At 34.1% G+C, this 60948-nt stretch overlaps 4 protein-coding genes and 1 pseudogene across 5 annotated transcripts; all 5 read right to left on the reverse strand.

Moving 5' to 3' along the window:
- Nucleotides 1-12279: 12279 nt before the first annotated feature.
- On the reverse strand, nucleotides 12280-21905 carry LOC128155476 (mucin-5AC-like). 2 transcript variants are annotated; one of them, XM_052817193.1, is made up of 16 exons: nucleotides 21746-21905; nucleotides 20993-21553; nucleotides 19905-20033; nucleotides 19595-19654; nucleotides 19321-19338; nucleotides 18974-18997; nucleotides 18316-18426; nucleotides 17346-17384; nucleotides 16361-16390; nucleotides 16106-16225; nucleotides 15931-16008; nucleotides 14578-14697; nucleotides 13957-14136; nucleotides 13233-13256; nucleotides 12925-13038; nucleotides 12280-12370 (listed from the first exon to the last, which is right to left on the reverse strand). In XM_052817193.1, the coding sequence occupies exons 1-16, from the start codon at nucleotides 21855-21857 to the stop codon at nucleotides 12339-12341; spliced, it is 1752 nt and encodes a 583-aa protein (XP_052673153.1). In that variant the 5' UTR covers nucleotides 21858-21905; the 3' UTR covers nucleotides 12280-12338. The 2 variants fall into 2 exon arrangements, with proteins under 2 accessions (XP_052673153.1, XP_052673154.1); XM_052817194.1 differs by lacking the exon at nucleotides 19321-19338.
- A 4244-nt stretch (nucleotides 21906-26149) lies between these two features.
- On the reverse strand, nucleotides 26150-26785 carry LOC128191278 (uncharacterized). The gene has a single exon (XM_052863361.1). The coding sequence runs from the start codon at nucleotides 26783-26785 to the stop codon at nucleotides 26150-26152; it is 636 nt and encodes a 211-aa protein (XP_052719321.1).
- Nucleotides 26786-38892: 12107 nt separating this feature from the next.
- LOC128156926 (coadhesin-like) lies at nucleotides 38893-46695 on the reverse strand. Its single transcript, XM_052819263.1, has 11 exons — nucleotides 46624-46695; nucleotides 46170-46403; nucleotides 44067-44246; nucleotides 43775-43945; nucleotides 42977-43147; nucleotides 42437-42607; nucleotides 42154-42324; nucleotides 41868-42038; nucleotides 41543-41739; nucleotides 39226-39388; nucleotides 38893-39111 (listed from the first exon to the last, which is right to left on the reverse strand). Exons 1-11 carry the CDS (start codon nucleotides 46688-46690, stop codon nucleotides 39044-39046), a joined length of 1764 nt encoding a protein of 587 aa, XP_052675223.1. The 5' UTR covers nucleotides 46691-46695; the 3' UTR covers nucleotides 38893-39043.
- A 1785-nt stretch (nucleotides 46696-48480) lies between these two features.
- LOC128156928 (riboflavin biosynthesis protein VVA0006-like) lies at nucleotides 48481-49627 on the reverse strand (annotated as a pseudogene).
- Nucleotides 49628-53950: 4323 nt separating this feature from the next.
- On the reverse strand, nucleotides 53951-59114 carry LOC128156929 (thrombospondin-1-like). The gene is made up of 6 exons (XM_052819264.1): nucleotides 59041-59114; nucleotides 57432-57505; nucleotides 56361-56594; nucleotides 55876-56081; nucleotides 54638-54800; nucleotides 53951-54383 (listed from the first exon to the last, which is right to left on the reverse strand). Exons 2-6 carry the CDS (start codon nucleotides 57496-57498, stop codon nucleotides 54319-54321), a joined length of 735 nt encoding a protein of 244 aa, XP_052675224.1. The 5' UTR covers nucleotides 57499-57505; nucleotides 59041-59114; the 3' UTR covers nucleotides 53951-54318.
- Between the last annotated feature and the right edge of the window lie 1834 nt (nucleotides 59115-60948).

Raw genomic sequence — 60948 nt, forward strand, 5'->3', positions numbered from 1 at the left:
CCTTGACAAGTCACATTGAAGCAGTGACAAATGCATGCATTATCACCAAATTACAAATAATCGGTGTTTTTTGGGGGGCGTTTTATGCATTGTCAGTCCATTGTCGGAATAAAAATAATTGCGACGGCTTTATATTTTTATTAGTCAATACCAAAATGACGGATTTCCTGGTTTGTGAACTTACTTAAATTTCTTAATAAAAATCTATTAATATTTCATGCTAAAAATCTTCCTTTTTAATAAATTAAGATAGTTTGATGATTGTGGGCATTTTTAGACTGAATCGATTTCCTTTAAAGTAAGGGTTCTATATCAAAATATAGGAAATACCCAAATTGAAAAGGAAAAATATGTGGACTTTTTCTTTACTTAATTAAAGTTTATAGCTTAATTAACAATTCATATCTTAAAATGTCTTGAAGATTTGATTGTTTATTTGTAGACCATTTTGCCTCCTTAATTATGCCCCCTTCGAAGAAGAGAGGGCATAATTATTGCTTTGCTGCTGTCTGTCGGTCGGTCGATCGGCCCACCAACAGTTTCCGTTCATTTTCTTCGCAAAGGATGCAGATATTGAAATGAAATTTAGTATACAGGTTTATCATAACATTATCTAGGTCAAGTTTGATTTTAGATACGATCGAGCAATTTTCGACAAAGTTGTGCCCCTTGGACGTAGAAAAATACCAATTATTTGCAGTTTCCGTTCTTTTTCTTTGCAAAGGATGGACATATTGAAATGAACTTTAGTACACAAGTTAATTATAATATTATCTAGGTCAAGTTTGATTTTGGGTTCGATCGAGCAATTTTCGGCAGAGTTGTGCCCCTTGGACGTAGAAAAATTGCAATTATTTGCAGTTTCCGTTCATTTTCTTCGCAAAGGATGGACATATTGAAATGAACTTTAGTATACAAGGTATTTATAATATTATCTATCTAGGTCAAGTTTGATTTTGGGTTCGATCGAGCAATTTTCGGCGGAGTTGTGCCCCTTGGGCGTAGAAAAATTCTAATTATTTGCAGTTTCCGATCATTTTCTTTGCATAGGATACAAATATTGAAATGAAATTTGGTATACAGGATATCTAACTCAAGTTCGATTATGGGTGCGATTGAGCAATTTGTGACAGAATTGTGCCCATTGGACGCAGAAAATTCTAATTATTTGCAGTTTCCGTTCATATTCTTCGCAGAAGATGCACATATTGAAATTAAATTTAGTATACATAATAATATCTAGGTCAAATTCGATTTTGGATACGATCGAGCTATTTTCGACAGATAATGCTCCTTGGACGTAGAAAAATTCCTGTTATTTGCAGTTTTTATTCATTTTCTTCGCATATGATGCACATATTGAAATGAAATTTGGTATACAGGTATATCATAATAACATCTAGGTCAAGTGCGATTTTGGAGACATTCAAACATTTTTTGACAGAGTAATGCCCCTGGACTTAGAAAAATATCAATTTTTGTAGTTTCCGTTCATTTTCTTCGCAGATGTTTCCAAGGGAGGGGACATAAGTGTTTTACAAACATCTCTTGTTATAATATATATTTACGAAATAAACAACGTTATTTAGTAAACATGGCGTTATGAATCATCAATTGTTGACATATTCCGTGATGCGCGCTGCAGGGCAGTTGCTATTCATAACGCCATGTTCACTAAATAATCGTTGTTTATTACTTGTATTTGCATTTTACCACTCGCAAATACCCTGTAATTACACTCGCGTACCAAAAGTATGTCAATTTTTTTCCAAGATGGCCGCCAAAGCTTTTGTTTACATCTTGAATAAAAGTTAAGCACCTACCTTATTCTTTCGTATTTTGACTTAATATTTTGTGATGAATCCTTTGGATGCAATCACTCTCCGACATCGTTTCGGAAGACTAGCATACAGGGATCGGAGGTAAGTTTTTGAAAGGTTATTCCACGCACACAGCAATTCCTGTTTCAAGTCATCGACGGTATGGATGTTGAAAATACGGCGTTTTACATGGTTTTTTTAAAACAAGCCAAACATTTTCAATTGGATTTAAGTTTGGGGATTGTGGGGGCCAAAAGAAAGGTGGGAAATCGTTTCTCATTTTCCAATTTTCCGTCTCTCGGGAGCGATGAACGGGACAGTTGTCGTCCATGAAATGCCAAGGCGAATTTCCGAAATATTTCACAATTACTGGCCATAAATGTTCATCTAATACACTGATATATTTTTGAGAGTTAAGTAAGTTGGTAAGTAATTGTCCCCCAAACCATCAGTTTTAAACTTCGTGTTGGTCCCTGTCCGAGGTATCCCAAACAAAAACCTTTCCATTTCTCTTCTGTTTTTCTCCAAACTTTGATTTTACCATCAGGTTTTATTACAACTGTCATCTCATCACTGAAAATCACATTTTTCCAGTGTTGCTCAATTTTCCAGGTTAATTTTCCCCTGCAATATTGAAGTCTTTTTTTTCCTGTTAACTTCCCTCACCCCCAATTTTTTTGCTACGGTTCTCCTCTGATATTTTTGTCGATGTAATTCTCGCTGGATAGTTCTACTTGAAACAGGTTTAGGCACTGATCTATTAAATTCCCCAGTAATATCCGTTAAAGTTTTCCTCCTGTCTCTTTTTACAATCTTTGATAATGCTGTTTGGTTGCAAACTGTCATGGATCGGGGTCGCCCACTTCGATACTTATTTTCCATGCTGCCTCGCTCACGAAATCGCTTCAAAAACCTACTGATGGTTGAAGGAGCCAAATGCAGAATTTCTGCTACTTTTGCCGACTTTAATCCACTTTCATTAAGTTAAACGATGCTCTTTTGCTCTTCGAGGGTGAGTTCTTTGCCCTTTCTACCCATGCTTGATGTTTACATTGACGATGTAAAAATAGCAGAAGTTATGACTACTTCCGGTGTACAAAGGATATATATAGCCTATGACGGCTCGTTGGTGATAAAAATAACGAAAACCGTAATTGTTAAATAAGATTTTATTGATGATAAACATTTATTAATTTTAATCGGCGGCCATCTTGGAAAGAAAATTGACATACTTTTGGCACGTGAGTGTAGCCTAGACCTTGATATTTAGCTATTGCATCAAAACTAAACATTCAGACTGTAATGTATCTTTTTAATTTGTTAACAGAATCAATGATATGTTATAACAGTAATTCCTTTAAAATGTCCTTATTAGACATGTTTTAACTAAATACATCAATTTTATGGAGTTGGAGAAAAACACATGATGTATCGTATAGTGGTTTAAATCTATAACGTCATGGAAAAGTATATGACGTCACACCTTTATGACGTCATAGTATACAGACAGAGCACTTGCGATTATAGAAAATAATTGCAATTCCTCCGTATGGACTTACAGTGGGAAAAACAATGGATATGCAAATATAATACTGTACAGTCATGTATATCATACACTGGAACTGGAATGAACAAAATTGCCATGCCAAATATAAAGTATCAAAAAATCATGGCTGGTCGATTTAAGAAATCAAATACATTGGATATTATACAGTGTAGCAATTAATTTACTTCCCTGAATTGCAATGTTATTTGATAACAAGAGGCCCAGGAGCTACATCGCTCACCTGAGCAACGATTGCCCTAACTCTGATCAAATTAGCATTACAAAATCAAAATCAAAATATCTTGACAACTAAGTACAGTAGATCTTGCTATAAAATTGGTAAATGCCAAACCCCTTTTGTTGTTGTACCTGTAAGAAGAATTTTCTCTATTCCTATATACCCCTCCCCCCCCCCCCCTATTGTGACCCAACTTTTCTCTGAGGAATCATGGTTTGGTCAAACTTTATTCTGCACAACCCGTGCTTTCACACAAGATACTGCTTTTCGGATTGAAAACTTTTTCAGAATATTTTTAAAAGATTTTCTCAACATATTCCTATGTAAAAATTCGTCCCTCCATTGTGGCCTTACCCTGCCCTCAGGGACCATGATTTAAACAAGCTTGAATCTACACTATTTGAGAAGGCCTCTACACAGGTTTGAGCTTTTTTGGCCTAATAGTTTTTAAGATGGATATTTTTAAAGATTTTCTCTATATATCCTTTGTAAAAATTCACCCCCCCCATTGTTGCCCCACCTTATCCCTGGGGACCATAATTTAAAAAAAACTTAAATATACACTGTCTGAGGATGCTCCCATTCCAATTTGAGCTTTTCTGGGCAAATCGTTTTTGAGAAGAAGATTTTAAATGATTTTTTCTCTATATATTCCAATGTAAAAATCCATCCCCCATTGTGGCCTCACCTTATCCCTAGGAACCATGACTTAAACAGACTTGAATATACACTGTCTGAGGATGCTTCCGCTCCAATTTGAGCTTTTCTGGCCTAATAGTTTTTGAAAAGAAATTTTAAAAGATGTTCTCTATATATTCCTATGTAAAATTTCATCCTCCATTGTGGCCCAAACCTACCCCCGGGGAACATGATTTGAACAAATTTAAATTTATACTACCTTTAAGAAGAAAATTTTTGAAAAATACTAATAAATCTTCAATAATTCTAAATTATCTCCCCTTTAAATTGAACAAACTGGAATCCCCTTTACCCAGTGATGCTTTGTGCCAAGGTTGGTTGAAATCTGCTCAGTTGTTCTGGGGAAGAAGATTTTCTCTTTATATTCTTATGTAAAATTTCATCCCCTATTGTGGTCCCAGCCAACCCCCCCGGGGACCATGATTTGAACAAATTTCAATCTACACTACCTTTGAGAAGAAAAGTTTTGAAAAATACCAATGAATTTTCAATAATTCTAAATAATCTCCCCTTAAAATTGAACAAACTGGAATCCCCTTTACCCAGTGATGCTTTGTGCCAAGGTTGGTTTAAATCTGCTCAGTTGTTCTGGGGAAGAAGATGAAAATGTGAAAAGTTTACATCAACGACAACGCCAATGACGACAGACAACGGACACATTTGATCAGAAAAGCTCACTAGAGCTTTCAGCTCAGTTGAGCTAAAACCTATGTGTAAAGACAACCAGAGATAGTGATAATAATAAATGTCTTATCAATGAATTGAGCCTGATCCATGTTTTAATAATTTTGAAGAATGTCAAGGAACGATAAAACAAAATATGCAGCCATGCATTTGGCAATAATATTTTTTAAAAATGAAAGACGTGACCAAAAAAAAGTTTAAAAAAATCTGTATGCATAAAATACCTTAAAGGGTTTAATGTCGAAAATAGCTGAAGGAGTGACATGCTTTTATTTTTAATGAGTTTATTCTTATGGGTGACATTTATTAACATAATTTAATTACATTATATCAAAACGAAGAAAAGTAGCAAATATTCATCTAAACTACAGTGTTATTTCTTTAAGTATAGGTTGGCTACAAAATGTCAAATATCGCTTCTATATTCTTTTTTCCGCAACCAAATCCATAACAGTTATGAATGACATGGTCACTTTAAATGAATGTTATTAAACATGGATGACCTTCGGGCCACTTTTCCTGGTATACTTTTTTACCTTAAAAATAAATATTAGCAACATAATGTACATTACTTATGTTTGAAATGTTACATAGCAAGAAGACTAAAATTTGGCACAGTTTTTAAAAACAATTCACGAACATTAAAAGGGAAAAAAAATATAAAATACATAATACATTGTATATTTAATTTATTTATGATCCAACCAAAAATATATAGTGTTGTAAAATATGAAAACAACGTTTTAACAGTAAATTTTCCCTGCTGTACACTGAGAAATAAATAAACATGCCAGAAAAGTGTAACATTAGCAGAGTTTGAAGATTAGAGAAATATGATAGTTTTTGATAGTATCATTTAAGACTTTGGACATTTTAACGCCTATATTGTATTAAAGGAAAATCCCAGCCAATTTAATTTTGTTTCTCCCAAAATCTATGCCTAATTGGTCCAAAAGACAGGGCGGGGAAATCTCTCATTAGCAGGAAGAGGTATGAATTTGTATTTATAACTGTAGTAGATATGCTGTGTCATTTGGTCGTAATTGAAATGTTTAAATATATTAATTTAAGACTTCTACAAATGACTGTTAATCAGTCATACATGTTAATTCTTCTATACTGACTTAACAAAACCTTTTTTTCTGTCGTAGTACATGTACACTGTTAAACCATGATTTGAAATTGCTTTAATAAATTTAAAAGAAAGGTGAAAAAATCAAATACTTTATTAACATCTATGTATCTTTATGGTTTTTTTTACCTTTATATGGTCTTTACCTAAGGTGATTTTAAGTTAAAATTAGAAGTACTGCGAGCAAGCTCACAAATGATATACCCGCTAAGAAAACTTATATAATAAGTATTTTTCTATTCGAAATTAATGGATGACCAGAACTCAAGGTCAAGACATATAAACAGGTCACAAATAATCTTTGTGTCAAATGTTAGCTTCTAATCATTTCCCTATACAAGATATGACTTAGACATGAAATATGTTTTTTATATTGACCTTGAACTTGCACAAATGACCCTGTAAAGTTCATGACACACCTAAAGCAATCTTTATGTGAAGTAGGAACTTTCAAGGTTTCTCCTCAAGAAAGGTATAAAGCAGACACAAATTATGAACTTTTTCTTCCAATGACCTTGAATTTGACAAACGACTTAAGTTTAAAATCATGTCATAAGCAACCTTTGTGTAAAGTAAGAACTACCAAATTTCTCCAGCAGAAAGATATAGACCTTCAAAAATTTTACACGTTTCTTTGCAGTGTCCTTGATTTTGCCAAAATGACCTTGGGTCAAAAACATGACATCTTCAGGTCATAACCAATATTTGTGTGAACTTTAAAGTAAGAACTCCCAGTGTTTCTCGATAAAAATATAGACTGGATACGAATTTTACACGTTCCAATCCAGTGACCTTGAACTTGCATAAATGACCTGAGTCAAAATCATGACAGACCTTATGTCATAAACAGTATTTGTTTGAAGTAGGAACTTCCAATATTCTTCCATAAGAATGATATAGACTGGACACGATTACGCAGACGAACGGAAGGGCAAACAGACAAGGGGATTTCTGTTTACTCCAAATCTTTGTTTGCGGGGGAAGGATAATAAAAGTAAATGCAAGACTTTGATTTTTTATAAATAACACCCGGCCCCGCCGTCACCAACTTTCCTCAAGTCAATACTCAGCCTCAAATCTGAGGTTTGACCTCAATTTTATGTACTTTCCTTTAAAGGATTTCAGTTGAGGAACGAGTTAAGGGATTTTAAAATTTTGGTGACGGTGGAGCCAGGACATATAAATCACTTATTAAACATGACACATACATGTGTAAAATACTTCCTTTTGAATTTAAAAATTTGCTTGATCTTACTCTGAAAGCTTAAAATATCAATTAAACATATTGTCTGGGAGAGTTACAAAGTAGTTTAAAATAAATCGTTATCATTAAAATTTACAGTCCTTAAAAAGGGCTGCGTAGGTAACTTCTCTGACCACTCATAACTACTATTATTTTTTTCAAGTTATTTTTGTAAAAATAAATGAAGTGCATACATCATTAAAATGGAAATATCGACAGCATATCATATTATTATACATTATAAGCTTTAAGAGTTATTGACGTGTGTTTTCTTTAATTTTTATTTATGTATATTTGTTCAATGTCCTTGTTGAAAAAGAGGTAGTACATGTAGGACTGTCTATTGTATTCATTTATAATAACACAAACATGTAGTAAAAGAAATAAACGCTATAGAGAGTAAAAACAATTTCTAACGAACACACAATACATGTAGTATTTTAAGATATTGTAATATTAAATATCATAATACTTATAAACTTTTCTTAATGGCCTGATATTAAGATTTTTAAATACCAGTATAGTGTAAAAGTCATATTTTAATATATCAAACTCTTATCCAATTAAATTACAAAACTTCATACATATCAATTAATGTACTTTAACGATATACATGTGCGTATAATTTTTTGTCTGTTAATGATTCCTGAACTTTTTCTCAAAGTCAACCATAAAAGATTGGCAAAACTATAATAATAATTTCTCTCTTTGACATAATTGTGCGTATGATCACATAATTAAAGTATCATACTTTGTAAAAATAATAATACGTCTATTACCAATTTGCTACATAATAATAATAATAATTTTCAGTCTCCACAAAATCTAATGATTCCACAGAAATTAATATGTAGTGCACGTGTATTTGTAACACTTTAAAGGTTACACAATAAACATCCATGAAGTAATAGTACCAGTCGTTCTGTACACAAGATACTGGTCTATTTGTGTCTTCGTGTCCCTGTCATAAGGTTTTAATCTTCAAAATTTTTACATCACGCGGTCTCTGAGAACTCCTTTATAACATGGTCAATAGTAAGTCTTACTAAATGTGAAGTAAAATGTACAACATAAAATACACATAGATCATTAGTGTTTGATGTATTTCAGATGCAGTTTTTAGTTTGTAAGGGTCTATTTTTGTTTATTGAAAAAAAAAGTTTGTGCATAAATTTATCCTACTACTTCAACAACAAAAGCGAGTGCAAAATATGGATGTTACACAAATAAACGCCTGTGAAGATCAAGAGAAACTTTGAAATTACCATGTATGTTTTACGGTGACGTTTCTCATACAAATGCAAGCCTGCTTGTCGTTCATGCGGTTTTTTCCCTTTTACTAAAGAGCATGTATTTAGCCTTCGAGATATGTTTATTACAAAAAGGAAGTTAGCCATAAACAAAATGAAAAAAAAAATAATACCTCTCAATAATTTGTTTTTTGCCATCAACACTGACCCCTCTTGTCGCCATTCCGGTCCTTAATTTAGGGACGCTCCACGTTAAATAGGACCGCGACGCGCCACCGTTTGCCTAATGACTCGAAAACCATTATAAAAATGAAACAAAAAATGGTATATTTTCTTTGTTTTGATTTCAAACAAAATAAAACGAATAGTATAATCATATAACTTGATTTGTCACTACGATCGAATAATTATATACATTTAAAAGGCGTTTTACTATATGCTTCAAAAAGTAATTTTCGTGTAATTATATAACTGCCACTTGAATGGGGTGAGGTTGGGATGGAGCTAAAATTTTAGTTACCAGTGTTTATGCAATTAATTACATAGTGAATACGGTTATAAAATTCATTCAAGAAACATTTGTGCTATTGTTCATAGCTCATTAATACTGGACCGCTTCACGCGCGCGTGTAGGAAAACCCGGTTATACATGTAACTACTACACAATACTACCAAGTATTACCTGCCAACAGGTAAGACTTACAGAAATTACAATGGGAAATCCCCAAAACTATTCTATTAATAAGAAAACATCAATCACAATGAAAAAATAACCATGTTGTCCACACTTACAAATTCGTTTTAATTTCTTTGGAATTCCTCTCCCAGTTTTATTATCACTAATATGCAAATGCTGCGTTTGGTTGCCATTTAATGGAAATCTGGATATAAAACATGTAAGGACCCTGGATTTGGAAATTCGAGTTGTAAATGCAATTATAAATTGCTGTAAATTTCATTCAAATATGAAAAATTCAAAAATCAAACTTCCAAATATTTAAGATCTTATCTATTATAGAATTGTAAGTGTACAAATGTTTCAAGATTACCTGAATTCTTCAAAAAAAATTACTTTTTGATATGAAATAATTGATTTATGGGCAGTGAATTAAAAAAACCCCACAAAATATCTAAAGTAACTTAACAACACTTTCATGGTGTAAAAAATATAATTTATGTAACTGTAGCTTTTTGAGGGAATGTTTTAAATTTATAAAATGTATAAATCTAAATTTTGATTGATGAACTCAAGTATACGTGCAATACATTTACACAAAAAGCGACGATAAATCAAAGTGGATAATGAAAAGTACATCTTTTTTTCCGAAGGATATTTAATGTAGTGTATTTTGCGTTTATGTTTATGGTCCAATAAACATGCATGAATCTTTTATTTGTATTATTGTCCAAATAGCAAACAGTCTAAATGAGCAATTTACTAGACTTCTATGACGTGAAAGACGTTTAATATTTTCAAATTTATAAAAATAAGCTAAATATAAGCATCGAATTATAAATTCATTATTGCAATAACACCCGTAAGCTTAAGCTAGCAACACAGTAAAATAGTATTCAAGTACATCTATGTATCACATTAAGTAAAACTTTAGCTTCTACAATCCAGTTTACATAAACAGTGTCAATTGAAATACAGTTCAGTCTGACTTATCAGCAACAAACCTGAGCTATGGAATATAATAGGGCTATTGGAAAAAGTAAAGTCAAATAAGTTTTTTCTCCTATATGCACTTTCAAGTTCAAAAGCTAATAATTATTGCAAATGTTGAATGGGTTGCATTGATGATTAACAGCATTACCGACAGGTTATGGAAAAGCTTTCTTGTTCCAGATCACTTTTTCAATTTAAGAGTTGCGTCGTCAATTTTCCTTATTATTTGTAAACTCCAGGATTTATTCATGGTAAAGCATGCAGAAGTTCCGAACCACTGGTACAAACTTGTCAGCGAACATTTGATTAGATATTAAATAGGTGTATCTGACATGACATCTCAATCTATTGGGTTTCTTCAGATCTTTGTGTAGCATATCTACGGGAACCGATCATTGGGTCCGATTTATCCATCTTAACCTGATAATTTCTCACCCTAGGTTTTTTTTTACATTCATAAACTACAGTAATGTAATTTTATACAGTACTAAAAATTTTCCAACCTTTTGCCGCACAGGTAAAGTCGTTAAATGGCGTACATTTACTTTATTTCACGAAAGAGCAAAACTTTTAAAATTTATTCTCAGTGTTTAAAATGAAGACATAAATGAAGGAAGTGCCAAAAACTGCAAATGCAATATAAAATGCATCCGAGTTTACTGCCTCCCTGTCAAACAAATTGAAATATTTCAACTCAGGTTCTAATTTACATTTAAATTATGTCTGTGAAAACCATATCATTCATGATAAATGTAAGAATGCCTAATAGCTACCACCATAAAGTGTCATTTATAAGTTTATGTACGATTATATAATACCATGCTGGAATAATTTAGAATCAATGCATGTCCATTTGTAAATGGAAAACTATAAGGTCAGTTAAATTTAGTCTAAAACAGAACAATGACAAAAGGCTTAAGATAGAATTGTAGAGCATAGTCGGAAAGTTGAAGAAATTCTTTTTCCTGTTATCAACTTCATTAAAAAAAATCATACGTGTATCTCAAAACTTTTCTTTGTGAAAGTATACAACCGCTTGTTTTAAGTTATGCCAAGCAAATCTATGGAATATAATTTAATAGTTTACGCAGTTATTTTTTTTTCAAGAAAATGTTTGTATTTTGTACACTTTAAACTCAATAGATGAATTTTGATTATTTAAACCTTTGTTCAACGAAAATAAGCAAGAAAAATTAAAATGAAAATTATACAGTCCCAAGTTTTTGCTTCCACTACTTTTTGCTTGATATTTCGATAATCATAAATACCTTTGTGCTCAAACTACGTTCATCCACTAATATGAAAAATGTCCAGATTATATGTTTTGAAACGCCCCCTCCACCACTTCAGGTTTCAATACACAAACAAAAATAGAAAGTCTACGGGGATTTTGCATTGCATCAGTCATTAATAAGCCCGGATGATAACGTTGAAAAAATGCGCGAGGTATCCCGAGTACTTCCGAATGGAGAAAAGATGTAAACATTTCCCATTATAAATCTCCGTAATCGACCCTCCATTGAAGCCCCACTCTACACCCCGAGGGTCATGATTTTCACAACTTTGAATCTACACTACCTGAGGTTGCTTCCACATAAGTTTCAGCTTTCTGGCCAAATGGTTCTTGAGAAGAAGATTTTTGAATATGTCTCAAAATTTTTCATTAATTCCTATTTATCTACCCTTGTAATAGGGCTTGGTCCTTAATTCTCAAAACTTTGAATCCCCTTAGGCTAAGGATGATTTGTGCTAATTTGGTTGAAATTGGCTTAGTGATTCTTGAGAAGATGTTAAAAATGTTAAAAGTTTACAGACGGACAGACAGACGTACGACAGACAAAATGTGATCAGAATAGCTCACTTGAGCTTTCAGCTCAGATGCGCTAAAAAGGGAAAATACACTACATATTCTTTCAACAAACCTTGTTTTGTTTTATATACCTCCACTTAAAATATATAATTTTAGATCTCATTTTACTTTGATATGATAATACTCGATTTTTTTCCATTATTTATTGTTTATCCTTTTTTTTTTTTACATTCAATAACAAATGACATCAGCCAATGACGATTATCGTTGGATTAGTTGCTGAAAAATCAAATTGTTTCATTAAAATAACAAATCTCAATAAAAACATATGAATTAAAAAGTTTAAATTCATTAAAAATATGATTCGTCCAGTATAAGCTCCTCTCTGCATGAATAACTTATCAGGACGGTTTTCTTAAAAACCTTTCATAAATTGCAACCGCATTTTAAATCCTTTCTATAAGCAGATATAAAGCAAATAAATTTGCTTATTAATTTTATGACAAGGGTTTGATTCAATTGTACCACAGCTGTGGTGGAAATAAAAACAAACTGAATACTAAATGTAAAACTTTACAAGAGTCACTTCGTTTGGTTTATATTATTTGTATCTTTTGACTAATAAATGAATAAGTAACGATAGTACTATTCACTTACTTTAAAAAAAAAGTTTTTGGACAGTTATGAGAATCATACATACAGCCAGTGGTACATGTATATGTGTATGCATATCATTCTTATTTGGCAAGTCGGCGTTATTTGACATATGTTAGGCCCTATATATTATTATTAATACTATATTGAAACATGATGTTTTATGCAGAATTTCTTACAAGGCTCAGTAGTAGATGTAGTTGGTGCACTCGTAGTGGGCGTGTTCGTTACAGGAAATGGTTGCTGAGTTGCTGGAATAAGGAATGTTGCTGGTGCTTGTGTCATTGGTATAGCTGTAACAGTTCAACGAATCATTTGTATTACCACAGTACTGCATAAATTTAATGTAAAACTCATTTGTATCTGTTTCATATTGACAATATGTTTTAGAATATAAATTCAAACGAGTAATTAAGTCAAAATAGTCACGATAAATAAATTGCAATAGATAGTTCAAATGAAATATATCAATTTTCATTGTACATACTTTGTGTAGCAAAAGTACTTTGGGCTAAAAAAAAAATAGAAAAAAGATTTTACTGACTCTCAATAGGATACACTTATTAAAGGTTCTTGGACACAATTTGACCTCAGTTTTTAAAAAAAAATTTAATTTAATGTTTAGAATGATCAATGTGGATTGTTTTATGCTGTGTCAAAAATTGAGTTACAAGCAGGTTACTGAAATTAACGTTCTTTGTTTTGTAAACAAAGCTCGAGTCCTGTTATTGTTTACATACATGCATGTGCTACATTGGTTTTAGGCTAAATCTAATGTTGCCGTTTGTTGTTGATAAAAATATCTATAAACACATTGAATCAATTTAATATCTTGTTTGCCATGAGTTATTTTATCAAAGAAATGGCATTTGTTTTTCTTCCCATTATTTGTAAACAAATACAAGACTCGTGTTGTGTTTACATAACAACGATTTCTTTTCTCTGTATCTTGCTTGAAACTAGACTTCTAACTTTTGAATTATTCGAAATGCATAAGTTAAACGTTTTATAAAATTCGTAAACATAAAAAATTAAGTTTCATCTCAATTAATTTTGTCCATGTCCCTTGAAGCATTTTGAATTGGTCAAATTTCATTTTAAAACGCTGCTTAAAGAAATCAAGTGCAACTGGCTGGCGATTATAAATGCATTTATCAATAAGATTAAAATGCTGAAGTTGAGTCATCAACGAACAAAAATTAACAACTTACGAGTACAAAAGGCACAAAAGACCCTGCAGTTGACCTGAGCCCAAGTTTGATTCTGGAAACACACCACAGGCCCTCTATCTTCACAGTCGGCGTCGACATTCACACAAGGTGGTTCTGTGGTAGGAGCCGGTGTAGTCGTGGTGGTGGTGGTTGTGGTCGTAGTCGTGGTGGTGGTAGTTTCTATAGTGATGTGATATAAAATATTCTTCTTTCCATTTACATTGTGTTAAAGCTATATTTATTTTACTTTTAACATGATTAATTGACAGATCAATTTTCCAAAAACAAAACTATAAGTAAAACATTTTTTATGGTATCTTTTTTTCGAGTGTAATTTACAAATACACAATAACATATGTTTATGACATTACTGATTAAATAACCCAGTTGATTCCTCTTAAATTCCTGTTAAATATATAGATAGATAGGATTGCCCTATAGACCAACTCATATAATATATTATCCAAAAACGGTTTCCAATTAAAATACAGAATACGTTTCTTACTCATCATTCATTATAATCATTAAGTTTTTAATTATACATAAAAGTTCACGGTGCTTTTAGGAACTGTGCATGCTTTGAATGCATTTGGGCATTAAAACAAAGGCATTAATATTTACCTTCACAGAACAGACAGAACTTGGCACACTTCTTGGCGGCCCAGTCTTTGTAGTTGAAACAGATTGACGGACCGTAACTCTCACAGGAGTGTACCTCGTCTTGACAGACGTCGTAATGTACTAAAGCAAAAAAAAAAAAAGCCAGGTAAATGAAAATCTACATAGTGATAGATCTATAGTAAATTAATGATATCTGGAAAATAAAAGAATCAAGTGTTTGTATATTCTAAGAAATGTTTCTATTAGTGATAAGGCTTTTTAACGGACGGTTTTTTCTCTCTCTCTCTCTCTCTCTCTCTCTCTCTCTCTCTCCTCTCTCTCTCTCTCTGTGGACCGTTTTGTTTTCCTAGCTCCAGTTCAGCTCAGTTTATTTCACTCACTCAAAACAATGGAATGGTACATATGGTACACAAGCAAAAATAAAGTATTTAAAAATGATGGTAAATCAGAAATGAAAATGGGGTAATCAAACAATTTGATTAAATCTTAAAAATTTTCACACAATTTTTCTAAATGCCACAAAGTTATTTGCAGTCAAAATTTCACAAAGCAAGTGAATGCTTAAATAGCAACTCCGATTAATGAACCTCTAACATAACAATAGTTACACACCAGTCACAACTGCTTAACGGGAATGTATGTCATCTATCTTAAAGTTTAATTAAAGAATAATTAAGTGTTGTAACTAATTGACCACTGACTCATTCTTACGAAAGAAACGAATCTTTCTTTATTTCATAGTTTTAATGTCACATACAGTTTCATCGGCAGGAAAGGAAAAACATTAAATAAAATTTCTTGTCAAAGAAATATAATTATACCATTTGCCTCGACTTTTATTTGATGATGAGCTCCAAAATTAATGTTTTGTTTGACGTTCTTTGATGTGTCCTTAATAGATGAAGACAGAGCGGCAAGTGTTTAAATATGAATTCACATTTTTGTTTGATTCATTGCATACGGCGTGTGGTTTATGAAATCTTCATTAAAATATGATATTAGAACTTTGCTATGTCTGTTGCTACATGTATGAAGAATGCCTTGTTTTGTGAGCATAATTTTCAATTTTGCCATGTGCCACCAATCTTCTTTTTATGTATTATCATTATCTTTTCAACGAATTCGAATTATCTATTAATTGTAATGTTTTATGTGTAAGGATAAAATTAGAGGTGCTTTGTTTCCAATAATAAGATTGAACAGGTAATAATTATTGATATATCAAACACAAATAATGGGAGCTGCATACACCTGTAGTCATAAAATTTTGATGCCATATTGATTATTATTATTATTATTATTACTATTACTGTTAATAAAAAGAATTACGTAGTTTATAAATGGCTCACTTACGTGTCGTCGCTAGTGGAGTTGTTGGCTTAAGAGTCGTCGTGATGGTAGACAAAACCAAGGGTGGGGGAGTGTTCGAATCTGATATAATTACATGTTTAGTCACAGGAAATTGCCAATCTATTTAATCTTTAAAAAATTCAATCAATATTCCAAAAAACAATTAATAAAAACATACCATGGCATATACCGCACGTTTTTCTGCAGTTAAATGTTGACCAATCCAAATACTTGTTACAAGTATTGCTGTCACGCGCCAGATAATCTAGGCAAGTGGGTATTTTGTCATCACATGGACCTTTAAAATGACATAGTTACATTAAAGCATGTTGTAAAAATCAATTATATAAAAAGTAAAATTTTTGTAAATGCAAAATAAATGTTTGAATTGCATTCTATAGATGATATGTTTCATATAAATTCACTATCATACCTGATACAAGAGGTGGTGGTGTCTGTATAGCTTTCGGAAAAAAAGAAGATATATGGTGTAATATTTTTTTATTGCCATTTAAGAAGATGTTATAAATAAAAAGAACTTTGAAAATATAACACAAACTAATCTTCTTAATGTCTTATTTTGAATGTACATTTTTTTCAGTTATCATTAAAACTGTTCATATTATATAAAGTGATGCTCTTAATTATTTCGTAAATACATAACACTGTGCCGGATAATTATGCCAGTGCCAAGGTGGCATTTTTGCATCTGCTTTAGATGCAGTTTCGGAAAAATCCATATATACCAAATGATGGACCATTGTTTAGAGAGTATGTTTTAAGTTTGTTTTTAGTTTGTTTTTAGTGTGTTTCACCTGACAGGTGAGATATTTACCTTTAAAAATTAATATCCCATCGGAAAATAATAATTCCCATAGGAGAATTGATTCTCCTACAGGAAATATTGACAATCCTATAGGATTTTTTAAAAGTCCTATAGGAATTATATTTCATATATGAGAATGGTATTTCCTATAGGAATTTGATTCAGACATGTATTTTTCCTAGAGGATATTAAGTTTTCCTTTCGGATTTTATCAAATCCTATCGGAATTGAAATTATTACAGGAAGTTCTTGTATTCCGATAGGAAATTTCAAATTACCTATAGGAATATTATTTTTCCTATGGGAAAAATTGTTTTTCTATAGGAATTTATTTCTGAAAGGTAAATATCTCACCTGACAGGTGAGATACAATGATAACAAAGGCGGTTGTTAACTCTTTAAGCAATGGCCTATCATGTGGCATATTTCAATTTTTTGTTAAATTCAGCTTAAACGGGTGCAAAAATGCCACCTTGGCACTGGCATAATTATCCGGAACAGTGTTACATGTGTTCATGCGTTCCCCTCTCTCTCTCTTCCTAATTGCATAAATTTTTCTGACTTTGTATCTAACTATTACTTAAACACAAACCTGCTGTGGTAGTTGTTGGTACTGGAGGAGTCGGTGGTGCTGAAAATATCAGATATTGGTTAATGATAGTGAGACAATTCTCTCTTTTCGCATTCAGGAAAAAAGATCATGGCGGCATTCAACTCGAAGCACATTTTCTTCGAAAAGCAGTCTTTTTTTTTACAATATGACGTTAACAACATTTGTTGTTTGTGTCGAAAACGTTATACATGGTCATTTATTTTGTTTTAATTCTTTTCGAACAAACAGTTTTTGATATGTAAATGACATATCTACGTGTTTCATCTTGACAGCGTGCGTCAACAAGCAGCAGACGGTGCCAAATATGACCCCGCAAAAACCACCGCATTCAGAATCCACACACAGCGTCAAAAGAGAGCAAAATTTCAAGCGACCTCTATCCAATCGCAAAGCGTCATGAGCGTTAGGCCAGTAACCGAAAGGTCGCTGGTTCAAATTCCGCTGTGGTCACTTGCTGTTGTGTGTTTTGCACCACGACTTTATCTACATTGTCTCAGTCCACCCAGCTGAAATTGGGTACCGGCTTACGCTGGGGTTAACCTGCGATGGACTGGTGTCCCATCCAGGGGGAATCAATGACTCTCATCCGCTTAGCACCAAGATAACCGGGGAAAAGCGCCGGCCTTATGCGCCTTCATGGCACGGAAAAGGATTTAACTTAACTATCCAATTGAATCGTAAGCTGGACTAACTATTCTGAGCCCCTTCACATACATCTTGCCTAGCCAAGGGTTTTCAGTCCACTCCGCTCCCTTTGTGAGGAGAGGTGCGGATCAGAGAACCTTGACTTGTGAGGATATATTTATATTTTACTAAACAAAAATGCACTTTGGCACTGACATAATTAATTGGCATATAATTTACGCAGATTGTCAATTGTGGAGTAACTTTGAAAAACAGGCCCATAAACAAGATCTGTCTTGAATAAAAAGAAAACCAGAAAACCAACCTTGACAGAAGGCGCAGTATCTTGGGCAGTTTTCGTCAGCCCATAGTCTGTACTTGGTGCAAACATCCAACCCGTAATCGTGACAGTTGCTGAGCTTGTCCATACAGATACCTGAAGTAGTAAAAAATAATTTTGTTATAAGAGATCGACAATATTTAAGGGGTCTGAACATTGCTGATTCAGTGTCTGCAGGGATACTTACAAGATATTACCTGCTATTTAAGCCTAAATCTCTTGCAAATATATTACAAGAACTTGTAATTGACTTTAATTTCTAAAATAAATCTATTTCATAAATTGTATTCTTTTAAAAACTATTTTTTGTGATGGAATAGTTCTGTGAGTTTTATGATAAGCTGTAACGATGAAACCAGTTCATGTGTTTAATATACCTGTAATTATATTAAGTATTAGAAAAAAAACAACCGATAAAATTTGCTTTTTACATGATAGAAAGTTCTTGAAATGTTTTATTTAATAATGTAAAAGCATAGTTAATTTTTCAAATAAAATGTGTATTTTTCGTATTCATGCAATTGCTTCAAACAGCTCATGCATACATTAAGTTTAAAACAAATCACCAATCTATAAAAAGTTAATTCAGATTTAAGAAATAACAACATTCTTAAAAAAATTGTTTTGCATTAAAATTTCATACCATTTGTGACAACTGCGGGGGTGGCTAAAAAAGAAAAAAATTTATATTATTTCATATCGTAATTGATTTATAGGTCGTGATGTTCTCAGAACGAGCCTTAATTGATAGCAAGAATTCAGGTCATGGTCAAATAACGGAGAGGAAAGTTACTGAATTCAACATGTATATGTATGTATTTGAGGATACAATGTATGTGTTTTAGTTGACCTTTCGTGGTTATATAGTGTCATATAATTACACATGACATCCGATCTTCTTAAAAAGTACGAGTCATGTGCAATTTCAAACCGTTTTTGCAAAACGTAAATATACACAACTGAGATATATTAATATACATTAAATCCTACTTGGAAGTGTTGTTCTTTCTACAACCAAAATGAAAAGTAAATAAAATACTGAACTGTATACAATATTATATACATCGATCTGAATTAAAAATATACATGTACTTCATTTCTTATAAGTTAGCCTTATTGATACATGCATGCTTCCATTGAATAATTTTGTTTAATCAGGCAAGCTGTTTGGAATCTGTTACTTATAATAAGTATATTTTGCATAAAAACCCCGTTGTTTTAAATTAAACATTCAAAATATTAAGATTTAATGGTGTATGCGTACGTTGAGTGGTTGCTGCAGCTGTCGATGTTGTTGGAACTATCGGTGTTGGTGTTCCTTGAGCTGTCGGGGATCATTGATAAAACAGTTAATATTATTTTAAAGTTAAATAATTCTTAGTTTCCTGTTTCTGATCTCCCCTTGTATACAAATATGTTTATGATAGGAGCAAATTGATTTAATATCAAGCATCCCCCTCTAAAAGAATACTTCTAGAAATAAAAAACACTTGAAACATATTGGAGCGATAAGGTTTGATATCTTAAAGACTGATTAAAAATATTTTTATCAGATCAGTAAATGTAGGTTGTACCTAAACAATATCCGCAATACAGAGGACATTTTTCCTTGGCCCACTGGGCATATGAAATACAGACGGAATGGCCATAGGATCCACAGTTTGTGACGTGATTGGAGCAGTACAAACTACTGTACGATAAAGCTGAAAGCATCAGAACAACCAAAGAAAATAAGTGTATTGAACAAAGTCCGAAATTCATTGAAAATAACTAAAGAAGTAAGGCAGCTGACTAACACTGTGCCGGATAATTATGCCAGTGCCAAGGTGGCATTTTTGCACCCATCTAAGCTGCGTAGATCGTAAAATTCAAATATGCCACACGACAGATCATTGCTTTAAGAGTTTACAACCACCTTTGTTATCGTAATTCACCTGTCAGGTGAGATTTTTATCTTTAAAAAATAATTTCCTACAGGAAAATTATTTTTCCCATAGGAAAAACAATATTCCTACAGGAAATTTGAAATTTCCTATCGGAATACAAGAACTTCCTACATGAATTTCGATTCCGACCGGATTTGATAAAATCCGATAGGCGATATTAGTTTCTTATAGGAAAACAGCCTGTCTGAATCAAATGCCCACAGGAAATACCATTCTCCTACAGGAAATATACCGGTAATTCCTCTAAAAATTTTAGAAAGTCTTATAGGATTGTCAATATTTCCTGTAGGAGAATCATTTATCCTATGGGAATTATAATTTTCCTATGGGATATTAATTTTTAAAGGTCAATATCTCACCTGTCAGGTGAAATACACTAAAAACAAAATTGGTTATATACTTTCTACACAATTGTCTATCATACTGTATTTATGAATTTTTCCGAAACTGCCTCTCATGCGGGAGCAAAAATGCCACCTTGGCACTAGAATAATTATCCGGCACAGTGTCCTGTGTAGTTAACTACATTAACTACTGTTACAATATATTTGATCTTTAAGCCAAAAACTATCATTAAGTACATGAATAAAAAATATTTTAACTTTTAATTCAAATTATTTCATTTATCTTTTTTACAAAGCTCTTTAATTGTCTCAAAGAAATTTATAAAGTATAAATATAGGCACGGCCATTCTGTCCTCTTTATATATGATTACCTTCACATGTTTTGTTTCGGAGTTCACTTTGCAGTAGATGAAGGGCATCAAATGAAGATACGTGAAATACATGCTGAGGATCAGAGGCGATATTCTGAAGTTCTTGTTTTGAAATTGAACCACCGACCCCAATGGCAAACGTTTTAATCCCTGCTTGATGAATAAGCGATGCTGCTTGCTTCGTGTTGGTAGGTGATATGGATTGTCCGTCTGTCACCACAAACAAAACATCGGTAACCGGGGCCCTATCCCCAGCCGATAGAGTAAAACTATGCTGACGAGCAAAAGTGAGTGCCTCGGAGGTGTGGGTAGAACCAGACATGTAGGGAATTCGGCCAATAGCATTCAAAAGATCATTCTTTGATTGATATCTTTGAAGATTGAAATTTTCCACAACTCTTGTTGCAAAGGAAACTACGCTGATTTGCACGTTGGAGCGTCCAATGTCAAACTCTTTTACAAAGTTTTTCACAAAGTTCAACTGCTCACGAAAATGGGCAGAACCTTCGCTTCCTGAGGAATCCAGTAGAAAAACGATATCAGCTGGTTTCAGGTTGCAGTCTGGAGAATCAAATGATGTAAGTTTTTACTTAGTTTTCCTAAAAGGTTTGTCTAAACATAACATTTGTTTTTGAAACTGATGGTTGTACTTCCTAACAACAATATGAGCGGAAGACATACCATAATTTTTTTTACACATGTAGCACTTTTTACCAATCTACAGATACGAACTGAAAGAAAAAGTCTACATACGGAGAAGAGGGTCTGGAGTACCAACAGGGTTTATAATGAGATTGTTGAAGCCATCAGTTAGAAATCCATGAACACATGCACAAACGAAGCCGAGAAAGTAGAAGGAAAACATGTTGACTATGGTGTCCCCTCTGTCCCCCGATACTGATTTGATTAACCTACAGATAAGATTCGGTAAATTGAGATCAGTGCCAGTAATGTAGCACACCGACAACAGACTATCCCAAAGACAGTACTTAATCTCACAGTGCGTTATACAAGTGTTAATATATTATCAGAATGTAACATACTACAATAGTAGGTTTGATTTTAATAACACGTACAGTGCCGGATTATAATATCCGTGGCAAGGTGGAACTTTTGCACCCCCACCCCCAAGATGCAGTTTCGTAAAAATCCATCTGTTAGTATACTAAGTGATCGACCTTTTGCCTATAGAGTAATAATCCGACACAGTATAACAAATAAGGATCTATACAATACAAATGAAAAAGATCGAATATTGCAACGTTTGATATGCTACATGTATTAATGGTTTTGATAATCAATATCCATATCATGTTAAAGGAAACGGATTCAGGAGAAAAATAAATACTTTTTTTTTGTTATCCTGCTAAAATTGCATATGCGTATATGTAATACTTATTATTGATAAGTTTTTATATGTTAAAAATCATTTTATTACAGCGAAACAAACTCCAAGGTAAGATCATGAATCAAAAATATTGAAATGCAAAAAAATTATTTATGAGCATCATATATATAATGAAAGCTATCGCGCAACCTTTATTTGTTAGGTTCATTTTACGATTGAACTGAAACTGTTAGGAAATTGTGGAATTCATATTTTCACTTTTACCATGATGCATCAGTACTAGATATACATATTAGTTTAAGGTGGTATCGGACACCTCCATATTGTGACGTATTGTTTATCGAAATAAACAATAAAATGAAGTGTAATTATAAATGTAGTTTCTTCCCCAACAAAGTCATCTTACAGCGTAGCACAGTGGGTGAGAGGTTTACTACGAATCTGTAAGTCATGAGTTCAAATCCGCTGGGGTTTTTATAATTTTTACCTCTCCAAATTTTTAAAGCAATTTTTTTGGCTAAAGATTGAAAAAAAAATTCTAAACCGATAAAAGTATTTTGATGAAAATGTAATTTTATCCACATTAATATCGACAGATATCCCATATCACCTTAATTTACATTCGGAGAAAATGCATCATAATTATTCAGAAAGCTTTAATGCATTGAGTTTGTCTCAAGGAAAATAGAAACTTATTGGTAATCAAATTTTGATTCTTTAACATTTATTGTGTTTTGAAATAATAGTTTTAAGGTCCACCCATCCTCAGCATTAAAGTATTTATTTAATCATAAAAGTGTCATCTATCCTTAAAACTTTATAAATGAAATAAAATAAAAAGAATTTTTTTGGTGATATCCATGCATTTAGGTATTTTTAGATATAATGAATAATATATATCCAAGTGGAGATCAAATTAAAAAAAATAACACAATTGTACCAGTGCATACGTGGCTCGAACCCCTTCACCTTTATTTAGTAAGTCTCCCTGAAGCCACTAAGCCAAGCAGTTCGTTGATTAGCTGTGTGTATGATAACACAACAAAACTCATTAAATTTGTCTATATAAAAGACAGATTTATGGTACGAATAAAAAAATCTTGATATTTAGGAGTTATCAAACATTGCAGAGGATTGGAGATCATTCAAAGGGGCATGGTCACGATTTTGGTCAAATTCTATTTTTTCTGTTTTTATCAATTACAATGCTTTAGGAATGCCTTTCTAATGATCAAATATGAAATTTGAGAGTCAGTCGTAGAAATATAAGCAAGATACAGGGCTCACAACTCTTTATCATGAAAACAAGGCTCGTGTCCTGTTTTTGTGTACATCAGTTCAATATCCCATGAAAAAAAAAATTCATAATGATTTGTCTACGTTCCTATTCACTTTAAGCATGAATAAACAATTCCTAACGTTTGACGCGTTTATTTTAGATCAAAAACTGGAATTTTCACTTTAAAAATATAAACAAAAGCTTTGTTTACATTGCAAAGAATTGTAAGCTAAGTAACTCACTTAAAACTCAACGAATGACGCTCAAATTTTGGTTGCCTATTTAAAAAATGCTAACTGAAGCATTGTAAACATTAAAATCGAAAAAATGATGTTTTACCAAAATCGTGACCATGCCCGTTTAAGGCAAATATCAATATTCAAAGAATTTGATAATCATTTTTTTTTTAGAATTGAACGGAAAAAGTACTACAAACATATACAGAGAGCAAAAGTTAATCCACAGAAGTATTGCTCAATAAACATGGATCAGCCAAAGACAAATCTTCCAAGGTTGCCATCAAAAGGTACATTGTAATATATCAATAAATTGAATTTTTTACAGCTATGTTTCCAGATTTTATTACGAACAAACAAACAAACAGTAGGAAAACTAACTTAATTTCATATTTTTTTTCCATTATTTATTTTGGCACTTGCCTTGTTCCTTTGTTGGATGTCATTTGGTTTTTTTTTCTTAAATTAAGAAACCATGAAAAGCTTTCCTCGGGTAGCGTAGATTCAATTTTGTTCAAAACATGATGATGATGGGGGGCGCCTGTAAAGTGCGAAACGAAATCGAAACGAAACGAAACGAAATCAAACGAAACGAAACGAAACCAATTGAAACGAAACGAAACCAATCGAAACGAAACGAAATCAATCGAAACGAAACCAAAAATCGAAACGAAACGAAACGGAATTTAAACAAAACTAATATCAAATTTGACTACATAAAAGTGAAAATAAATTCATTGAAATAAATTTTTGAACCATAAAATATAACTACCTGTATGTTCCAGATTACCGCTGTAAATTTTTAAGCCGATTATCCGAAATTTGCAAAAATTATATAATTATGTAAATAAGTGATGTACATTCCTATACCTTTTAATGTTTCTAATTTGTTTCATTTAATGATATTCAGACGTTTAGAGAGAGAGAGAGAGAGAGAGAGAGAGAGAGAGAGAGAGATGCCTTAAAACTTATCAGCAACTTCACATAGCAAAGTATATACGCAAGTTTTGGAAGAGAGAGATAGAAATATGATGATGATACTGAAGGGGACATTCTAACAACAATTTTCTTTCTATTGATTTGAAATATTGTAAAAATGAAACGATCGAATACAATGTGATTTATAGCATACTGGTCGGTTACCAGTTTCTAACACATAATAAGAAAGAATAGCATGAATTTGGACGTCGTAATTTGACCAAATTAAAGTGCAATATAATGAGGTTTTTTACCTGTTTTTTAAATCAAACATGATCTCCTCTTTCTCTCCCTTTCACACGCACGCACAATGTATTTGAATCATTTTTACAATATTTCATATCGATATTAAAAAAAATCGTGTAGTTGGAATGTCTCCGTAAATACTGTAAACACACTATATTTAGGGTGCACAATATTTGGTGGAATATAATTTTTCAACAAGTTAGCATGGATTTGATTGAGTGCATTTCTGAATTTACCTTTTTATCTACATGTACTTATATATTTTACATTTGGCAATGTACTGTAACGTGTTATCTACTGAGTTCTTTTCAAGGGAATAGGGTATTATATATATTAATAATTTTCCTTTACTCTGCCTGAGTATGAATGATTGGATTTAAAACAAAATAATCAATGTAAGGCGAGGTGTGTGTACGTGTCCTAGAGCCGGGCACCCTGCACCGTGTTACTTGTCAGAGTTCTTATTGTGTTCGTGGAGTACCAGGTTATTTCACCCTTATTCAGGATTACTTCTCCTGGTACCCCACCACAATTCCTCTCGACTTCTCTAACCACTGGCGCTACTTACTTCGACCCTTGCTCTTTCTTTCTCTCTCGCTTCTTCTTCTATAGCTTTGCGTTCAGGCGTCCTTTCACTTCAGCTGCTAGATCAATTCTCCCTGAGAAACTCTGAGCGCGTCCTTATATAAGATTGGGTCGTTCCACCCGTCAAAGGGGTAACCAGCATTCTGGGAGAGTCCACTCTAGTCTCCTTAGTTACATCCCTTTGAAGTTACCGAACGCCCAATCTTTCACCGTTACACTACCCACGCCTCGATATACATGCGTCTCGCATGTCCAATGATTAGAGTACAAAGAATTTTTCTCTTTATTAACATATTTTTTTTTAGTTAAAAGTGATTGATTTTAATACAAAAATAACAATGGGGTAAAAATCAAGTGTCTTTAAACAGGAATATCTTTCCTTCCCCATAGATAACAAAATTATCAAAACAAACAAGAGCACTAACAATATAGACCATCATTTTAAAACAATGTTTCCTCGTCACATCACATTCTTCAACACAGGCTCATGCGTTCCAAATATCCTCCTCGAATCTCTCAACACTTTCTCCGTCTTTCTGATATCTTCTGATAACTCGCACTGTTCTTTGGTGACTGCTCCCATCTGTCTGTGTGCTAGCGTCATTTGTTGTAGTTTGTGTCTTGCAGCAGGGACAATGGAATGGAATCAAGGGCGCCTCTTGATGTCCAGTTGTCTCTGCACTCACACTTGATGAGGTAGGCGTTTCTTTGTCTGGTGTTTGCTCGGGTGCCTTGCGTTTGACTCCAGGCAGTGAAGGAGACGTCTTCTTGCGAATGGTCCTGCCGGATTCAAGGTTGGGCTCATAGATAAGGTCACCAGGGTCTTCAAGCCATTCTTGGTCATCATCTGACTCTGTGACGACAGCATTCATAAAACTACTGGATGTCTCTGGTGCCTTTACCGTGTCTTTCGAACAGTGGACTCTTTTCTGGTGTCGAACGAGAAGTGAAGATTTGGCAAAGGCTTTGTCACACTGACTGCATTCAAATCGCCGCTTCCTCAAGTCTTCTGTCGCACACGTGATAAGATGTTCTCGCCACTGATCATGCGAGGGTAGTCGAAGAAGGCAAATAGAACATAGGAAACCTGGCTTCCTTGGAGTAAGCTTTGTCAACGGCATTCTGAGATCTAAAATAAACAAAACAAATATTCAAACACTTATGTTACACATTATAATCAAACTCATAATCAGAGTGCCATTTTGGCCTCCTGCGTTGCCGTCGATTTGTATATTCAAGCTCAATTTCATTCAGATCTGTGTTGGGCAAGTACTCTGTTTCATCCCAATTAACAACATCATCCACTTCAACATCACTCAGAACTTCGTTCTTATCTCCATGTTCATTCTCACTCCCTGTTTCTAAACCTAATTTTTGTGACCCATAGGGTCTGAGTCTATCTATATGCACCACCATCGTTTTCCTATCACCTTCTTTTTGAACCTTGTAGGTCAAATCTGTATGTTTTTGAACCACTACATACGGACCATACCAAAAACTCATTAATTTCGGGGATTTTCCGACAGTTCTTTGAGGAATAAATACCAACACTTTGTCACCAACATCAAAACGTTTTTGGGTGACATTTCTGTCATGGTATTTCTTCTGTCGTAACATAGCCTGTCCGGTAAACTGACGAGTAAACTGATGCGCTTCTTCCATGATTTTACGTAACTTCCACACATATTCATGAACACTCTGTTGCTCATTTTCTTTAGAAATACTGTACATGATGTCTAAAGGAGTCGCTACTTCTCTGCCCAACATGAGCATGTTAGGTGTGTACCCTGTACTTTCATGTACAGATGAACGGTACGCCATAAGTACATATGGCAGGTGCTTGTCCCAGTCAGTTTGATGATCCGAAACATAAGCTGTCAACATGGTTGCCAAGGTTTTATTAAACCTCTCGACCATCCCGTCTGATTTGGGGTGGAAAGCAGTTGTCCTTGTTTTTCGTATCCCAAGCAATTCACACATATCCTTGAACATTCTACTTTCATATTGTCTGCCTTGATCGCTATGTATGACCTCTGGTACCCCTAGTTTGGTAAGAAACTGCTCCACTAACACCTCTGTTATTGTTTGAGCTTCCATGTTCTTTAAAGGGTATGCTTCGGTCCACTTCGTGAAATAGTCGGCAACTACCAGAATGTATTTGTTGCCTCTTTCAGTTTCTGGCAATGGACCCATTATATCAGTGGCTATACGTTCAAGAGGGGATCCTGTTGGATCAAGTTGCATGAAAGATTTCCCTGCTGAACGATTCTTCCTTTTTCGGCATTGAGGGCATCCTGTAACATAGCTTCTAACATCACTTTGCAGACCTGTCCAATAGAAACGGTTTCTTACCCTTTCTAGTGTTTTACTAACACCTAGATGTCCAGATGTTCTTGCATCATGACACTGCTCGAGAATTTCTCTTCTCTCTGACAGAGGTACGATGACCTGGTGATAAACCTTTTTGTCACTAGCCCATTTCCTGCAAAGTACACCGTCTTTAATTTCCAAGTTTACCCACTGTGACCAAAGGGACTTAATCACCTTACTTTCGTGCTTTATGTCAGAAAATTCTGGACGCTTATTATCACTGACCCAGCTCTTGATTTTAGATAGGTCTCTGTCTTCATCTTGCAAACTATTTAGATTCTTAGAATCAGGATCAACATCTGTTGTGGCTTTATTCACAACACTTGCTGATGCTGCTACTTCAGCGCAACTATCTGTTTCTGCATCGTCTGTCAGTCCACACTGGCGGCACGGATATCTGCTAAGGCTATCTGCATTACCGTGTCTAGCACCGGGCCGGTGCCTTATTTCCATGTCGTAAGTATCAAGGAGCTCTATCCACCTGGCTACTTGGCCCTGTGGATCCTTGAAATTTAATAGCCACTTAAGAGCACTGTGGTCAGTACGAACAACTACCTTGTGCCCATATAAATAGTGACGAAAATGTTTAAATGCAAAAACGACAGCTAAAAGCTCTTTGCGGGTGACACAGTACCGGCGCTCCGATTTCGATAGTGTTCTACTTGCGTACGCTATCACCCGTAGTTTCCCGTCTATCTCCTGTGACAATACAGCTCCTAGTCCTGACTGGCTTGCATCTGTATCAACAACAAATGGTAGCGAAAAGTCAGGGTGACATAGTATTGGGGCAGTGGTCAAACAACGCTTTAATTCTTCAAATGCAGCCTGGCATTCGTTTGACCATTTAAACTCTCTCCCTTTTTCTGTCAATTTGAAAAGAGACTTAGCAATTGATGAGAATCCCTTAATAAACCTTCTGTAGTAGCTACATATTCCTACAAAGGATCTTACTTCACTGGCATTCATCGGCACAGGCCATTTGGATATAATCGATACTTTCTGTGGATCGGTATGTATTCCTTTACCAGACACCTTGTAACCAAGAAACAGCACTTCCTTCTTGAATAAGGAACATTTCTTGGCTTTTAACTTTAAGCCAGCATTCTCTAACTTGCCAAATACTTGTTCCAAATTATCAAGAGTTTCCTCAAATGTGCGCCCGAACACAATTATATCGTCGATATACACCAAGCATATTTTATAATTAAGACCAGCTAGCACCGTTTCCATGAGCCTTTCAAACGTTGCCGGGCTATTACAAAGTCCAAACGGCATTACGGTAAACTGATAAAGGCCATTTCTAGTAACGAACGCTGTTTTTGGTTTATCACTCTCTTCCATCTCGACTTGCCAATATCCAGAGTGCAAGTCGAGCGTACAAAACCAGGTTGCACCTTGTAGACGGTCCAAGGAGTCATCAATTCTTGGTAAAGGGTAGGCATCCTTTACCGTTTTGCTGTTAAGAGACCGGTAATCTACACAAAATCTCTTTGTCCCATCTTTCTTTTCCACCAGTACGACACCTGCTGCCCAAGGACTGCACGAACGTTCTACTATCCCTTTATCAATCATGTTCTCAACCTCTTTGTCTACGAAATCTGCTGCGTGATGAGGTAGTCTTCGAGGAGGTTGTTTGGTAGGTTTTGCATTTTCCGTGTTAATTTTATGCTTTGCCATCGACGTTCTACCAAAGTCATCCTTTGTCCTTGAAAATATATGTTGAAACTTAATGAGAAGATCCCCTGCTTTCTTCATCTGACTTGGGTCAAGTTCATGTGAAGTTTCGAAGCATAGATCCTTCAAGTGATCGGGGATGACATCTGTATCGCTTTGAATGTTTTCAGCGTGCAAGTCATTACTCTGCTCTTTGTTTTCCATGATATTGACTACTGGTGATGTACTGCCTACGACAGTGTTCTTGTACACGGTTTGGGGGTTACAAGATACGTTCATTAATCTCAGCAAAACCTCTTTTCTTGCATTTGTTAAAGATCTTGCTACCAAAGCCTTTCCCAATTTCTGAAACTTCTCACTTGCTTCGATTACCAACGGCCCCCGGTACTCCGTGTCGGATGGCAGTAGTAAGTGACCTTGACATACCATCTCACTTCTAGGAGGTATGCATATAGTTTCCTTCAAGCTAACTCTAAAACACCCTAAGTGTCCCTTTATCTGTAGTTCATGTTCTGTCCCTTCAACATACATCTTTGCTGAGGCCACGTCTACTAAACACTTATTCTGTTTCAAGAAATCCAAACCTAATATGCCATCAGCACCGATATCAGCTACAACAGTCGTAACTTCAAATTCAGAGTTACCAATACTGATGAGAAAATCACATTTTCCTTTTGTTTGTAACAGGGCTCCATCAGCAAGGATTATGCTCTGGGGTGAGTTCATCTTCTTCAGGTTTTGTAAGGTTCTCATACACTTTATAAGACAGAATTGTCAAAGTAACACCCGTGTCAACTAAAAGGTTACAGGGTATACCGTTTACTCTTGCTTTTACAAATAAACCTGACTGAATGTCAATTCGAGTCTGGGTAAGTGAGCTTGTATTTGGTTTAGAGCTCTGATTTTTCAATGGCTTTTCCATTTGCTCAATCGGTTGGCCTGGTGTTCTCCTCTGTCCCTGAGACATACTTTGCTTACTTACTGCCTTTTTCTTGACTAAACAATCTCGTGCTCTGTGTCCTCTTGTACCACAGTTATGACACTTGTAAGGGAAACTGTCATTACTCTGTTGACTCCCAGGGTTCATCATGTTTGTAGTTGTCGTGTTTGAATTGCTATCTGTTAAAGCCGCTATCTTGAGCTCAAGTTCTCGAAGAGATGCTCTTAGTTCATCTCTCAGTTCTTTAAACTCACCTCTGACATTAGTTTCTTGTGTATCTTGTCTTTCTCCAGAGGCTCCCCTTGCGTAGCTTATGTCGCGTCTTTGTCGCTCAGCCCTACAAAATGCCTCTAACCTCTTAACCTCATGTCAAAATCAGTGAGCGCATCAACGAATTGATCCTTGGCTATCATTTCTGTGACCTCACATGGTGCACTAGGGTAAGCTAAATGTGTCAGACGTCTTATGCTCTCACCTAGTTCAGGCAATGTTTCAGTTGATTTTTGGCGCTTCTCTCTTAACATAGCCCTGTACAATTCTGTTTGGTTTGCTGGGGCGAACCTTGCCTCTAACGCTTCACAAAGGTTCCTATAAGCGCATGCATTGTCTTGACGCATATTCCCCAACACCGTTTGAGCTTGTCCTCGCAGAGATGCAGCAAGGTAAAGACCCTTTTGTTTGTCATTCCACATGTTTATGTTACCGCATGCCTCAAAATGCGCTCTATAATCTATCCACGAACCAGTGCCATCGAAAGTAGCTGGCTTCATCACAGTTTTTCCAAACTGCTGATTATCAATCATTTCATTTTTCATAGGTGTGACATTAGGACCCCAAGCCCTTGGTATACTAGGCATTGTGTAACTGTCCTTAGCCAAGCTCCAAGTAACGCTTGTCGGTGTAGACGTGCTTCTGGTTTCTGGCGACGAGAAATGGACACCAGGTGTTGAAGTCCTTTGGTAGAATTCCTTATCTCCCTCCGTAAACCGCAGTGTAGACACATCTTCACATAGATCATTTGCTCTAACTTTTGGACGTGCACCCTTTTCATCTGGTCCATATAATTCATAACTTGGACTTCCATGCAAATATCGTCTGTTCAACTCAGCCATGGTATCATCTTGCGGTCGTTGTGCACCTGCATCTGTACAACTCAAATCACTCACCATAGATGACTTAGTTACCTTAGCAGGAGATTGCTTATGCATCATCATCTGCAACTTTTCTTTCAATCTTTGTCTCTCCGCATCAATCTTCTCAAGATCTGCTAACAACTCCTTCTCAACATCCATATTTAAATGTGTACTGATTCACCTAATGTCTCAAACTGATCAGTTCCTTGTACCTTGTTCACGGGAACCGAGTGCTCTCTAAGATACTTTTATTAACTCTGTACCTTCAATTCTGTATACAGTAGCCCGGTGCACAGAACACAGTACCCTTTATTCAGCACACAGTATCTTTGTGCTCAGAACAAAGTAACTTTCAATGCGACCTGGTAACTTTACTTCACTCGGTATCAATACACGGTACCAAAACTATACTCGGTTACCAACTGCACTCAATCACCAGCTACACCAAGTCACAAAAATACGTTAACCACACACAAAAACAAAAATTTCAAACACAATGATTAATTTATCAAAAATCAAACGATCAAATTTACCCTATCCCTTGACCGGCTGCCACCAAAAATGTAACGTGTTATCTACTGAGTTCTTTTCAAGGGAATAGGGTATTATATATATTAATAATTTTCCTTTACTCTGCCTGAGTATGAATGATTGGATTTAAAACAAAATAATCAATGTAAGGCGAGGTGTGTGTACGTGTCCTAGAGCCGGGCACCCTGCACCGTGTTACTTGTCAGAGTTCTTATTGTGTTCGTGGAGTACCAGGTTATTTCACCCTTATTCAGGATTACTTCTCCTGGTACCCCACCACAATTCCTCTCGACTTCTCTAACCACTGGCGCTACTTACTTCGACCCTTGCTCTTTCTTTCTCTCTCGCTTCTTCTTCTATAGCTTTGCGTTCAGGCGTCCTTTCACTTCAGCTGCTAGATCAATTCTCCCTGAGAAACTCTGAGCGCGTCCTTATATAAGATTGGGTCGTTCCACCCGTCAAAGGGGTAACCAGCATTCTGGGAGAGTCCACTCTAGTCTCCTTAGTTACATCCCTTTGAAGTTACCGAACGCCCAATCTTTCACCGTTACAGTACTTGATTTTGCGGACGCTGTTTTCCGCCAAAAACGCGAAATAGAATACATAGCCAAAGGGGTAAAGACAGTTTTATAATACGTTTACAGTATAATCATCTTTATATTGCAAGTTAATTTTGTCAAATTACGACGTTCAAATTCATGCTATACATATTACAACAATTCTTATTATATGTTAGAAACTGGTAACCAACCAGTATGCTCTAAATCACATTGTATTCGATCGTTTCGTTTTTACAATATTTCAAATCGACAGAAAGAAAATTGATGTTAGAATGTCCCCCATAGTATCATCCTCATATCTCTATCTCTCTCTTTCTTTCTTTCTCTCTCTCCCAAATTTGCGTATATACTTTGCTATGTGATGTCGCTGATAAGTTTTAAGGCATATCTCTCTCTCTCTCTCTCTCTCTCTCTCTCTCTCTCTCTCTCTCTCTCTCTCTCTCTCTCTCTAAACGTCTGAATATCATTTTTATCATTTAATGAAACAAATTAGAAACATTAAAAGGTATAGGAATGTACATCGATTATTTACATAATTATATAATTTTTGCAAATTTCGGATAATCGGCTTAAAAATTTACAACGCCAACCTGAAACATAGAGGTAGTTATATTTTTTGGTTCAAAAATTTATTTCAATGAATTTATTTTCACTTTTATGTAGTCAAAATTGATATTAGTTTTGTTTAAATTCCGTTTCGTTTCGATTTTTGGTTTTGTTTTGTTTCAATTGATTTCGTTTCGTTTCGATTGGTTTCGTTTCGTTTCGTTTGATTTCGTTTCGTTTCGTTTCGTTTCGATTTCGTTTCGCACTTTACAGGCGCCCGATGATGGGGGGTGGGGCGGGGGCACTGTTAAGGACGTTGTTAACTCAGGGTTTGAGTTCTCAAATCCGGATTGTTAAGAAGTTCAATTTAATGAGTAAAATTTGTTTTAAATACAAAAAGTATTTATGAAATGAACTATTATTGACATAACAATCGATATTTTTACTAAATTATGGAATTAGGCTCTGACAAAGTTTGACTTTAAGCAAAGCAGAGGAAATTCGGATTAAATTTTTCAGATTTTGTTTTCCACTGAAATATTTTTGATAGTACTATTATATTTAAAGTTAAGATTTTATTTGTTAGTCAACATAATTTTGCATATTTTCTGTTGGTTTTATCTTGCTTTTTCATTTAAATAATCGTATGGCACACACCATAAAATATTGAAAAGTGCTTAAAAATGATAAAAGACACCATATCTCAAAATTTTGATCATTGACCTCATATAAATTTTATGCCAGGAGAGAAAAGTCATTATACTTAGTTTAATACTATAAATGTTTTAGCATTATTATCATTCAGTTTTTTGTTATATTGAATCAAAAATGGGTAGTAATTTGAAAACTGATAGAGGAAATTCGGACTAGAATACCCTAAATAATTGTGAATGAAAACTTAATTCTTTGTATCTATTTAATGTCACTACCATTCATAAACTGTATTTCATTTGTCAAAGAATTAAACAATTTGTATTATTTTCACAATTAAGAAAATCTCAATCATAGAGTAAATTTTTTATGGATTTTTCTTAAATTTTCAAAAAATATTCAATGGCCATTAACTCAAAAAGTAGGTCATTGACCTACTTATTTGAAAGTGAAGAATAACACTACCATGTAAGGTCTACAACACACAGTAGTTGGTTTTTCATTATCATCAGTGGAATTTTTTTTCATTCTGAGTAAACGTCATCCTTAAGGAGTTTGATGTATTTTTACATAGGATTAAATGGAAGAAATTGTTGAAAATATTAGAAAAACCGAACCAACAAAAGGGTTTTGTTGTTCAACGTAAGAACATGTGCAGATATTTGAGGATCTTTTAAACAAGATATTGTCTACTTATTGTCAAGATATTTGTTTCCGAAATATATTTGATCAGAGTTATGACTGTATACCATTAAAAGTACAATTTATCACTTCTGTTTGTTTTTGTTTTACAGGGGATGTCATGTTTACCAGAAGCCATCACAGGGATCTTGTCACATGGACAAGGAAAAGCGTTCAAATTCACCTGGACTAACAAGTTCCCTACGACACCAACATAACCATGAACTGTCTGCTAAAAGTCTTTGAAGATCTTTCCTGAGTAATATATTTCAGCTACAAAATTGATCACATTACCATTACATGGTAGTCAAAAATAGTCTAAACAAAGAGACTCAACAGACAAGTAATATGCATAAATTTCCCTTTATATCAGAATAATCCAGATCCCTAGTTGTCTGATAAATGTAGACAGTTTGACTCTATTGATTGTCATTATTATATGTGTTGTCAATTATTATTTTAATTTAGCAAGGTCAGTTGCCACCTCTGCTGTACCTACAGGGCAGCCAACTCTGCAAAGGACAACAAGATTTTAATTCTTTTTAGGCTCCTTGGAAGTCTGATACAAAGGAAAATCTTCAAAAAGTTATGCAGTTATGTAAAAATGAACTGGTTCATTAAAAAAATAAACTGCTTTCTTTTTGTAATTCATTCGGGTTATGAAGGTGGGGACATTGCAGAATTTTTTTCTGCAGTTATCGCTATCTTCATAACCCGCATGAGTCATCAAAGAAAGCAGTTTATTGTTTATATTTACATCTTTCTTTTAAGTCATTAATAAATTCATTATAAAAAGTAGTTAAAATTCACTGTTAATGTACATTATTACGTTAGCTAAATGAAACGTCTTCTGTGAGACTTTGAGTCTGACATCATCATGATAATTTCGTGCAGTCTGTGATTTTTCTTTGATCTCTGTAGGTTTCGACCTATTGATAAAAGGGGTATATAGATTTCAGTCGCTGTAAATTTCGATTAATGAATAAACGGGGCATGTTAATTTCAGTTTTACTGTTTCTATAGAAATATGAATTATCTATAAAGTTTCCGTAAGAAATAGATGATATGGAAAATTAACCATACAATTTTCATATCTTTTTGTTTTTAAAATAATTCACATTATGTTCCTCTTTTTTATTGCTGCAGGTTAAATTGTCCTTTTTGATGGCAGGACATATACCCAAGAAGATGTGGACTTGCTGTTTTCTCGGGTGTCCATCCAAATTGTCAACAAGGCCATCAAAACCCTGGGTTATCTTCATGCGGAAATCCAGCAGTCCTACCATCCGGAACCAATGATGACATCCCTGGAAAACATTTTGGTTTACAGGAGCCTTACCTTGGAATCCTCAGTCTAGTTGTCCGGCCACAAATTAAATCCCCAACATCTTTAAATTCAAACTGGTGGAGGAGTGGGTCAAGCTATTCTACAAAGAGTGGCCAAACTAACGATCAGTCTTCAAGTATGTCGACATAACCAGCCTTGCGGGGGCCTCTGCCAGTTGGAACCGTGCCAGGAAAGAAAAGGAAAGCATTCAGCAGCATGGAAGCAGACCCTCGGAAGTGGGAGAATTGTGGGAGTATGTCTCCAGAGGAGAGGAACTGGTGGACTGGCCACTTGCATGCCATTGGACAGGTTCAATATGACCAACCAAACATCACAACAATAAGTGCCTTCAGGGACCATCTGAGGCTGGCTCCCACTGAGGAAATGGTCCCTTTAGCTGTGGCGGAAGCCATCAACAGGCACATGACAAGTCTGACACAGGAGTCACCAGTAAGTGATCAACAGCAAACTATGTAAAATATGCATGTTAGAGTTTCCTCAGCTGTAAAAATTTGGTTATACATATCGTTAGTGAAAACATCTGGAAAAACAAGTCTTAAAGGAAAACCTTTTAAATTAATTTCAAAGTTTTAGTCTCTGTGTTCTCTCTCTCTCTCTCTCTCTCTCTCTCTCTCTCTCTCTCTCTTTTGCAAGTTGTAAAGATTTATTTTATATCTATTTTTATGTACTTTTTTACAGATTCGAACAGTGAGACACAGAATGAGATCGTAATTTACTTGATGGAATTGTTGGCTTGGGCGACAAAAGTCAGCATCTGAGATTCAATGTAAATGTCCATTGTGAAATTATTTTATTGGGAGTGTTGATTCGGGTTCGGCAATCGTCCGCTCCAAATTTTCTAATATGTTTGATTTGAATTTGATGTTTTATTAGGAGTGTTGATTCGGGTGCGGCAATAGTCCGCTCCAAAATTTCTAATATCTTAGATTTGATATTGTTATTGAAATGGGAGTGTTAATTCGGGTGCGACAATAGTCTGCTTTAAAATTTCTACTATGTTAGATTTGAAATTATAATGAAAAGAATCCATTCTATATCTTTGTATTAAAAATGTTACTTGTGTTTTTCAATATATTTATAACATACATGCTTGAACAAGAATTGGACAGTTATGCATTTACTTGTGTTCTTTTGTTTCTTTATCTTAGCCTCTAAAATTTATTATTATAATACTGTGTAATCATAAAAATTCAGAGGAGATTATTATCAAGGATTTCCTGGTATAAAATATGGGTGTTTTCTTATAATTTAAAATTTTTACACAGAAACAGCAAGTGCATGCTTGCTCAAACAGCATTTTTAACTCTGATGTGTATAATATGAATTATATGTAAAAAAAAAAAATCTTCAAATATTTACTTGAGCAAACATTTGTTCTGTACTTAAAGAGGCAAATTATGAAGATAAAATGACAATATATTTGTTTGTTTGAATACATAGCCCAGTTTAGTGACATCATAAATGAAATGATGGAGATGCATATTGTACAATGGTGGCTCATAATTAACAAGATAATTATAGTCTGTCCCAAGTTATTGCTTCCATCGTTTTTTGATGATTTTTAATAAAATTACACATACCTGTGAAAGAAATACAGTTGAAATCGTTAAAAGGGAATATATCCAAGATATCTTCATTGATCAATTATCCCTTTCCACTCAGAAAAATTCACAGGAACGAAAACAGATTCCTTACGGAGATTCATAATGGGGAATGTTTACATCTTTTCTCCATTCGGAATACACTCGGAATACATCGCACAATTTTTTAACGTTATCATCGGGCTTATTAATGGCTGTTGCAATATGCAAAATCTCCGTAGACTTTCAATTTCGGGATGTGTATTGAAACCAGAAGCGGTAGAGGGGACGTTTCAAAACAGATAATCTGGACATTTTTTATATTAGTGGATGAACGTAGTTTGAGCACAGAGGTATTTACTGTTATTGAAATATCAAGCAAAAAGTGGTGGAAGCAAAAACTCGGGACAGAGTATCATGTGATAGACATCTCGGTTGCATCAAGATTTCATTTTCATATGATATCATAGTATATATAAATCTGTTAAAAATAGGGGCAGCTATTTGACCATATCAAATGTAGTCCGTTTCTATCAGTTTCTTTCAGAAAGTCAATTTTTGGAGATGTGACCCATCCTTTTTTTTAAACTTTTACATGAGATATTGAATGTTTGTCTATTTGTATGCAAAGATTTGGAAAGATGACATTATTACCATTTTTCTTATTTGCGTTATAATTTGATTGCTCCAAAATGTTGTACCAGTCTTTGCATTTGCTGTTGTATTCGTTATGTACTGGAATTTGAAGCCATCGGTAAAACAAAGTTTTTTAAACTCTGACTTGGATATTACTTTTAAAGTCACTACATGAGTTCAACTTCATAATGTATTGAAATCATCATAACTTAATGATAGTTTACACTATAAATATTTGTTTGACTTCTTCAATTAATCAATGTCCATACATAATTTAAGCAATAATTTCAGGAAAATTATCATTTCTGTTTGGTGCCAAATATTTCCGAAAACTGGTAAGTGACATAGGTCACAAACAAAATAAATTAACATGTTAGGTCCTCATCTTTATATCAAAGATGTTATTGGATGATTGACATTATTAGTATTTCATGTGCCAACCTCCTTAATTAAAAACCATTTTAATGAAGAATGTTTTCGACAAAAAATCAAATGCATATTTCCTTTATATAAACACTTTTGAAAATAAAAATGACATTTAATCTATTTCTTAAAAAATCACAACGCAAGATTCCACATTTGATTTCAGGCTAAAAAATTTAATGGAGTTCGAATTCTGTGAAACGAAATTTGAGCTTAAATCAAAAAATACAAATGGGTTATTTGGTAAAGATAAATATAATCAAATTGTTAAAAAAAGGTAAAGCATATAATCCTTAGTTGAGTCGATTAGAAATTGATGCCGATAGCCAAGATGAGAGTAGACAAGAGTAACACCATAGAAGCAGCAACACCAACTGCAAAAAACAAAAACCTTATTGTCAAACTTAAAAACACATTGAGAGCAAAAATTTACAGAGGGAAATCAAACTGATATTCAAGGAACAATTTTTTTTCTGAATGGTACACACCTCCTTTGTTCTCTGCTAGACACTGCAGGGCATTTGTACACCCAGCGTACGTGGCATCTTCGTCACTTCCGTCGTCGCAGTCGGACGAACAGTCACACTGGAAGCTGCTCTGGATGCACGTCATTGATCCTGATTTACAGGTGAAGTACCCCGAGGGACATAGCTGTTCGAAACCAGCAAAACAATACAGGTATCTTTAAATACATTACAATGATAATAAATGACATGCGCGGATCTAGGGGGCTGGTCGGGGGGAGGTGGTTCCCGTGGATATTTCAATTTTTTAACCGGGTTTTCCAACGGAAAAATCCGGTTATTAAAATGGTGAAAATGGCGGGCGGGCGGGCGGCTGCCAAAAGGGCACCCTCATTGTACGGATAACTCCTCCTACAGTTCTCAAGATAGGAAGTTGTTCTTTTGCAGATCAATTGTACATATATCAGAGGTGTGCATATTGCTAGGATTTTGATTTCCAACAATTTGTGGAAAAAATACCAGCTTTTGAACTTAGTCATTTTTTGGCAAAATATTGCATATAGGGTACCCTCATTGTACGGATAACTCCTCCTACAGTTCTCAAGATAGGAAGTTGTTCTTTTGCAGATCAATTGTACATATATCAGAGGTGTGCATATTGCTAGGAGTTTGATTTCCAATAATTTATGGAAAAAATACCAGCTTTTGAACTTAGTCATTTTTTGGCCAAAATTTTGCATATAGGGTACCCTCATTGTACGGATAACTCCTCCTACAGTTCTCAAGATAGGAAGTTGTTCTTTTGCAGATCAATTGTACATATATCAGAGGTGTGCATATTGCTAGGAGTTTGATTTCCAATAATTTATGGAAAAAATACCAGCTTTTGAACTTAGTCATTTTTTGGCAAAATATTGCATATAGGGTACCCTCATTGTACGGATAACTCCTCCTACAGTTCTCAAGATAGGAAGTTGTTCTTTTGCAGATCAATTGTACATATATCAGAGGTGTGCATATTGCTAGGAGTTTGATTTCCAATAATTTATGGAAAAAATACCAGCTTTTGAACTTAGTCATTTTTTGGCAAAATGTTGCATATAGGGTACCCTCATTGTACGGATAACTCCTCCTACAGTTCTCAAGATAGGAAGTTGTTCTTTTGCAGATCAATTGTACATATATCAGAGGTGTGCGTGCATATTGCTAGGATTTTGATTTCCAATAATTTATGGAAAAAATACCAGCTTTTGAACTTAGTCATTTTTTGGCAAAATATTGCATATAGGGTACCCTCATTGTACTGATAACTCCTCCTACAGTTCTCAAGATAGGAAGTTGTTCTTTTGCAGATCAATTGTACATATATCAGAGGTGTGCATATTGCTAGGATTTTGATTTCCAATAATTTATGGAAAAAATACCAGCTTTTGAACTTAGTCATTTTTTGGCAAAATATTGCATATAGGGTACCCTCATTGTACGGATAACGACTCCTCCTACAGTTCTCAAGATAGGAAGTTGTTCTTTTGCAGATCAATTGTACATATATCAGAGGTGTGCATAGTGCTAGGATTTTGATTTCCAATAATTTATGGAAAAAATACCAGCTTTTGAACTTAGTCATTTTTTGGCAAAATATTGCATATAGGGTACCCTCATTGTACGGATAACTCCTCCTACAGTTCTCAAGATAGGAAGTTGTTCTTTTGCAGATCAATTGTACATATATCAGAGGTGTGCATATTGCTAGCATTTTGATTTCCGATAATTTATGAAAAAAATACCAGCTTTTGAACTTAGTCATTTTTTGGCAAAATATTGCAAATAGGGTACCCTCATTGTACGGATAACTCCTCCTACAGTTCTCAAGATAGGAAGTTGTTCTTTTGCAGATCAATTGTACATATATCAGAGGTGTGCATATTGCTAGGATTTTGATTTCCAACAATTTGTGGAAAAAATACCAGCTTTTGAACTTAGTCATTTTTTGGCAAAATGTTGCATATACATGTAGGGTACTCCATTTCACTGGATAAGGGTTGACATGGATTATGGATACAGTTTACATAAAAGAAAACCCGGTTTGCTGTCACATTGACAGCTTTTCACTTGTTTTTAAATTCACATACTAGTAGTAAAATTACTTAAATTATGCCTCGGATCCCCCCACTGAAAAACATCATAATTATCCCTTGCCCCCCCCCCTCCCAATGAAAAAGTTCTAGATCTGCGCATGCATTATAATATATGATGATTCAGTTTTCATATTCCTTTAGCAATGGTTTATTTGTAAACAGGGTTAAAAGTAGCTACTATTTTTTAAAGATATTTAAACAACCTGTTGGTAGGTGCCTGCTGCGACTGTCGGACATGATTGTGTGTTACAGTCGTCGAAATCCCCTGAGGACCCCGGACATTCTAGGCCGCCGTTTGCTGGTTTTGGGTTGTCACATATTCTTGCTCGTGATCGTTTACCACCAGCACAGGTCTTTGTACAGGAACCCCACTCTTTCCAGTTACCCCAAGCTCCATCGACTAAGATTTAATGAAAATTAATATGAGCATGTCATCTTTCACCATTATTTTAAAAAACACACAATTTTTATTTAAATTTGAGAGTTGAAATGGCATAATATACATGTATGGATGTTGAAATGGCATACTTATGCATATTTGGGTGTTACAATCCTGCGTGCTTGTTGAACTCCCTGGACAGCTTGCTCCCCCGTACTGAGGAGTTGGATTACTGCACGTGCGTGTTCGATCCTGTGTTCCACCCCCACACGTCACCGTACACGTCCCCCAGCTTCCCCATGAGGCCCAACTTCCGTCAACTAAAAATTTGATGGTTGAAAAAAATTTCGATTAAAAAAATTCGGTCTTAGAAATATGACAGCTACAAATTTTTTTAAAAAATGATAAACACAGAAAACGTGATTTTATACTTACTCGGACAATGTTGTGTGTTACAAGCCTGTGACGATCCGCTACTCCCCGGACAGGCGGCACCACCATACTGAGGGGCAGGGTTCGTACACGTGCGGGATCGTGTCTGTGAGCCTCCACCGCACGTCACTGTGCAGGTGCCCCAGGATCCCCAAGTGGCCCAGACACCGTCAACTTGAAATGTTCTCAAATATTTATTTTGCATGCAGACATTTGAAATAACTAATTGTATTACATAAACGTTTACTTGAAAATAATATAAGTTATAAGTTCATATTAAACTTACTTGGACAGTTGTGGGTGTTGCACGTTTGTGACGACGTCGAGAAGTCGGCACAGTCCGCCCCTCCATATTGTGGTGTAGGGTTGGAGCAGTTTCGTGACCGTGTTTGAATGCCACCTCCGCACGTCACTGTACAGGTGCCCCAATTACCCCAGGAAGCCCAATTACCGTCAACTATAAATTTGATGGTTGGAAAATATTTCGATTAAAAATTTCGGTCTTAGAAATATGACAGCTGGTGTGCAGGTGACCCAATTACCCCAGGAAGCCAAATTACCGTCAACTGTAAATTTTTTGAAAAGCAAAATGCACTTGTAAATACCATCCAGGTTTGAACAGAACTGCATGGCCAATGTTTAAACTGCGTACTTTTACTTAATATTTATATCAAACCTATAATTCAATTCGGATTGTGTTCATGCAGCTACTGAATAATATATTCTGAACTGAATCACGATGATACCACGTTAACGAAGGTAACACGACCATTGTAATGAAACAAAATAACAGTCATGCTTAAACACCTTAATTATAAAAACATACTTGGACAGTGATGTGTATTGCAGGTGGTTGAAGAAGATGAAGATCCAGCACAATTATTTCCTGAGTACTGAGGAGCGGGATTAGTGCACGTGCGGGACCTGGCCTTCGTGCCACCACCGCACGTGACCGTGCATGATCCCCAGGATGCCCAGGCGGCCCAATTACCATGTACTGAAATCATTTACATGTTATTCATGAAATGAACTATAAAACAAATAGAAACCGATGTTTAAAAAGTTGACGGAACGAAAGTGATTGTGTTCTCTGCCAGAAAATTATTGTTTGGAATTGTCTCCAACCTCATTGAAATACCCCCCCCCCCCCGCTGAAAATATTTTATTAGCAAAATTAAAACAATATTTACGTAGATATTTTTATTTTATACCAATATTTAATTAGCTGAACTTCAAGTTTGAAAAAAAAAGAAATAATTCCCTCCATGCCTCCTGGGTCTAAAACCTCCAGTCAGCAATTCCAAACAAACATTATTTTAAGGATGCTTGGCATGACATGTAAAAGTGTATCTTTTAGCACAGAAAAAGAGCACAATGCTTCATGTCATATGCCTAGTCTAGCTGAATAACAAAAGACTATATAAAAACTCATATTGAATTTATCATTGTACATGTGTATTAAATACTTTATATTGTATTTCTATGAGTGAAATAAAAAAAATGCAGTGAAACTAACACTCAAAATTCATGTGATCGGAAAATATTAAACAGGTATAATTCAATGTATATGTATTTTTTGAATTAGATTTTTAATACTACTTCAAGTTATGCAAATTTCACCTACTCGGACAGTTGTGAGTGTTGCAGGAAGTAGAGCTAGTTGTTGATCCACTACAACCGTTTCCTCCGTATGCTGGCCGAGGGTTCGTACAAGATCGGGATCGAGATTTTGTCCCACTGGCACACGTTTTCGAACAACTTCCCCAAGAAGACCAGGCTGTGAAGCCTCCGTGAACTTTTAAATATTGTATTATTGTTGTGAATGTAAAAAGTACATGTATAACTTGATAAAATGAAATGAGCAAATACTGTTTTGATAATTATTCATTACGTAAGTTCAAATCACCAAATCATACTTGGGCAATAATGGGTGTTACAGGAAGTGGAACTTGAAGAGGAACCAGAGCAGTACGATCCACCACCAGATGGCGCTGGGTTGTTACAGGAGCGAGACCGACTCTTTGTTCCGCTGGCACAACTCTTGGTACAACTTCCCCAGCTGCCCCACCCTCCCCAGTTGCCGTTGACTGCTCGACCTATTTAAAACCAAAGAAAAAAAATATATACAGTTGTTACATGTATCAATTTAAAATTTTTTTGGGAAACAATGTTCAGCATGCAATGCATATACAAGCTGATCATTTATTACATTTAGTTTAAACAATATTTTATTGATAATTTACAATAGCAGGTACATGTATTAGGCATAAAGTACAATAAGATTGGGAAACAAGCCAAAAGGCTTATACAAATCCCTCTCTTAGATAAGAAAAAATATGAGAGGTGCAAATTACATGTATGTATGATTAAATAAAGAATCAGAAAGCTTATATAAAAGAGGAGATAAAGACATCCAATATATGTATCAATCAAGACTAGACATTTTGACATGTGCATGAGTTTGAGAGTTGGAATTACAAGTGCATTTATTTTTAAACTAGTGAGCTAATCGACCCACGAACGTATAACTTCATGTTATACTATAAGGAAAACAATACAATTATGTTCAGAACAATTTGAAGTAAAACACCAAAGGAAATACATGTATGAAATACATCCCTGTATAAATATATCCTAGACGCTTATAATTAAGTAAAAAAAAGTGTCGAGGTTACACTAGGTACCCTGAAACCGTTTACTGTCGATGATAAATTTTTGGACCTTATAAAAAATGTATTTATTATCATTATCGCTAAGATTGGGAGACCCAAAGAGTAATAGGTTGATATTTGTTGAATCTCGAAGTTTGTTCATTGTTTCACTACGTATTACATTATAATTTGGGCAATGTAAAAGATAGTGGTCATTACTTTCAATTGAACCACATGAGCATAAGGGGGAGGGGCAGATGTTTCTGCTGAACATATAAAGTTTCAGGGCGCTGCACTCTAATCTTAACTGGGAATGCAGAATGTGTCCTTTTCTGGATCCAAAATTATAATAATCGGGAATGTTTATGTTGCTACGATTTAAATATTTTTTGAAATTGTTTAAAGAAGGGTTGTTTTGTATTTCATTAGGTAGTGTATTCCAGAGCCTTATTGTACTTGGAAAGAATGAATCATAATATAGCTTTGTTCGTGCGAAAATTTCTCGTATGGAATTATTACTTCTGGTATTATGTGTTCCATCTTTAGAAGTTTGTGTTTCTAAAATATTAGAAAGATATTCGGGAGTTATGCAATGGAACATTTTAAAGAACTGAACGAGTCGGTGGTTTTCCCTACGCTTTGAAAGTAACACCCAGCCTGTTTCTCTGTATAAAAATGCAATGGACGCCATTCTATTACCCCCCGTCACTATTCGTGCCGCTTCTAACTAAATATTTTCTATTTTTCGACTAAGATATTCCGGTAAATTATCCCATATTATATCAGCGTATTCTAAGGCTGGTCTAATAAAAGAGAAGTATATTTTTTGTAAGCAGTTTCTATCTAGTAAAAATTTATCTTTGCGCATTTGTCCCAATCTTGCATAAGCCTTGGATATCATTTCATCTATATGTTGGTTCCACGAAAAGTTACTACTAAAAATTACACCAAGGTGTTTATGCGATTCAACTTCTTTGAGGTGGACATCATCAAATATGAGTGAGGGATGAAAAGGCTTCTTAATTTTATTGGAAATGGTCATGCATTCAGTTTTGGAAGGGTTGAAGGATACAAGCCATTTTTTAGACCAGTCGTTAATTTTCTCAAGATCGGAGTTAAGTAGAGCTGCAGAGCTGAACGGGTTTTCAACTGTTATGTAAATTTACGTATCATCAGCAATTTATTACATTTACTTGATTTGCCGTAAGACAGATCCCTGAGTATCAAAAGTATATCATGTAGGTCGGACTGAAATGTTTATTATTTTTTATGTCGCCCATAATTATGATGTTCGAAAAAAATTATGGAAACAGATTCTCTCTCTCTCTCTCTCTCTCTCTCTCTCTCTCTCTCTCTCTCTCTCCTTACTTTTGCAATCCCAATTAAACCACATATATTTGTATGTTCCAACGCATGGATCTCCAAACCAGCTGTTCGTGGCGCACACCTGGCAGGAACTTTTATACAAACATCTACTATTCAATACGCCGACCTCGTTTGAAGCATCACACCAGTAGCGGATGCCGTAGTGGGCGTACGTGATTTGGATGTAGTAGTTACTGCCACAGTTAATGGTGTAACAAGCGTTCTCCCCTATGTGACCTGTAAAAAAAAATTACGTGAGTTTCATTCCCGTCCTTTTCGGTCGAAGAGCAGTAATGTCGATTAATATAAAAAGAATTATTATTTTGAATCAACATTATGAATTAAAAAGCACTTTAATGTTTTTATTTAGTTATTGTTTTGTTTGATTTGGTTTTTGTTTCTATTTCAAAAGCTCAATTTTTATTAGTTTTACCATTTATTTGTTTGTTTTGCTTACCACTGCCAGCTAACACTGCAGAGAGCCCGAATGAAATCACTACCACAAAAGTGGCAAAGAACTGCATTCTGACTGTGTTGGAAGCATTTTGAAAAGAGGGAAAAGACACAGTTTAATTAATACGGATAATAAATATATATGTCGAAGAAGAAAACAAACATAATATGAAAATTATAAACAAACCATAAACTTAACAAATTTGTGTTGCTCTTGTAAATAAACTTTCAAATCTGTTGTCCTTCTATTCTCCTTTACATGAATTGTTAAAGTATCATGCGTGATTTTTTTCATACAGAAATTTGTATATGCATGTATACATATATCTTTTTGTCGGATTGCAAGTTTAAGATTGAGATCTAATGCACGGCAATCAACACCCAATCAGAAATCTTTAGCCTTTAAGGGGAATATCTTTTGTTCAAATATGTCTATAAACTTAAATACGGGTATCGCACTATATTTTGCTTTTTATATTTTCTGTAATCATAATTGTCAAATCCTATCATATTCGTAAATTGCAGATAAATTATGACTTTGAAATTTTTGCATAAAATTATAATTATATATATTTTTTCAATAAATCTTTACATAATAAAAATGATGAATTCGCACTGTTAAGTTACATGTATATGTGTGTAATATCTAATATGATTATAATTATAATATTTTATTTTTTTAACTTTATTTTGTAAAAATATAAATGCATTTGTTTCATTATTTTCTTATTTAATTACCGATCCAGGGGACCCCTGGCACCCCAGGTGAGGTATATAATGAGGGCCTCTTCGGAGGTGTTGCCTCAAACAAATGTATGTAATTTCAAATAAACATAAAAAATAAATAAATACGGGTATAATACATATAACATATAGAAATAAATAAATAAATACGAATATAATAAATAGATAAAAAATAAACCCATACTAACCTATCATATTTAACGTTACAGATCATAAATTAATCGTAATATTTATGATAATAACTAATCTAGGTTATATGTCTAGCAATCGTTCATCATTTCATCTCCACTTTTCACAAGGGAATTGGGTTATTAATTATTTTGAATTTTGTTGGTTTCTCATAGTTAATATTAAAATCTACGTCCTATATCGGTATCATCTAAATACAATTTCAAAAAGATATCAAAGAATTGTATTTTTATAAACATTGTTAGAAAAAAATATCATTTGAAGGTTTACGTTTCAAACCCAATACAATTTGTAAAAATAAAATAAAATAGTTTTAAATGTTACTTTTTCTATTAAAAAGGAAAAAATATGCAATATATTAGTATTCACTTTTTATTACCTGATCGTGTCCTCAATAAATCGTTAAATAATTCAACAAATCAACTATATATTGGAATAAATTATTGGGACCAAAGATTAAGGTATTAAAAAGAATTAACACGAATCCTTACAATACGCATATTTAATTAAAGGACATTATATATTTATGTGCATATAGAACCATTATACAACAAAATTATTGACCCACTTGTGGCGCGTGTCCTGCGTCGTACTTAAAAACACATTTCAATTTTTGCATTTGTCGTGTATAGTAGAAAAATCAGAAAATAAGCCATCGGATTACAAAAGCTGAGTGAATTACATGTATTTAACATTTTCCGAATTAAACGCCTTGACCTTGCTCGTGGACTACTTAAACTGACATTTTTTTTCAGTTCAACTTTAAACGTAATAATCGACTTAAATTGTGCTCTAATGGATTTATCCGACTATTATTTTTGGATTAAAGTGTTCAGAGAGGGCTTGTAGGTTAAACGGGTAAAGTCAAATTGACCTTAATGATGAAGCCTTCGTCTATGTAAGGGTTAATTTCACTACATAAATATACAAGCAACTATTGAAACATTGCCAAGAAAAGTCATGATTAACTTGTTGTCTATTACTAGAAAGAAATGTTTTTGTTTTCCATCGAACATTATTAAAGAGTTCCCTATAATTATATACTAGTAATAAATAGCCACTACTTTCCGTCTTTTTTGTTTATTTTCTTATTCTTCTTCATTTCGCAGAGAAACTTATCGAGTGTTTGTGGGTCTTCGGGTGTGTGTTGACCCCGCCTCGATACTGACACACTTCTCAATCTCCTCTTGTATTTCTGTGCGACCTTTTTCACAATTTGCCCCAATTTGTTTGAGCCAGGCCATTTGTTAGGATCAGTGTGTTCCGTTGCCTCAGGATCAAGACCGGTTCCCCAGAATGCGTCGTGTGTAGCCTCAGCGAAAATTGAGTTGTTTTCGCACTTTTCAATTCTTTCGCGAAAGGCTTTCACTTGTTCTGCTTTCTCGGAGACGATTTCCTCCATCACTTCTAGCTTCTGGGTATCCCAAATCATTTGGGTCCTTTATGGTGCTACATGTACCGAATCGTTTTGCTTCAAGCGCAGTTTTCGCATTCCGGATTTTTTCTGCCACATCCAGACTTCCAGCTCGGAGTGCCTTTGAGAGTTGGTAGGCATGCTCAGAGGATTGATGTTTTTCTCCAAATACTGTAATCTCACAGGCGTAAAAATTGGAGATAGGATCATCTTTTCCGTGAGATGGAATGGCAGTGTTGGTTTCCACATAATGAGGGCAGTCAGCTGATCCAGGACCATGCCCAAGTGTCCGGCACACTCGCCAACATTTTTCTTTCTTGCAGACACTAGCTTTGTGACCATAGCCCCAACAATTATAGCACTGCATCTTGGCAGCTTCTGTCCATAGTGATAAATTCTACACTTGAGCCCCGCACATGAGACATTCCTCGGAAGTGTGCGATCATTCGCCAGCGGTGCAATATAAAGAAACCTATTGCCATTTAAGACACTTGTCATTTTGTGAGTCACCGGGTGTCTAATATTCTCGACTGTTAGAGGGTTGAATACATATAAAAAGCGTATAATATTATTTGACTGGCTACGAGATGCTAATTGTGATGTGATATGTTTACAAGAAACACATTCTGTTAAAGAACAAGAAGCGTTTTATAATGCAAGATGGCATGGTGAAAAGTTTCATTTTTTTCTAATTCTGTTTATAGCCGAGGAGTCTCTGTCCTATTTAAGCAAAACGTAAATATTGAAATTTTAAACCACCATCAATCAATAGATGGTAGACGAATATTGATAAATGTACGCTATAACGATAAGATTTTCACAATTGTTAATATATATGCACCAAATCAAGAAAAACAAAGAATAGAATTTTTTAAGAAGCTCTTAACTTGGATAAATCAAAAATCTTTAAACACTGATGGTCTAATTATGTGTGGTGACTTTAATTGTCAATTAGATTCTTTAAATAATGACAAAAGTATACGTGTCCTAAGAAATGCCCTAAAACATTTTAACTTGATTGTTGGGATAAAGACGAAAAAGATAATATCAACGGATCTACATGGTGTAATAGCGGAAATATTCCTCAGAGCAGGATCGACTATGTTTTTATGACAAAAAATATGTTATTTCCTTTAGATAGTATTTTTCTACGCAGAGCGCCAAATGTTGAAGAAACACGTTTTAGTGATCATATTGGAATAAGATTTGATATAAATACAACTGAAAATTTGAGAGGTAATGGGTATTGGAAATTTAATACATCTCTTCTTTTGGATAAAACATTCTGTGACGAATTAAGAAAACGTATAAAAGACGAAAATGTGGAACAGAACAACCTTGATCCTATACAAAAATGGGAACATATCAAAATGACCATTAGAACTTATTGTTCAAAATACTCAAAACAAAAGGCAATGAAGAGTAAAAAGCGAATTAAACTCATAGAAGCCCAGCTTAAATCTATAGAACTAGCACATCATTCTGAGATAGATATGTTAAACAAACGAAAGCTCGAAAAAGAATTAGATGATTACTATAACGAAAAATGCAAAGGTGCATACATTAGATCAAGGGCTATATGGATTGAAAAGGGCGAAAAAAGCACCTCCTATTTTTTAGGTCTTGAAAGAAAACAACAATATGATGATACTATTAATAGAGTTAAAGATAACAACGATATGACTTATAGTGATAATGAAAAATGTAATGATATGTATTTACAATTTTTATAGTACACTTTATAGTAGTAAAAACGCATCTGAAGAAGAAGTAAAAACCTATTTAAATGATACAGATTGTGAAAAAATAACAAAAGCGGAGAGAGAATTATGCGATAAGCTCCCCGAACTGGGGGAATGTAAAGAAGTTATAAAACTTATGAAAAATAATAAATCGCCTGGTCAAGACGGTCTACCCGCGGAATTTTATAAAATATTTTGGAACGATATAAAAGAACTTTTTTTCGCATCACTCTTAAAAAGCATTGAGCAAGGTATGCTGCCTTTTTCTCAAAGAAGCGCAATTATGTCTGTAATTTATAAAAAAGGGGATAAGGAAAATATATCAAATCACAGACCAATTAGTCTAACTAACGTTGATTATGAAATATTTGCTCAAGTGTTAGCTAAGCGTCTTCAAAAAGTGTGTAACAGATTAATTGGACAAGAACAAAGTGCGTACATTAAAGGTAGATATATAGGCGTAAATGCGCGCTTGATACTAGATATATTTGATTATTATATGAAGAACGAACTAGATGGTATCTTACTTTTTCTAGATTTTGAAAAGGCGTTCGATTCCGTTGAATACAATTTTATGTTTAAAACATTAGAAAAATTTTGCTTTGGGGAACAGTTTATTAAGATGATAAAAACACTATACAATGAACCTATTTTTAAGATAAAGAATAATGGATGGCTGTCAAAAACTTGTAAAATGCAAAGAGGCATTCCGCAGGGATGCCCTGTGTCAGCCCTTTTGTTTGTAATTGTACATGTTATTGAAATATTAGCTGTTCAGATTAGAAAATGTGAAGATATAAATGGTCTGACATTTAATGAAAATAGTGGTAAGATAATTAAAGTAGTTCAACACGCTGACGACTGCACAAATATGTTGAAAGATACAAATTCTCTTAAAAATGCAATAGAAATCATTAATGAATTCAGTAAAATGGCTGGACCGAAATTAAACTTAGGAAAAACGGAATGTCTTTTAACAGGGTCTTTTATTGAAATATATTCGAATGATAATTCAATACATGGAGTTAAAATTAATAAAAATTGTGTTAAGTCTTTGGGAATATATCTTGGTCATAACTATAAAGAATGCTATGAAAAAAATTGGACCAGCAAATTAGAAAAGTTAGAACGAATTCTAAGCGTTTGGAAAAGAAGAAATTTAACAATATTTGGTAAATGCACAGTTGTTAACACATTAGCAATATCAACACTTGTATATAATGCATTTATATTATCTAACCCAGATAATGGATTTTTTAAAGATGTGACAAAACTCATTTTCAATTTTTTGTGGAAGAAAAAAGATAGAATTAAAAGAAACACTCTTATTGGCGAAATTGAAGAAGGGGGTATTGAGATTGTAGATATAGAGAGTAAATTTCTAGCTGCTAAGGCATCTTGGATTTCGCGTATTTTAGACGACAGAAGCATTACATTCAGAACCCTGTCTAATATTCTTGATAAAACAAATCTCTCAATCTATGATGTGTTAAAAACAAGTGATTGTAAACATAGTAAATCAGACTTTTTTATAATGACAAACCTTCCACACTTTTATGTTGAAGTTTTTATTGCTTTAAACAAATGTAAAAAATTGAGACAAGTAAATCATCTGAAGAGAGATGAATTCTTAACAGAATTTATCTGGAATAATAACTTTTTACTTACAAATCAAAACCATTGTGCTTTGAAAATTGGATCAAAAGTGGTATTCTATATGTGAGAGATATTTTTGATGCAGATGGGAATTTGTATGACATAAATTATTTTTCTAGCATCATGAAAAAGAAAAATAATATTTTTTGTGAGTATATTATGCTTAGAACGTGTTTTAAGAATTACATAGAAATATTTGATTGTTCTTATGCAAAATACATTAATATACAACAAAATACTAGGTTTATCTTTAAAGATGGCCTTAGAAGAAATATAGAATGTTTAAAGAGTAACTTTTATTATTCTATTTTTGTGAATATGAAATTTAAGAGATCTGTATATGAAAACAGATGGAATAAATTGTTTGGTATGTCGGCTGGAATTATTTGGAAAAATATATATAATCAAAAAATAAAATGCATGTATGATAAGAAAGTTGCTGAATTCAATTATAAGTTATTAAACAGTGTACTTAACAATAATTTAAGTGTTAGTAAGTGGAACAAAGATGTATCAGCCGAATGTGAATGTTGTCAAACAGTCGAAGACTATGAACATCTGTTATTTTGTTGTAAATTAGTAAAACATATATGGCAAGAGGTGGGAAATTTCTTTAATTTTGGAATATCATGGAAGATAAACGTATTGGGGTTCCATTATGAAAATAATGTCAAAACTAGAAGGTTGAATAATATTTTGTCGTTTATCTGCTTTCTAATTTATAAATACAAAATGTTTTGTAGAATAAATCAAGAAAGAATGTCAAAAGAAAATTTAAAATATTTTGTGAAAAATAACTTAATTGTGGAAAATTGTGTTCTTAAAAAAGCTGGAAGTATTACATGTACTGATGATATGTACTTTACTTTAAGTAATTATATTATGTAACTTTATGCATTCATCAATTTTTATTCCACATTCTGGGGGTTGCAGTCCTCCAGTTGGAAGACAAGGGGTTCAAAGGACTACGGATTGGACTATGTGTGTGAATCCCTTGTCTTTGTGGAAAAGATTGTATATACACATTATATCTTATGTAAGCTATATTTGATATTGTATTGCTGTTGAAAATTGAAATAAATTATGGAAAATTAAAAAAAAAAACAAAAAAAAACTTGTTGTCTATTACAGGTGATATCCCAACGAGTTTGGAACGCTTGATGTGCAATATGTACAAGTTTTAATTATATATCTTAAAAAGATATTCTGGTAAATAATCAGCTTGCAGATTTGTGATCTAAATCTACACTCAGTCTTATAATAATCCATTATTTTGTTACTATAGTCTGTCCCAAGTTATATTGCTTCCATAACTTTTTGATAATTTTTAATAAAAATACACATACCTGTGAAAGATTCAAGTACAGTTAAAATCAAAAACCCGGGACAGAGTATATTAAACGAAAGCAGTAGAAACATTAAATACATTTCTAAGTTTTAAATTTTGTATAAGCGGAAGCTACACCAAAAAGTTTACCAGACAGGGATAATGTGTATATTTGACTGTTTCTTCGTGGAAAAAAATAGATGGATCTTGTATATAGAAACTTATCATCATTTCAAGAAAAAACACTCAATTCATTTTTAAATTTTTTTTATTTCAGGCGTAGAAGTGACTGAAAGAAAACACAAAATGCGTAGTATTGATACAACAGGAGCGTACAAGTAGCAGATTAATGTTACTAAAAAAAGTTTTTGTAAATCAAAAGAAAAATTTGACCCATAACTTAAATGAATATACATGCATGAAAAAAAAATCAAATTTGAAGCCAGTAAACTTTTAGCTTTCGTCAATTCCATGAATAAATAAGATTTTCAATCCGCTTAACTAGCATTTTGTTATTTCAACGACAATTGATTAGTGAAGTTTCTAAAAAAAATATATATATACAAATAATAGATAATTATACATAGTACGCATCGATTCACATGAGAGATCTCTGTATCAAAACTCTTAAAACATCCCCAGAGAGAGGAAGAATGCCAAACATAGTAGAGTCAGCGAGATAACCTTGGTTCCTGAAATAATGAGAAAAAATAATATTGAGAACAATTCAATCGATACCGTACTTGATGATTTTTTTCTGGATTATTGAACTTCGTATGAATGGTTTGAAATGCATAATTATCATATTTGAATGTAAGGGTTTAACTCATGTATTAGATTTAATCATTATTCAATGTGAAAATGCGTTGATAATAACAACGTTAAAACTATACAATGTGTCGAATTTTAAAGGTAATTTATGTGTTGATTTCCAATGGCAACCTACCAGCGCCGGCCTTTGCCAAACATTCTAGAGTATTTGTACATCCGGCATACGTAGCATCTTCGTCACTTTCGTCGTCACAGTCTGCTGAGCAGTCACATTGGAACTCGTTTTGAATGCAGGACATCGAGCCCGATTGACAGGTGAAATATCCAGAGGGGCATAACTATTGCAATACCATAGGCGTCGGAACCGGGGGGGCTAGGGGGGGCTTAGCCCCCCCACTTTTTTTGCAAAGTTATACCTAACCATTACAAACATAGCATAATAGAGGGTTCAGCCCCCCCACTTTTTGTCGTAGGAAAGATTATTGTTCCTAAATTTACCTTGAAAGATTGAGAAGTTAGATTCAGAAGCATACTAGCCCCCCCCCCCCCCCCCCCCCCCCCCACGGATTAGTAATTTCATGATTTTAGAAAAAAAATTTTGGTAAGTAATTTTTTTTTTGGGAAGTATAGGTATACTCCCCCCCCCCCCCCCCCCCCCCACGGATTAGGATTTCCATGATTTTTGGAATTACTTTTTTCTCAATATTTCTGAGGATTAGTCTAGCCCCCCCACTTTCAATTTGCTTCCGACGCCTATGAATACAATATCACTTTGTGAAATACAAAGTACATGACTTTGTACATGTAGATACAATCGCTGAACACATATTATGAGATGACATTTCGATTACAATTAATCTCAATTTGTTTTTAATATCAATCACCTTGTTTTATCATTATCTATGTAGGAAAGGACGTTCTACGATTTAGATTTTTGGTCTAAATCTTTTGTTCACAAAAGGAAACAGTGAAATATGTTGAAGTTAGTTCAAATTTTAATTATCCATTTCATTATGTTCTTGCATGCATTTACTTATATTTAAAATTCGGGTAGATACTTTAAAAATCGAAAAAGTATAAAGAACAAAATATAATTTAAACTGACTAATTATAAAAACAGAACATGTCTTTATATAAAACATAAAATTAATCTGATTTACCAATATCAATAAATTGCAATTACTTATTTTATCTTGTATATCATAAGTATTGTTTTCAACACACAAAATGAACCATTTCATATTTATTTTTTTTTACTTAAAAGCTTAATAAATGATAGTTGTATCTTTTTTACTTGGCAAAGAGTTGTTTCATTTTACAAGTATCTATTATTTTATACAAGGAAAGCAAACTCTTGTAAACTATAACAAGTGGCTAGGTTGATTATCAATTAAAACATATCACATGATTCACCTGTAAATATTGTCCAGGTGCAGCTGTTGGACAGGCCGCAGTGTTGCAGTCCTGGAAATCTGCGGACGACCCTGAACACGTTTTCCCGCCATTTGCTGGCCTAGGGTTATCACAGATTCTGCTTCTAGACTGTCTTCCTCCCCCACACGTGGTCGAACACCCACCCCAAGAAGTCCAATCCCCCCAAGCGCCGTCAACTACAATGTCTTGAAAAAAAATGTGATTCGAGTACATTTAAGCTAGAGATTTGAGAACCAATTATGAACAATGAATTTTAATTTCATAGAATATTGTGATGAAAAACTGACAATCTTCATGTTGTTTACATGAGATTAACAAAGAAACAAACTACTTTTAAAAATTGTTCTCTCTGACATCATAAAATTCCTCTTGTACACTCTAATACGTATACTACCCCCCAAGCTATTCATAGCCTAAGTTATTCCCCACTGCCGATTTGCACAAGAATGGTAAAAAAAACTTACTTATGCAGTCATAGTTGTACCAAAGATATTTTGAAGTTCCTGGACACGGGTCTCCATACCAGCTGTTGGTGGCACAGATCTGACAGGACTGCTTCCCGTAGCACCTGCTGTCTAGTATCCCTACCTCGTTTGACGCGTCGCACCAATACTGGATCCCGTAAAAAGCGTACGTGATGTCGAGAAACTGATTACTACCACAACTTAACGTCGTACAGGCATGCTCGGCAATCTTCCCTGAAATCAGGACATTCATGTATATCTGTTCATATTAAGGTTTTGCACCTTTTGATTTTTCATATCACGCATATTGAGCTCTGGAATTCAAATAACATTTTTATACACGCACTTTTTAAACGCATCGATCAAAGTTATTTGGTAGTCTTACTATAGATTACGTTATAGTCCGTGACAGTTTTGGTTGGCAGTGCCAAAGTTATAGATTTTTGGTTTACTTGTGTTAAACGTTTCTGCAATGATTGCTACCTACATAACCCCCATGAACCATCAAATAAAGCATTTTATTGTTTATATTTTCATCTTTCTTTTAACAAATTTAAAAATGATTGTAAAAAGTATGATTTACTGTTAATGTACATCAGTATGTTAGCTAAAAGAAACATCCAAATCGTCTTCTATTGGAATTTGAGTCTGACATCATCATAATTATATCGCGCAGTCCTTGATTTTTCTTAGTCGCTGTAGGTTTCGACAAATCGATAAACTTTCTGGCTATTTTATAGAGCTATCTGTTCCCTTATGTTCCATTAATGAAACCTGCGACGTTCAATTTCCTTTGAATACATTTAGCAATTTCATGTGCCATGAGCACAAATGTAAACGTCATCATGTGTTTTGAGTATATTAATTATTATAAGATTAATTTTAACGTTCAAACTTGTATAACATAAATGAATATAAAATAAATGAAATTAAAGGATCTTCGTAAATTTTCATTAATTGATATATTTCAATGAAACGATAATATAATGATTAATTCTCATGATAAAATGCTGGCGATGCAATGTATTGATTTAAATTTTGATAATATCATTGACTTATATAATTATTTACCGCTTCCAGCCAGAACTCCCGAGACCCATAAAGAAACTACCACTGCTATGGAGGCAAATGTCTCCATGGTCGATCTAAAACATAGACATATACATAATTGTAACACGAATCTTGTACAATAAAAAATATAATTATACCCCCCCCCCCCCGAAAGAAAAAGAAACATACAGAAAATCAAAGTACTGAAGTACTGACGGGAGTTGATTTTATCGATTATTATTGATTTTAAAATCAACGACATGTTACTTTGCTTGGCAAGTAGTTTATAATCTGTCTTTGAATTATGCACATATTTATAATATGAATTCTCGAACTTTTCCGACAAGAATTTTGAAAAAAAAACCCCGTATGAATCGTGTTGTGTAATGATTAAAGATAGAATTGATTCCATCAAACTATGTATAAGAAATCGGAATATTCAAAAAATTGTATGGATCCAAGCAATTTATAATGAACTCTAGTCTCGTTCAAACAGATGCTCGGCTGTCTCCGTTAATCTCCAACAAGCAAGAGCATGTGTACACCAGGTCACGTGATAGCTTGATGACGCGACCTCTAAATATAGAATGACTTTCTGTTTGTCGGAGATTTACGGAGACAGCCGATGGTTGAACGAGACTTTATTGAACTCTAGCTTATGAATGCATACGACTGCAAAAAAAAATCTAAATTGTTCGTACTATTTAACATTTGACTATTTTCAAGGTATTCATAAATAAGTTTCTTAAAAGCCAATGCTTGATGATGCGACCTCTAAATATAGAATGACTCTCTGTTTGTCGGAGATTTACGGAGACAGCCGATGGTTGAACGAGACTTTATTGAACTTTAGCGTATGAATGCATACGACTGCAAAAATATCTAAATTGTTCGCACTATTTAACATCTGACTATTTTCAAGGTATTCTTAAATAAGTTTCTTAAAAGCCAATGCTTCAAGATACATGTACATTACATCGAACTTATCGTTTATTTTCAAGAACTAAATCTTGTCAGGGTGATGATTTGTGCTTAGGTCCAAACACTGTTTCATTTTCGGTTTGCCAGAGTAACTGCATAGCAGAGTTGATTAAAATCAACTCCCAAAAATCTGATCAACACTCCCAAACATATTCACTCAAAAAGTCTATAATAAAATTCTAAATGATAAGAAAACGGTTTTATATTAAAGTACACTTGTTTAAAGTATACTAGACCAGTACATATCTTCATGAGAAAGCGAGTTTATGATGTAAGCCAAAAATATTATAATCAAGCGTCTCCTTTCAATTGAAGACAAAATGTTTTAAACAAGTCGAAAATATATATTTAGATAAATCTTTTGTTTACACTTAATTCTAAAAAAAAAATTATACTAACATGTAAAAGAAAGAAAAATATTTAGAAATTTTAATGAAAAATATTTCCAGTTTAGTTGATAAGGAGAAATTTTTTATGGATATTTTTTTACAGTTATTTCCGATTCACGCCCAAATCTTTTAATTTTTTTTTTACGTATATGGCCTCAGCGAAGCATGGTATATTATAAAATATACCGTGACACATATTTTAGCACAACAAATCATTATTAATCAGATTAATCAAATTAATCAATTAATAAGATCAATACCTGTACTTGCTGTAGGTTCCTGATACTGTTTTATCTGACTAGTCGTGAAATTCCACCCGCCTTTTACTTTAAATATCCAGATCAATTAGGGTCAAGTCTTGTCATGGTTAAATATACATTTCGGGAAATCCTTGCGGACAATGTTTTTTTATCGGCAGATAATTCTGGGTATCGATGTTTTAGTAAAGTATTACTTTTAAAATAATGAATGTTTAAATTTTTTTTTTTGAAAACTGTCAAGCGGGTAACGGATTATATTGCGCAAACAGAATTAAGTGTTTGAACAATGAGTGTTTGAATAAAAGTTTTTTTTAAAGGATGAAAGGGGTTTGTTGTGTTTACAGAACTTATATGTACTTACTTGTACAGTCATTAACCTCACTGGGAAACCCCAAGAATTAAGAGGCTGTCAAAGCAAAATTCAGGCAGGGCTTTGCATGCACATGCTATGTCTTGGATTTCAATAAATTTTTGTGTATCACTTCATTTTAACATGAATGTAATATATGTGAAAGAAAAAGTTCATTGTATGCCTAACTAGGCAGAAAAATGTCTATTTTTCAATTTGGAACATGTTTAGTGCAAAAAGGTCACAGAAGTTGTAAAAATATTGTGAAGTTTGATAAGTTGTAAAACTACTTAATTCTATAAAAACTTTTTACAAATCATATTCAGGCACGTAGCATCGTTTTTGAAAAGGGGGTGGGGGCAGACTCATCCAAAATAATCTTGACAAGCAAAAAAAAAAAAAAAAAAAAAAGGAAATAAGACTTTCCAAAAATCTTCAAAATCCTAATCCATTGGGGGGGGGGGCTGGCGTCTTCAACTTCGATCCTAATTTCCATATTTTCATATCAATTTTTAACATCCTCCAAAAAAGTGGGGGGCCAACTCCATGGTAATTCAATATTTTATATGTAAATTTTAAAATTTTAGTTGCTGTGAAAAAAAGTGGGGGGGGGGGGGGCTGATATTATATAGTTTTAACACACTTAATACTTTAACTTAGACTGCTTTTAAAGTATGAATAGATTTCAAACAAAAATATGTGCCTTATCAAAGTTGGTATTTTAATGTTATTTTGAAATTTCAATAAAATCCAATATATTTTCATGAATGGACAAAGTGAGGCATCTTTATAAACCTTAGTGATGAAATTTTGAGAATCAAAAATAAATTCAGTGGGAGCAGCATTGGTCTCGTAGGAGCAGTTGCACAAAATTACAAATTTATAACATTGAAAATCAAGTTTTTCCATGCACGACATGTAAAAAGACAGTGAGTGACAAAGTTTATGTCACAAATATTGACAGTCTGAATTATGCATTATTTCGCTCGAAGGGAGTCTCCGGTCCATATCCTCCATCCCCCAATATTACCAAGTAAATCTACTCTCTTGATCTCTCAAAACCCTAGATCCCTCGAAGTCAAACTACAGTCCCGTTATTCATAATCTGTTGTTCTTTTACTCTCGATACTCCAAAGTTGCCGTTATATGCAAGCGTTACCTAATTCTAACACCTACTTTGTCATTTAAATGGCTCAAGGCATTAGACGCGGGACCCGTGTTTCGGGATTTTCTTCAGGTGACACTTGTCCTGCAAGGTGATTATCATAACTGTTCCATGATTGACCATACCGTTGCCTAGACTATAATTAACCCTGATCGTCCTAAATTTACATAAAATCTGATTTATTTAAAACGGAGAGAGAGAGAGAGAGAGAGAGAGAGAGAGAGAGGGGGGGGCGGAAAATATTAAATGAGTTAAATAAGAGTCAGATTGATGGGAAAACATACAGGTTGAGTTGATGCCTACAGTAGCGACCTTATAATAGTACATCGCGGAATATTTGTCTTCTATAAATCTGTGGCATATTTTCAACTCATCATATGCAAAAAATAATACT

Source organism: Crassostrea angulata, chromosome 7 (assembly GCF_025612915.1).
Source record: "Crassostrea angulata isolate pt1a10 chromosome 7, ASM2561291v2, whole genome shotgun sequence".
Lineage (NCBI taxonomy): Eukaryota > Metazoa > Mollusca > Bivalvia > Ostreida > Ostreidae > Magallana > Magallana angulata.

What these genes read in the sequence shown, in the direction of transcription:
- LOC128155476 (XM_052817193.1), bottom strand. Translation starts at nt 21,857, where the DNA reads ATGTTTTCCTTCTACTTTCTCGGCTTCGTTTGTGCATGTGTTCATGGA. An exon ending in AACGTGCGGTATATGCCATG is followed by an intron (nt 16,009 to 16,105) that starts GTATGTTTTTAT and finishes TAATTATATCAG; the next exon opens with ATTCGAACACTCCCCCACCC. An exon ending in TACATCTACTACTGAGCCTT is followed by an intron (nt 12,371 to 12,924) that starts GTAAGAAATTCT and finishes TTGATTTTTCAG; the next exon opens with CAACTAATCCAACGATAATC.
- LOC128156929 (XM_052819264.1), bottom strand. Translation starts at nt 57,498, where the DNA reads ATGGAGACATTTGCCTCCATAGCAGTGGTAGTTTCTTTATGGGTCTCG. An exon ending in GGGAGTTCTGGCTGGAAGCG is followed by an intron (nt 56,595 to 57,431) that starts GTAAATAATTAT and finishes TCCTGATTTCAG; the next exon opens with GGAAGATTGCCGAGCATGCC. An exon ending in GTACAACTATGACTGCATAA is followed by an intron (nt 56,082 to 56,360) that starts GTAAGTTTTTTT and finishes TTTTTTTTCAAG; the next exon opens with ACATTGTAGTTGACGGCGCT.
- LOC128191278 (XM_052863361.1), bottom strand. Translation starts at nt 26,785, where the DNA reads ATGCCGTTGACAAAGCTTACTCCAAGGAAGCCAGGTTTCCTATGTTCT.
- LOC128156926 (XM_052819263.1), bottom strand. Translation starts at nt 46,690, where the DNA reads ATGCAGTTCTTTGCCACTTTTGTGGTAGTGATTTCATTCGGGCTCTCT. An exon ending in CAACACTCACAACTGTCCGA is followed by an intron (nt 43,148 to 43,774) that starts GTAGGTGAAATT and finishes AAATGATTTCAG; the next exon opens with TACATGGTAATTGGGCCGCC. An exon ending in TAACACCCAAATATGCATAA is followed by an intron (nt 41,740 to 41,867) that starts GTATGCCATTTC and finishes ATTAAATCTTAG; the next exon opens with TCGATGGAGCTTGGGGTAAC.